The 72,089-nt window shown below is 35.2% G+C and overlaps 1 protein-coding gene across 1 annotated transcript; it reads right to left on the reverse strand.

Annotated features, from left to right (window-relative positions):
• Positions 1-38,493: 38,493 nt before the first annotated feature.
• LOC149804164 (hepatocyte growth factor receptor-like) lies at positions 38,494-46,506 on the reverse strand. The gene is made up of 3 exons (XM_089954052.1): positions 46,438-46,506; positions 42,537-42,673; positions 38,494-38,665 (listed from the first exon to the last, which is right to left on the reverse strand). Exons 1-3 carry the CDS (start codon positions 46,504-46,506, stop codon positions 38,494-38,496), a joined length of 378 nt encoding a protein of 125 aa, XP_089810178.1.
• Positions 46,507-72,089: the final 25,583 nt, after the last annotated feature.

Consider the following 72,089-nt stretch of genomic DNA (forward strand, 5'->3'; position numbering starts at 1 on the left):
CATCCCAGAAGAAGAGTGGTTGGTATATAATTAGTATAATTAGAAGCAGTCCAACTTTAAGGGATTGGTATTTAATTAATATAATTACTAGTAGTCCAAATGTAGGGGTTGTTACTGCTGTACTTCTCTGTGTACATTCTCACCAAGAATTCACCTATTCATAAAGTCTAGCTGTTAATGAACATATATTATGATATCCTCCTGACCCATTTAGGTGTGAAAGTCCACCTATCAGGTAAAAATTGCATTTTGATTTCCATGTTTGGTTTGTCAAGCAGTTGGACAGGAGCCTAGGTGGTTATTGCTTAGTTAGTGAAGAAGTTGGACAGGAGCCCAGTTAGTCATGACCTAGTTAGTCAAGCAGTATGACATAAGCCTAGTTAGTGATGGCCTAGTTAGTCAAGCATTTGGAAAGAAGCCCAGTTACTCATGACACTATCTGCATCTGTCTGATTTCCTGTAAAAGATCAGCAGTTAATAAAAGAATATTTGTATTGTATACACATGGTGTATTCAACATCTTATAATCTTTGTATTGTACGCACATGGTCTATACAACATTTTATAATCTTTGTATTGCATGCACATTGTGTATACATCTGATAATCTGTGGACTGTATGCACATGGTGTATACAACATCTTACAATCTTTGTATTGTATGCACATGGTGTATACAACATCGTATATTCTTTTTATTGTATGCACATGGTGTATACAACATCTTTTAATCTTTGTACTGTATGCACATGGTGTATACAACATCTTATAATCTTTGTATTGTATGCACATGGTGTATATAACATCTTTCAATCTTTGTATTGTATGCTCATGGTGTATGCAACATCTTACAATCTTTGTACTGTATGCACATGGTGTATACAACATCTTTTAATCTTTGTACTGTATGCACATGGTGTATACAACATCTTAGAATTTTTGTATTGTATGCACATGGTGTATACAACATCTTATAATCTTTGTATTGGATGCACATGGTGTATACAACATATAATAATCTTTGTTCTGTATGCACATGATGTATATAACATCTTTTAATCTTTGTACTGTATGCACATGGTGTATACAACATCTTTTAATCTTTGTATTGTATGCACATGGTGTATATAACATCCTTCAATCTTTGTATTGTATGCACATGGTGTATACAACATATAATAATCTTTGTACTGTATGCACATGGTGTATACAGCATATTATAATCTTTGTATTGTATGCACATGGTGTTTACAATATCTTACAATCTCTGTATTGTATACACATGGTGTATATAACATATTTTAATCTTTGTAATGTATGCACATGGTGTATACAACATCTTATAATCTTTGTACTGTATGCACATGGTGTATGCAACATCTTATAATTTTTGTATTGTATGCACATGGTGTATATAACATCTTTCAATCTTTGTATTGTATGCTCATGGTGTATGCAACATCTTACAATCTTTGTACTGTATGCACATGGTGTATACAACATCTTTTAATCTTTGTACTGTATGCACATGGTGTATACAACATCTTAGAATTTTTGTATTGTATGCACATGGTGTATACAACATCTTATAATCTTTGTATTGGATGCACATGGTGTATACAACATATAATAATCTTTGTTCTGTATGCACATGATGTATATAACATCTTTTAATCTTTGTACTGTATGCACATGGTGTATACAACATCTTTTAATCTTTGTATTGTATGCACATGGTGTATATAACATCCTTCAATCTTTGTATTGTATGCACATGGTGTATACAACATATAATAATCTTTGTACTGTATGCACATGGTGTATACAGCATATTATAATCTTTGTATTGTATGCACATGGTGTTTACAATATCTTACAATCTCTGTATTGTATACACATGGTGTATATAACATATTTTAATCTTTGTAATGTATGCACATGGTGTATACAACATCTTATAATCTTTGTACTGTATGCACATGGTGTATGCAACATCTTATAATTTTTGTATTGTATGCATATGGTGTATATAACATCTTTCAATCTTTGTATTGTATGCACATGGTGTATACAACATCTTACAATCTTTGTATTGTATGCACATGGTGTATATAACATCTTTTAATCCTTGTACTGTATGCACATGGTGTATACAACATCTTATAATCTTTGTATTGTATGCATATGGTGTATATAACATCTTTCAATCTTTGTATTGTATGCTCATGGTGTATACAACATCTTACAATCGTTGTACTGTATGCGTATGGTGTACACAACATCTTATAATCTTTGTACTGTATGCACATGGTGTATATAACATCTTATAATCTTTGTACTGTATGCACATGGTGTGTACAGCATCTCAAAATATTTGTTTTGTATGGACATGGTGTACACAACATTTTATAATCTTTGTATTGTATGCACATGGTGTATACAACATCTTATAATCTTTGTACTGTTGCACATGGTGTATACAACATCTTATATTCTTTGTACTGTATGCACATGGTGTATACAACATCTTATAATCTTTGTATTGTATGCACATGGTGTATAGAACATCTTATAATATTTGTACTGTATGCACATAGTGTATATAACATCTTATAATCTTTGTACTGTATGCACATGGTGTACATAACATCTATAATCTTTGTATCATATGCACATGGTGTATGCAATATCTTATAATATTTGTACTGTATGCACATGGTGTATGCAACATATTATAATCTTTGTATTCTATGCATATGGTGTGTACATCTTATAATCTTTGTATTGGATGCGCATGGTGTATACAATATCTTATAATATTTCGTTTCCTTACTGTTCAATGTTTGATTCAAAGCGTCAGTGAGAAATATAAAATTATGAGGAAGTGTAGTAAATACAATTTCAAAGTTAAATCTAGATGATTGTGTCACATGAATTTTACTTGCAACTGCATCATTTGATGTTACAGGTAAGAATGATAGCTCTGTCTGTTTTCAAGTGGAGGTGAAAATTACATTTTCTGACTGTGGACACGATTAATGTACTAACTAAGGAAAAAGTAATATAGTATATCCACAACTGGGGATTTTCTTTCTCCATAAAGAAGGCGCTACTCGCCATGCATCATTGTAACCCTAACCCTAACTCACCTTGCATCATTGTAACCCTACCCCTAACTAACCTTGTATCATTGTAACCCTACCCCTAACTCACCTTGCATCATTGTAACCCTACCCCTAATTCACCTTGCATCATTGTAACCCTACCCCTAAGTCACCATGTATCATTGTAACCCTACCCCTAACTCACCTTTCATCATTGTAACCCTAACCCTAATTCATCTTGCATCATTGTAACCCTACCTCTAACTCACCTTGCATCATTGTAACCCTACCCCTAACTCACCTTGCATCATTGAGACCCTAACCCTAATTCACCTTGCATCATTGAGACCCTAACCCTAACACTACGTCACCTTGCGTCATTGTAATGGTAACCCTAACTCACCTTGCTTCATTGTAACAGCGACATCTACTGGATTTTCTTCATCATTCCTGGAATATGTTGCTTTTTATGTCACTCCAAAGTTACCTACAAAAATATACACATAAAGAAAATATCATGAAATAACCCTAACAAAGCAGACAAACAATCTAAATAACTTACACAGCAGACAAACTATCCAAATATCTTACACAGGTGGCAGACTATCTCAATAACTTAGAGAGCAGACCATCTGTCTAATTAAATTACACAGCAGGTAGCCTATCAAAACAACTTAAAATGGCACTATGATGCATTTGATTTTCTTGTAGATATTATTTCAAAAGCATTTCTCTCTTGCCTTCTGAATGATCTATTACTTCAATGGCAATCTATTATCTTTCCTTATGATTGGTCTATTATTTCAATGGCAATATATCTCTCGCCTTCTGATTGGTCTATTATTTCAATGGCAATCCACTTCTTACCTTCTGATTGATCGCATTATTAGAATCTTTACATTTTTCAATACAAATCTTGGATATATTTCTTGATTACAGATTAAAGACCTATGAAATCACCTTGATTACAGATTTGAGACATGTGAAATCACCTTGATTACAGATTAGAGACATGTGAAATCACCTTGATTAGATTAGAGACATGTGAAATCACCTTGATTACAGATCAGAGACATGTGAAATCACCTTGATTACAGATTAGAGACATGTGAAATCACCTTGATTACAGATTAAAGACATGTGAAATCACCTTGATTACAGATTAATAACATGTGATGTCAAATGAGCTATTACATGTAATATCCATCTGTAGTCATGTAATTAAAAGAAATTACCATACTCTGTAGATGGATATACAATTTGTGATCACGTGACTTGTCAGTTTGTGAAACTGCACACTAATGCATGCATTAAATTTAACTTTGCATTGTGTCACTAGATGTGAATATTTTATACTACATTAAATAGAAACATGCATGTCTATGTTTACTATCTACTTTCACTGTAGATAGTTCTTCAACTTTTCTTTGCCTAAACATATCCTTTGTAGAGTGTTAATGTACCTTTTGTACAGTGTTGATGTACTGTTGTAGAATGTTAATGTACCTTTGGTACCTCTGTAGAGTTTTTTAATGCACTTTGTAGAGTATTTTAGTGTACCTTTGTAGAGTGTTTTTAATGTATCATTGATACCTTTGTAGTGTTTTTAATGTACCTTTGCAGAGTTTTTAATGTACCTTTGATACCTTTGTAGATGTTTCGTATGTACCTCTGTAGGGTGTTTTTAATGTACCTTTGATACTTTTGTAGTGTTTTAATGTACCTTTATACCTTTGCAGAGTGTTAATGTACCTTTACCAAGAAGATCTCCAATATCCAATCTTCTTCTTGGGATGAGGAAATTTGCCACATTTTGCCTAGTTGCCTCATCTTCAATCTTGGACAAAAGCTCTTCTGTGTATGGTCCTGAGTCTGAAGAAAAATAATTGATAGTCCATATTAACTGTCACTTGTACAAAGGGTCCTATAATAGTCCATATTAACTGTCACTTGTACAAAGGGTCCTATGATAGTCCATATTAATTGTTACTTGTACAAAGGGTCCTATGACAGTTCATATTAACTGTCACTTGTACAAAGGGTCATATGACAGTTCTCATTAACTGTCAATTGTACAAAGGGTCCTATGACAGTCCTTATTAACTGTCACTTGTACAAAGGGTCATATGACAGTTCTTATTAACTGTCACTTGTACAAAGGGTCCTATGACAGTTCTTATTAACTGTCACTTGTACAAAGGGTCCTATGACAGTTCTTATTAACTGTCACTTGTACAAAGGGTCTTATGACAGTTCTTATTAACTGTCACTTGTACAAAGGGTCCTATGACAGTTCTTACTGTCACTTGTACAAAGGGTCATATGATAGTCCATATTAACTGTCAGTTTCACAAATGGTCCTATGACAGTTCTTATTAACTGTCACTTGTACAAAGGGTCATATGATATTCCATATTAACTGTCACATGTACAAAGGGTCCTATCACAGTTCTTATTAACTGTCACTTGTACAAAGGGTCATATGATAGGCCATATTAACTGTCACATGTACAAAGGGTCCTATCGCAGTTCTTATTAACTGTCAGTTGTACAAAGGGTCCTATGACAGTTCTTAATAACTGTCACTTGTACAAAGGGCCATATGACAGTTCCTATTAACTGTCAGTTGTACAAAGGGTCCTATGACAGTTCTTAATAACTGTCACTTGTACAAAGGGTCCTATGATAGTCCTTATCAACTGTTACATGTACAAAGGGTCCTATGACAGTTCTTATTAACTGTCACTTGTGCAAAGGGTCATATGACAGTTTGTATTAACTGTCACTTGTACAAAGGGTCATATGACAGTTCTCATTACCTGTCACTTGTACAAAGGGTCATATGATAGTCCATATTAACTGTCAGTTGTACAAATGGTCATATGACAGTTCTTATTAACTGTCACTTGTGCAAAGGGTCCTATGATAGTCCATATTAACTGTTACATGTACAAAGGGTCCTATGACAGTTCTTATTAACTGTCAGTTGTACAAAGGGTCCTATGATAGTCCTTATCATCTGTCACATGTGCAAAGGGTCCTATGACAGTTCTTATTAACTGTCACTTGTACAAAGGGTCCTATGACAGTTCTTATTAACTGTCACTTGTACAAAGGGTCCTATGATAGTCCATATTAACTGTCACATGTACAAAGTGTCATATGACAGTTCTTTTTAACTGTCAGTTGTACAAAGGGTCCTATGATAGTCCTTATCAATTGTCACATGTACAAAGGGTCCTATGACAGTTCTTATTAACTGTCACTTGTACAAAGGGTCCTATGACAGTCCTTATTAAGCATCAATTGTACAAACTAGAAACTTAATTGTACTCAAGTCCCTATTGCTTACAACACATACTTCTGAATGTTTCATTGTTCTAAAATCCCTATGGCTTATATCACACACTCTTGAAAGCCCAATTGTTCTAAAATTTCCATCCATCTGATGGCATAATTGTTTTAATGTTGATATGACTTTATCACACATTTGTGATGGCTTTGCTGTTTTAACGTTGATATGACTTGTATCACATTTTTGTGATGGCTTAAGTGTTTTAATGTTGATATGACTTGTATCACATTTTTGTGATGTCTTAATTGTTTTAATGTTGATATGACTTGTATCACATATTCTTGATGGCTTTGCTGTTTAAATGTTGATATGACTTGTATCACATATTCGTGTGGCTTTGCTGTTTTAATGTTGATATGACTTGTATGACATATTCTTGATGGCTTTGCTGTTTTAATGTTGATATGACTTGTATCACATATTCGTGATGGCTTTGCTGTTTTAATGTTGATATGACTTGTATCACATATTCGTGATGGCTTTGCTGTTTTAATGTTGATATGACTTGTATCACATTTTTGTGATGGCTTAATTGTTTAAATGTTGATTTTACTTGTATCACATATTCTTGATGGCTTTGCTGTTTTAACGTTGATATGACTTGTATCACATTTTTGTGATGGCTTTGCTGTTTTGATGTTGATACAACTTGTATCACATATTCGTGATGGCTTTGCTGTTTTAATGTTGATATGACTTGTATCACATATTCGTGATGGCTTTGTTGTTTTAATGTCGATATGACTTGTATCACATATTCGTGATGGCTTTGCTGTTTTAATGTTGATATGACTTGTATCACATATTCGTGATGGCTTTGCTGTTTTAATGTTGATATGACTTGTATCACATATTCATGATGGCTTTGCTGTTTTAATGTTGATATGACTTGTATCACATTTTTGTGATGGCTTAATTGTTTTAATGTTGATATGACTTGTATCACATATTCGTGATGGCTTTGCTGTTTTAATGTTGATATGACTTGTATCTCATATTCGTGATGGCTTTGCTGTTTTAATGTTGATATGACTTGTATCTCATATTCGTGATGGCTTAATTGTTTTAATGTTGATATGACTTGTATCACATATTCATGATGGCTTTGCTGTTTTAATGTTGTCATGACTTGTATCACATATTCATGATGGCTTTGCTGTTTTAATGTTGATATGACTTGTATCACATTTTTGTGATGGCTTAATTGTTTTAATGTTGATATGACTTGTATCACATATTCATGATGGCTTTGCTGTTTTAATGTTGATATGACTTGTATCACATATTCATGATGGCTTTGCTGTTTTAATGTTGATATGACTTGTATCTCATATTCGTGATGGCTTAATTGTTTTAATGTTGATATGACTTGTATCACATATTCGTGATGGCTTAATTGTTATAATGTTGATATGACTTATATCACATATTCTTGATGGCTTAATTGTTTTAATGTTGATATGACTTGTATCACATTTTTGTGATGGCTTAATTGTTATAATGTTGATATGACTTATATCATACATTCTTGATGGCTTTGCTGTTTTAATGTTGATATGACTTGTATCTCATATTCGTGATGGCTTAATTGTTTTAATGTTGATATGACTTGTATCACATATTCATGATGGCTTTGCTGTTTTAATGTTGTCATGACTTGTATCACATATTCATGATGGCTTTGCTGTTTTGATGTTGATATGACTTGTATCACATATTCGTGATGGCTTAATTGTTTTAATGTTGATATGACTTGTATCACATATTCATGATGGCTTTGCTGTTTTAATGTTGTCATGACTTGTATCACATATTCATGATGGCTTTGCTGTTTTAATGTTGATATGACTTGTATCACATTTTTGTGATGGCTTAATTGTTTTAATGTTGATACGACTTGTATCACATATTCATGATGGCTTTGTTGTTTTAATGTTGTCATGACTTGTATCACATATTCATGATGGCTTTGCTGTTTTAATGTTGATTTGACTTGTATCACATATTCTTGATGGCTTTGCTGTTTTAACGTTGATATGACTTTATGACATTTTTGTGATGGCTTAATTGTTTTAATGTTGATACAACTTGTATCACATATTCGTGATGGCTTTGCTGTTTTAACGTTGATATGACTTTATGACATTTTTGTGATGGCTTAATTGTTTTAATGTTGATACGACTTGTATCACATATTCTTGATGGCTTTGCTGTTTTAACGTTGATATGACTTTATGACATTTTTGTGATGGCTTAATTGTTTTAATGTTGATACAACTTGTATCACATATTCATGATGGCTTTGCTGTTTTAATGTTGATATGACTTGTATCACATTTTTGTGATGGCTTAATTGTTTTAATGTTGATTTGACTTGTATCACATATTCGTGATGGCTTTGCTGTTTTAACGTTGATATGACTTTATGACATTTTTGTGATGGCTTAATTGTTTTAATGTTGATACAACTTGTATCACATATTCGTGATGGCTTTGCTGTTTTAATGTTGATATGACTTGTATCACGTATTCGTGATGGCTTTGCTGTTCTAGTGTTGATATGACTTGTATCCCATTTTTGTGATGGCTTAATTGTTTTAATGTTTATACAACTTGTATCACATATTCGTGATGGCTTTGCTGTTTTAATGCTGATATGACTTGTATCACATATTCTTGATGGCTTTGCTGTTTTAATGTTGATATGACTTGTATCAGATATTCTTGATGGCTTAATTGATGTAATGTTGATATGACTTGTATCACATATTCTTGATGGCTTAATTGATGTAATGTTGATATGACTTGTATCACATATTCTTGATGGATTAACTGTACCAAAGTTCCTTTTACTAATATCACATACTTTTGATGGCTTCATTTTTATAAAGTTCCTTTGACCAGTATCACACACTCTCAGTGGTTTAAATACACTAGCATCCCTATGAATTAAATCACATACTTTTGATGACATAACTGTATAAAAGTTCCTCTGAATTATATCATAATTTTGATGACGTAACTGTATAAAAGTTCCTGTGAATTATATCACATACTTTTAATGACTTAATTGTATAAAAGTTCCCATGAATTATATCAGACACTTTTAATTTGTCTCACCTTGCCATAATTACTCCTTATGTGCCGTCACTTTCTGCCTTCTTCTAATGTTAATTTTCCAGATTCCGTACTAAATTTCCTGGTGACCAAAATATTATTGCTTGGCAGCCTAACATATGAAATGACTACTTAAATTGTAACATTGGTCATGCTATGACCACTAAAACTTTAAAGGTAAGTGGGGTGCTCCAAGGGGCAGTTGGTCAGGAGATGAGTTAGTATGACTCTTTTTAACCTTTCTGTCTTTTCTTCATTTTTTAATAAAGGCAGCTACATTGCAAGGCAGATTGGTATCACCTGGACAAACTCTAAAAGCCACCATGCCAGAATGCTCTCTGTCAAGTTTGCTTGAAATTGGTCTAGTAGGTTTTGAAAACAGCAATTGATAACACCTGGCTTAAAGCAATGTCTCATAAAATGGCAATTACTAACACCTGGCTTAAAGCAATGCCACATAAAATGGCAATTTAGTAATATTTGGTCTTAAAGCAAGGTCACATTATATAGCAATTGCTGACAGATGACAGATGCCAGATATCAGACACAGGATCATATAAAATCTCACCTGGCCTTGTGGCAACATCAGCTAAAAATGGATAGATGCAATAATAAAAATAGGTACATTGCTATCTACCAGCTTATCAAATTCTGAGTTTTCAAATAACCACATCTTTGATGAATTTCATGCATTTTGATTGGCCAATGTATGTTATATTAATAAGGACGTTTATAAGGAAGCAACAAAAATTCAGGCTTTGCAATAAATACCAAGTTAAATCTTCCATGATTTTATTTATAGCAAACATTATTCTTGATGAAAGTATGTGATATAATTCATAGCAATTGATACAATTATCTTTTAGTTAATCTTGTAACTGGTTCCAAGATTTTCATTCCAACGTTACAAAATACAAAAATCCTGAGTACAAATCGAATTGAGACTTCCTTACTTTACTTAATGTTTCAAAATACATAAATCCTGACTACAAATCGTATTGAGACCTCCTTACTTTACTAATGTTTCAAAATACATAAATCCTGACTATAAATCGTATTGAGACTTCCTTACATTACCTAATGTTTCAAAATATACAAATCCTGAGTACAAATCATACTGAGACTTCCTTAAGTTACCTTTTTTATCTGGTATCTGGCCATTTAAATCAGCTTTTACTGATACATGATTCATCCCTACTTCCTCTTCTTCCTTCTTTCCTTCATAATCCTTGAGGACATCCGGGATGTAGTTCTTGCTAGGCTTGTGTTTGCGATGTCGCTTGATGACGCAGATGGCAAGTAAGATGATGATGGCGATGATGGGCAACACCACACCCAGTATAATGCCCAAGGCAATAGGTTTACTTGCCTCCTCTATTTCATGGTAGCTCAGGTAGCCAACTGTCTCTTGGAAGTTTCCAATCTGAATCTACAGAGTTAGATGACATCATTAATGCAACTTAAATTTAGATGACATCATTAAATCAACTTAAGTTAGATGACATCATTAAGGCAACTTGAGTTTGATGACATCATTAAGTCATCTCAAGTTAGATGACATCATTAACGCAACTTAAGTTAGATGACATCATTAAGGCAACTTGAGTTCGATGACATCATTAAATCAACTTGAATTCGATGACATCATTAAGTCAACTTGAGTTCAATGACATCATTAAATAAATTTGAATTCGATGACATCATTATGTCAACTTCAGTTAAATGACATCATTAAATCAACCTGAGTTAGATGACATCATTATGTCAACTTGAGTTAAATGACATCATTAAATCAACTTGAGTTCGATGACATCATTATGTCAACTTGAGTTAGATGACATCATTAAGTCATCTCAAGTTAGATGACATCACTAAATCAACTTGAGTTAGATAACATCATTAAGGCAACTTGAATTAGATGACATTAAATCAACTTGAGTGGATGACATCATGAAATCAACTTTGCTAGAATTGTATACTTAATGTAGGAACTTTTCTTTTTTAAGGCAGATTATTACATGATGGTTATTTTGTGCCAAGGCAAATGAAATAAACTTCCTTGCAGAACGCAGCTGACCTGGGCTGATGCAAGGACAGGATTTAAACCCACATTCTTCTAGTCATTAGTCTGACATCCAAACCACTTAGTTGCCATGGTTTTCATTTTGAATATGCTGATATTTGCAAAAGGACAGTGAAACCTGTCTAAGGACAAGAACAACGCCTATAGAAGCCCAAACAAGGGCTTTTAGAAGACAGAGGGGCCTTTAAGGACAAGAACAATGCCTATGGAAGCCCAAACAAGTGCTTTTAGAAGACAGATGGTCCTTTAAGGACAAGGACAATGCCTATGGAAGCCCAAACAAGTGCTTTTAGAAGACAGGTGGTCCTTTAAGAACAAGGACAATGCCTATGGAAGCCCAAACAAGTGCTTTGAGAATACAGATGGTCCATTAAGGACAAGAACAATGCCTATGGAAGCCCAAACAAGTGCTTTTAGAAGACAGATGGTCATTTAAGAACAAGGACAATGCCTATGGAAGCCCAAACAAGTGCTTTGAGAATACAGATGGTCCATTAAGGACAAGAACAATGCCTATGGAAGCCCAAACAAGTGCTTTTAGAAGACGGATGGTCCTTTAAGAACAAGGACAATGCCTATGGATGCCCAAACAAGTGCTTTTAGAAGACAGATGGTCCTTTAAGGACAAGGACAATGCCTATGGAAGCCCAAACAAGTGCTTTTAGAAGACAGATGGTCATTTAATGACAAGGACAATGCCTATGGAAGCCCAAACAAGTGCTTTTAGAAGACAGATGGTCCTTTAAAGACACGGACAATTCCTATTGAAGCCCAAACAAGTGCTTTTAGAAGACAGATGGTCCTTTAAGAACAAGGACAATGCCTATGGAAGCCAAAACAAGTGCTTTTAGAAGACAGATGGTCCCTTAAGGACAAAAACAATGCCTATCAAAGCCCAGACAAGTGCTTTTAGAAGACAATTGGTCCTTTAAGAACAAGGACAATGACTATGGAAGCCCAAACAAGTGCTTTTAGAAGACAGATGGTCATTTAAGAACAAGGACAATGCCTATGGAAGCCCAAACAAGTGCTTTTAGAAGACAGATGGACATTTAAGAACAAGAACAATGCCTATGGAAGCCCAAACAAGTGCTTTTAGAAGACAGATGGTCATTTAAGAACAAGGACAATGCCTATAGAAGCCCAAACAAGTGCTTTGAGAAAACAGATGGTCCTTTAAGGACAAGGACAATGCCTATGGAAGCCCAAACAAGAGCTTTTAGAAAACAGATGGTCCTTTAAGGACAAGGACAATGCCTATGGAAGCCCAAACAAGAGCTTTTAGAAAACAGATGGTCCTTTAAGAACAAGGACAATGCCTATGGAAGCCCAAACAAGTGCTTTTTGAAGACAGATAGTCCTTTAAGGACAAGGACAATGCCTATGGAAGCCCAAACAAGTGCTTTTAGAAGACGTATGGACATTTAATGGATGCTGTTTAATCATCTATAGCAGGGTAGTCCAGCATCTTCAACAGCATGTGTCACATGGACCAAAAGTGTAACGTTTGTGTATCATACATACATATAAGTACCTACCTACCTACCTACACACACACACACACACACAATTATGTGTGAGTGAGGGCCACCATTGTCTACCATACAAAAACTAGTTGTACCATTGTTTACCATACAAAACTGTTGTACCATTGTGTACCATACAAAAACTGGTTCTATCATTGTTTACCACCCAAAAACTGGTACTATTGTAACATTTTGTACCATACAAAAACTGGCTGTATCATCGTGTACCATACAAATAACTGGTTGTATCATTGTTTACCATTTAAAAATATGACTGTACTATTGTTTACCATGCAAAAACATGTTGTACCACTGTGTATCATACTTTTGAACAGCTGATATTTAAATTACAATGCAGAAGTTTGACATTTTGCACTTACTTCCACCAAGGCATTGCCTTTTCCATCAATCCCTTTTGGGTCCTTGGGAGGTGTGCATGTAATTGCATCATCAGTAGAAGCAGGGCCCATGCATTTCTCCTCGGCAACCATCACCATAAGGTCTGCCATCAAGGGGCTAATGCTACGGAACTTACCCTACAATACAGAGAAATCTAATGACATATCCTTAACGATGCACCCAACTCCTTATCTTGTAACAAAACTACACACACACATTACATATATATATATATATATATATATATATATATATATATATATATATATATATATATATATATATATATTGATATATATATATATATATATATATATATATATATATATATATATATATATATATATATATATATATATATATATATATATATATATATATATATATATGTGTGTGTGTGTGTGTGTGTGTGTGTGTGTGTGTGTGCTTGTGGGTTGCTACTAAAAAATGCATTTTGATATTCAAAACTGATCTATCATGTTTGAGCAAGAAACTGTGTGGCTGACATTGATACTGACTACAAGATGGAAACAGCATGCTGTTGGATGAGTTATGGATGAAATAGTGTGTCTTATAGCCATATTACATACTCACTGTATCTTGTAGACATATATACTCACTGTGTTTTATAGGCATATTACATACTCACTCTGTCTTATAGCCAAACTACCTACTCACAATGTCTTATAGACATAATACATACTGTCTGATAGCAATATTACATATTTCAAATGTCTTATAGACATATTACATACTCAGTGTATTATAGACATATAACATACTCAATGTCTTATAGACATATTACATACTCAAGGTATTAGAGTCATATTAAACACTGTCTTTTATCCATATTACATATTCAATGTATTACAGCCATATTACATAGTCTTAAAGCCATATTACATGCTCACTGTGTCTTATAGCCATACTACATACTGTGTCTAATAGCCATACTACATACTCACTGTGTCTTATAGCCATATTACATGCTCAATGTCTTATAGACATATTACATACTCAGTGTCTTAGTCATATTACATACTGTCTTATAGACATCTTACATACTGTCTTACAGACGTATTACATACTCAATGTCTTATAGTCATATTGCATACTGTCGTATAGACATATTACATACTCAATGTATTTATAGACATATTACATACTCAATGTATTAAGAGTCATATTACATACTGTCTTATAGACATATTACATACTGTCTTAATGACATCTTACATGCTGTCTTACAGACATCTTACATACACAATGTCTTAGAGTCATATTACATACAGTGTTACAGACATCTTACATACTCAATGTCTTAGAGTCATATTACATATTGTCTTATAGACATCTTATATACTGTATTATAGACATATTACATACTGTATTATAGACATATTACATACTCAATGTATTAAGTGTCATATTAAACACTGTCTTTTATCTATATTACATACTAAATGTATTATAGCCATATTACATAGTCGTAAAGCCATATTACATGCTCACTGTGTCTTATAGCCATTCTACATACTGTGTCTTATAGCCATATTACATGCTCACTGTGTCTTATAGCCATACTACATACTCACTGTGTCTTATAGCCATATTACATGATCAATGTCTTATAGACATATTACATACTCAGTGTCTTACAGTCATATTACATACTGTCTTATAGACATCTTACATACTGTCTTACAGACGTATTACATACTCAATGTCTTATAGTCATATTACATACTGTCTTATAGACATATTACATACTCAGTGTATTATAGACATATTACATACTCAATGAATTAAGAGTCATATTACATACTGTCTTATAGACATATTATATATTCAATGTCTTACAGACATATCGTACACTCAATGTATTAAGAGTCATATTACATACTGTCTTATAGACATATTATATATTCAATGCCTTACAGACATATCGTACACTCAATGTATTAGAGTCATATTACATACTGTCTTATAGACATTACATATTGTCTTACAGACATCTTACATACTCAATGTCTTAGAGTCATATTACATACTGTCTTATAGACATCTTATATACTGTATTATAGATATATTACATACTGTATTATAGACATATTACATACTCAATGTATTAAGTGTCATATTACATACTGTCTTATAGACATATTACATACTCAATGTATTATTGACATATTACATGCTCAATGTATTAAGAGTCATATTACATACTGTCGTATAGACATATTATATATTCAATGTCTTACAGACATATCGTACACTCAATGTCTTAGAGTCATATTACATACTCTCTTATATACATACAGTGGAACCCTGCTATAATGTGATAATTATGGTCCCAAAAATTGGATCACGTTAATATCGGGTTGCAATAATGCAGGGTTTTATAGTATTTTACTTTTTTCAGAGAACAACTCATTGGCACATATACATGTATTCATGTATTATGTATTTGATGAATAGGGTATCAACACTGTTTACTATTGTGCCACCGTGGCATGCAGTTCATCTATAAATGCATGTAATTCCATTGAAAACTTGCATGGAGATTTACAATATTCAAATAAAAAATTCCTAGATCATTGTGTCTGAATTCAACGTCAAATATACAGAATGCACAGAATATCAGCATCATTTACTTGCCGTCTGATATCGTACTGTCGGGGCTTGCAATTAATCCATAATATATGTAGTTCCATTGCAAAAACTGCACACATATTTAAACTATTGAATAATTTTGTCACAGATAATTATGTGTCTGTTTTCAATGGGGAAAAATAACAGCAAATTAGGTTAAGAAAGTCAAAGCACGTGTTCGGTTCATGATGTTCTAGGGTCTATTAATGGTGTCTGTACAAATTTCATACTGCTAAAATTTTCTCATGTGTTTCCGTGTACATTTATCCATTGCAAATTTCTCATAATTAACACTTGTATGCTTGCTAGTTTGAATGACAACAGCAAGAATAATTAACAATCAACACATGCTTTCAGCATGCATATAACTTTTACTTCAGATTTTGTGAATATTGAAAGAAACGTGTGAAAACTACTATACTAATCATTGTGCAAAGTGCAGAGAACGACTTGCATTTGTAAACTTGCTTTACCATAATGGTAAAATATTTTTATAGAAAATAGGAAATTAATAACGAGTTCATAAACAAACACCATACCCATATAAAAACAGAGAACAATGTCGCTTCTATAAGAAAATGTTAAGCTTAATGCATGTACAATTTCATACTCTTTCAATCTGCAGCTAATAAAGCAGAGATTATTTACTGGTCAACTGATTGCGTCTAATAACACCACCAAGCCCAGCAAACATGTTGGCAGCTTTTGTTTTTTGATGCTTATTAAATTGTGAGAATCTTTTATCAACCACCATATTGTCTGCTGCTTGGTTGGGCATGGCTTTACTCATGGATCAGTAATAAGTAACAGGAAACTCGACCAGAAACAGGCGACTAGCCACTCTACCACACCTTATATGAGACTGGATGAAACAAAAGGTCACCTTCACCCAATAAAGATGCCCCTATTAACTGGATTAACCATCACTTCTACCATTTCAACCCAGACAAAAGAACAACAAATATCACAAATGGTGGTGACCACTAAGGAAGCTTCAACTATGACCAATATCTCAAACCAACAGCAGATTGAACCAGTCCTGGTAATATCACCACCACCTTAACCATCACCTATGTTGAGAAGTACTGATACTATGACTGTAACACCAATTCAACAAACGGAGAAGTCAAGAAAAAACCTCAATCTAACTCCATCGCCGCCACCACCACCTCAACAATCCGTGTCACCTCCAACTACACCAACCCAAATTGACCAATCAGAGCCTGCAAATATGACCACATCACCACCCAAACTAGCAGACCCTAGAGTGGGTAAAAATTGTACGAGGCAAACAGATATATCGCCTGGGGATACACAGAAGATTATGGTATAACAGAATTATGGTACAACAAAGAAGAAGCTACATTCTTTTTGGATGAATTGAACACCCTCGTTCTCAACAAATGGGAAGATGGAACGACCACCACCACCAAGCCAAGCAAAACCAAAGTCAAAAGAACATTGGCTGCATTGAAAAAGAGAGGGGAAGAACTCCAGGAATGTCCACTCAATCTAGCCGTCATGATTACTAGCATTGTGAGAGTCCATCATGGATTAGAATCACCTAACACAGCATACCAGGTTCGAATGAAATACTAGATTTTGAAAGATCTAATTGAACCAGGCCCACCAAAAGACCGCCCCCGGAGACGATACTCACCACCAAGAAGATTTATCAATGTGGGTGGAGTACCATACAGAGGTGCCCCACCTTAACAGCCCTTGCAAGGGCTAAAAAATTGCCTCTTATATAATAGGGAAACCTAAATTGGCTTGGTTTCCCTCCTTGATTTAACCAAAAACTTACAAATTTGAACCATTGGACCACCGCTCAAAATTTACAACTACCAAAAACCTAACAGTGATGCAACTCTTAAATGTCGCTTAGACATATTACTCTAAATAGGGAAAGTAGGGACTTCTCATGTACACCCTGTGCTAGATTATATATATTAACTAGGACAGTAGGAAAATTATTAGACTTGTATATGAATTGAACTAATTGCACAGGTGGCTAACACATTATTGGTATCATCATTGTCAATTAGTACAACTGGACTTAATTTGAAATAAGTATGGTCTGGCATTTCAGAGAGTATTCAACATCTGTGGATGGCTTGCCGAGTGCGTCTCTCTCCTTTTCCACACTTGGACATCGTACACGTGGCAGAATGTGGAACGATTTCCACCTGCCACTAGCCCAGGTGTCCTAATGTGATGTCATCGCTGCTGACCAATCGCAGCAGGCGTTACATACTGCTTGGGTTGACACCTGGGGCAGTTCAATCCAACTTTACTAACATGAGTGCGTGCTTTCACTGTTCCCACTCATGTAAGAGCCTTACATTTAGGTTGTTAGGGACAAATAGTCCTACAAACTAACGGCTATAATCAAAAAGTACTTTGTGAGGACATTAAAGCCTGGGGGATGTGGCACCATTCCTTCCCCCAGGAGTAATCAAAAAGTACTCTGTGAGTACATTAAAGCCTGGGGGATGTGGCACCATTCCTTCCCCCAGGAGTAATCAAAAAGTACTCTGTGAGTACATTAAAGCCTGGGGGATGTGGCACCATTCCTTCCCCCAGGAGTAATCAAAAAGGTGCCTGTGGCACCATTAACCAGTGGCACTTGCTCAATGCGAGCGAACACCACTTTAATACAACACAACAACAAAGTATAATGTTTATTTTGGCATATCACTTCAAGAACCTAGTGAAATTGTTAAATTTCAGAAGCCAAGCCACGATTGTATTATATTCAAATTCATATGCGAACTCTTCCCCAAAATGATAATAAACATTTTACACACTATTTCCTGTACTTTAAGAAAAATATTTTTCCGGGTACAAGAAAAATACAAACAGATGTATTTAAAATTTCAGGAACCACACCAAGATTGTATTATATATCAATATTATATTCGAATTCGTACACAATCTCTTCCCCAAAATGATAATACATTTTTTTCTGCGCAAAGTGCAGAGAACGAATTGCATTTGTGAACAAGCTTTTCCATAACGGTAAAATATTTTCTTGAAAAAATATAAAATTAATAACAAGTTCATAAGTAAACCCCATACACATGTAAAACCAGAACTAAGTGCAGTAGGCCTGCAATGATCACGAGTCACTTTTATTTAAAAATTTAAAGCTTATCGCATGTACAATTTCATACCCTTTCAATTTCCAGCTAATAATGACGTTTCTTAAACTGTATGAATGTTTTATCAACCACCGCATTGTCTGCTGATTGGTTGTGTATGCAGCTAAAGAAGAAACATGTTGGCTATTATTTGAGCAAATGACTGTATACAGAATTAATTGAAGACAATCACAAAGACGACTTACGGGCTTTAGTCATGGCCCAGCAATAAGTAACATTTCCCATAATGTTTATTTTGGCATAAAGATTCAAGAACCTGGTGATATTGTTAAACTTTAGAAGCTGTGCCACGATCGTATTATATTAAAATTCATATGCAAACTCTTCCCCAAGATGATAATAAACCTTTTACACACTATTTCTCATATATAAAAAAAAATGTTTTTCCCAGTACAAGAAAAATACACATACATGTATTTAAAATTTCAGGAACCATGCCATGACCATATCAAATTCAAATTCAAATGTGATCTCTTCCCCATAATGAAAAACAAAAAAATTATACAATATTTTTTAATGTGTGAATGAATATATACTTTTTTGGGAGCCACGCCACGATCGCATCATATCAGAATCTGCATTATAGTGGGGCGCATTAGAGTGGGGTTGCACTGTATTACATACTGTTTTATAGACATATTGCAAACTCAGTGTCTTAGAGTCATATTACATACTGTATTGTAGACATATTGCAAACTCAGTGTCTTAGAGTCATATTGCATACTGTATTGTAGACATATTGCAAGCTCAGTGTCTTAGTCATATTACATACTGTTTTATAGACATATTGCAAACTCAGTGTCTTAGAGTCATATTACATACTGTATTATAGACATATTGCAAACTCAGTGTCTTAGACTCATAGTACATACTGTATTGTAGCTAAAAGCCAAGATCAAGATCAAAGAAACCTGGGAATTTGTCCTGATTGTACTTTATCAATTGTTGGGTACTGACCATTCCTGTAATCCATTAATAAATTTGTATCTGCTAGGTTAAGTGCCAAGCACTTTTCACACATTTTGTTTGCCTTAAAGCTACTTTACTGTCTGTCATTATGCCAATGTGACTAGAATAATCTGAGTATGATTGGAATAATCTCGGTACATGGTTAGAATACTCTGTAAATGATGGGAATACTCACACTATGAATGGAGTAATTTCATTACATGGTTGGAATACGCTGTATATGATGGGAATACTCGTGGTATAATTGGAGTACTTTCATTATATGGCTGTAACACTCATTGTGAATGAAATACTCTCAGTATATGAGTGAATTATTCGCAGTATGATTAGAATACTCAGAATGATTGCAATACTCTCAGAATATGGTTGGAATACTCTCAGTTTAGGATAGGAATACTCTCAGTTTGACTATTAAGCTGTTATCAATAAACTAGGTATTCCAAGTGCCAAATTCAAAATGGTGATCTTTGCAGACTGCTATATATTTCAAAATATGTTTGTCTCACGCACACATCAGAGGTTAATTTTCATTAATGGAATAGCCTGGAAAGCTGTGTTGTCTCATTTTTCAGTAGCTCAAAGGATCTGTTTTATTTATTAGTTTTTACATTTTTTATCCAGCTCTGGCCTGGTGTAAAGTATATTTTAATTACACCAATCCCTCAATAACTCGCACCCTGATGACTCGCAAACTCGCTTATAATGCTGCTTCAGGCATGGATCCCATTTATTTTACCCGAAAATACCCCAAAAATTGATCCCTATTTCTTGAACATGAAAATTGTTGTTAAAGCACATGTTTTATGGTTGAAAACAGTAGATAGGACCTGGAAATTTAATCAAAATTTTGAAATTATCAACTTTTAAGAAGTCATATAATTGGTTACATATTCTTTCCAAATGTTTTTTTAGTACACGCAATTAAAGATATTCAAGGAAATGTTGATGACTGAAAATTTTACTCACACCTAGTGTAGGCAGTGCATTCATATTTAAATGCCAATTAAATATTTTTTTATCAAGTGAAATTTGTGTTTTAGCTATATCTCTTAGTTCCTCTTAAGTGTAATCATCACAAATGCACTGTGTATTTAATTGTAAAATGTGTCAATCTACCGTGACAGATATGTCCACAAAAGTTTCTCTGATAACCTAATTAAGTGCCGACTATGTTTTGATAACTGACTTGTGGAAGAATATGTTTTATTGTTGCACTGAATTAAAAGATGGCCTCCTTATCACATTAATTACATCTTTTTAATCAAATAAAGTGGGTGGAATAAAAGAAAAGTTAAAAGGCATGTAAATCCTACATACTTAAAATCTAGAAGCCCAGTCGTTTGTCTGGTGAACTCACTACAGTTAATCAATCAAACACTGTTATTAAACGTATAATTGTGTATATAATGTAAATAAACTACCTTAAATTAACTGACTCATTCATAAATGTGATCAAAGATAACAAGGCAACCAAGCAAAACAAATACTTCGTAAAATAAAGAGCTTGGTTTCATATATACGGACCATTGTGGGCAAATGAGTTTCAGAGAATTCCTGAACTGGCACTTAGAGATATCCACAAGGATGATACGAAGTTTCATTTATTACTTACAATGAAATCATGACATCAATATTGTACTAAATGACAATACAAAAGTTAAGCTTTTGATGCAGACGATTGTTTCATGAAATAAATATCACTAATTTTTAATAAAATGAAACTTGTTTTGTGGTGTATCAACAGTTAGCCGAATTCCCTGCTACTTTGACTCACGACTTGGCACTATATTATTAAATACCACTGCAGGAACTAGACTAATCAACAAAACAAAAGCAGTGACATAATAAACATGTTTTTGTGAACACGTGATGGTTGTTGAAACTAGTTGGAATGATCTTTCACACATTCGACATTTTGTTGTTGTTGTTGTAGGGTTTAACGCCATTTTTCAGCACAAGATAGGCTATATATGGCGGCCAGTATAATTGGTGGAGGAAGAACCTGGGAAATCCCCAGAAAGAACCACTGACCCTCGAAAAGCTACTGGCAAGCTTTCTCGCATACCCATATTGGCCGAATCTGAGACTCGAACCCACGCAGACAGAGGTGATATGGCAGTGATCAATAACGGAGAATGCTTTAGACCACTCGGCCACTCTGGACCCCTTCGACATTTTGAATGTAAATGTTATTTATAAAGAATAATGAACAACTTCATTTGAAAAAGCATGTTATTGACAATTATTACGATGTGATTGTAAAACGAGGATTTAGTGACTCAACTTCCCAGTTCCCTACCTTCCCCACAAGGCTTTATTGATGTCTAAAGTATTTTATTTCAATTACTGGATGTCCCTTGGTAACTCACACCCTCCCTTATAGTGCAGTTTATGTTTATGGACCCTGTTGTGCATGGGTTATGGAGGGAGAAGTGTACCTTGATAATTGGCCTGTTGTACAAGATTTCAACTACCTTGATAATTGCCATGATGTAAGGACATTTCAATTACCTTGATAATTGGCCTGTTGTACAAGATTTCAACTACCTTGATAATTGCCATGATGTAAGGACATTTCAATTACCTTGATAATTGGCCTGTTGTACAAGATTTCAACTACCTTGATAATTGCCATGATGTAAGGACATTTCAATTACCTTGATAATTGGCCTGATGTAAAAACATTACCATCAGTTAGCCTGATGTAAGAACATTTACTTCAATTATTTTGACAATTAGCCTGATGTAAGGACATTTCAATTACTTTGACAATTAGCCTGATGTAAGGATATTTCAATTAGTTTGACAGTTAGCCTGAGGTAAGTACATTTCAATTACTTTGACAATTAGCCTGATGTAAGGACATTTCAATTACTTTGACAATTAGCCTGATGTAAGGACATTTCAATTACTTTGACAATTAGCCTGATGTAAGTACATTTCATTTACTTTGACAGTTAACCTGATGTAAGTACATTTCAATTACTTTGACAATTAGCCTGATGTAAGGACATTTCAATTACTTTGACAATTAGCCTGATGTAAGTACATTTCAATTACTTTGACAGTTAACCTGATGTAAGTACATTTCAATTACTTTGACAGTTAACCTGATGTAAGTACATTTCAATTACTTTGACAATTAGCCTGATGTAAGTACATTTCAATTACTTTGTCAATTAGCCTGATGTAAGTACATTTCAATTACTTTGACAATTAGCCTGATGTAATTACATTTCAATTACTTTGACAATTAGCCTGATGTAAGTACATTTCAATTACTTTGACAATTAGCCTGATGTAAGGACATTTCAATTACTTTGACAATTAGCCTGATGTAAGGATATTTCAATTAGTTTGACAGTTAGCCTGAGGTAAGTACATTTCAATTACTTTGACAATTAGCCTGATGTAAGGACATTTCAATTACTTTGACAATTAGCCTGATGTAAGGACATTTCAATTACTTTGACAATTAGCCTGATGTAAGTACATTTCATTTACTTTGACAGTTAACCTGATGTAAGTACATTTCAATTACTTTGACAATTAGCCTGATGTAAGGACATTTCAATTACTTTGACAATTAGCCTGATGTAAGTACATTTCAATTACTTTGACAGTTAACCTGATGTAAGTACATTTCAATTACTTTGACAGTTAACCTGATGTAAGTACATTTCAATTACTTTGACAATTAGCCTGATGTAAGTACATTTCAATTACTTTGTCAATTAGCCTGATGTAAGTACATTTCAATTACTTTGACAATTAGCCTGATGTAATTACATTTCAATTACTTTGACAATTAGCCTGATGTAAGTACATTTCAATTACTTTGACAATTAGCCTGATGTAAGGACATTTCAATTACTTTGACAATTAGCCTGATGTAAGGATATTTCAATTAGTTTGACAGTTAGCCTGAGGTAAGTACATTTCAATTACTTTGACAATTAGCCTGATGTAAGGACATTTCAATTACTTTGACAATTAGCCTGATGTAAGGACATTTCAATTACTTTGACAATTAGCCTGATGTAAGTACATTTCAATTACTTTGACAGTTAACCTGATGTAAGTACATTTCAATTACTTTGACAATTAGCCTGATGTAAGGACATTTCAATTACTTTGACAATTAGCCTGATGTAAGTACATTTCAATTACTTTGACAGTTAACCTGATGTAAGTACATTTCAATTACTTTGACAGTTAACCTGATGTAAGTACATTTCAATTACTTTGACAATTAGCCTGATGTAAGTACATTTCAATTACTTTGTCAATTAGCCTGATGTAAGTACATTTCAATTACTTTGACAATTAGCCTGATGTAATTACATTTCAATTACTTTGACAATTAGCCTGATGTAAGTACATTTCAATTACTTTGACCATTAGCCTGATGTACAGTATATTTCAATTACTTTGATAATTGGCCTGGCGTAAATACATTTCAATTACCTTGATAACAAGTTGACTATCCTTCTGGTACTTTTTCATTCCCTTACCACTAAGGGAAGGAAAGAGGTCCACCATGGGGTCTGAGTAGTACAGAAGAGGTCCAATCTTAGGACTAGTCTGAGTAAAGTTTTCTCCCGAGAAGATATCAAGTGGTGGAGTGGGACATACCAACCATGCCAAAAGGTCATTTAGTGGGCTGCATTTCTGTTGAAGATAATGGGTAACAAATATTTAAACAAAATATAATTTTCTAAGCAAATATTTGCATTTCTTATATATATATATATATATATATATATATATATATATATATATATATATATATAGACACACACACACACACTGAACAAAGACTTTTCATTTGGTATTGAACAGAAAAAGCAATATGACTAATTAGTGTAATTTTCTCTTTATACATTAATACATGTTAATAATCCCATTCCTCAGTTTGACAATTCTGTATTTTTCAAGTTTTAATTTAATAATACAATAATGTTCTGAAAGCCCAACCCTACCTTTAAAACATTAACAAATTCTTCCCACATGCATTTATAAGAGAAATGTGGTATTTATAAGAGAAATATGGTATTTATAAGAGAAAAATGCAATTTATAAGAGAAATATGCTATTTATAAGAGAACTATGCTATTTAAGATTTATGGCAACAACATCATATCATTAACTAGTGGATTTGCCAGAACATCTGGCATTTGTAAAGGAGAAGCATATTGTTTCTCAAAAATATTAAAAGAAATGCAAGAATGAGTATCACAATATCAAGGACTAAATTTGAAATGTGAGGCAGTGTGACCTAATACAGTGAATTCATATTTTTTATAGATGTCATGGATGCTTTAACCACAAATTTAAAGACCATAAAATCAAGTAGCAAAGATAATACAATTTTTGCAACAGATCATGACAATTTGTATCCAGGAAAATAGATACCCACAAAAACAAAATGAAGTAACAGTAACTGGCACTGCAAACTATGGAAAAATAGGTCGGCTTTTGGGACCCACATTATTGGCACTGCATGGAATGGATCTTTAGGTTGGATTTGGGCCCCATGTAAATGACACTGCATGCTATGGATCGTTAGGTTGGATTCGGGTCTCATGTAAATGGCACTGCATGCCATGCATCTTTAGGTTGGATTTGGGTCCCATGTAAATGGCACTGCATGCCATGCATCTTTAGGTTGGATTTGGGTCCCATGTAGATGGCGCTGCATGCCATGCATCTTTAGGTTGCATTTGGGTCCCATGTAAATGGCGCTGCATGCCATGCATCTATAGATTGGATTTGGGTCTCATGTAAATGGCCATGCATGTCATGCATCTTTAGTTTGGATTTGGGTCCCATGTAAATGGCACTGCATGCCATGCATCTTTAGGTTGGATTTGGGTCCCATGTAAATGACACTGCATGCTATGGATCGTTAGGTTGGATTCGGGTCTCATGTAAATGGTACTGCATACCATGCATCTTTAGGTTGGATTTGGGTCTCATGTAAATGGCACTGCATGCTATGCATCTTTAGGTTGGATTTGGGTCCCATGTAAATGGCACTGCATGCCATGCATCTTCAGGTTGGATTTGGGTCCCATGTAAATGGCACTGCATGCCATGCATCTTTAGGTTGGATTTGGGTCCTATGTAAATGGCACTGCATGCCATGCATCTTTAGGTTGGATTTTGGTCCCATGTAAATGGCACTGCATGCCATGCATCTTTAGGTTGGATTTGGGTCCCATGTAAATGGCACTGCATGCTATGGATCTTCAGGTTGGATTTGGGTCCCATGTAAATGGCACTGTATGCCATGTATCTTTAGGTTGGATTTGGGTCCCATGTAAATGGCACTGCATGCTATGGATCTTTAGGTTGGATGTGGGTCCCATGTAAATGGCACTGCATGCTATGGATCTTTAGGTTGGATTTGGGTCCCATGTAAATGGCAATGCATGCTATGCATCTTTAGGTTGGATTTGGGTCCCATGTAAATGGCACTGCATGCCATGTATCTTTAGGTTGGATTTGGGTCCCATGTAAATGGCACTGCATGCCATGTATCTTTAGGTTAGATTTGGGTCCCATGTAAATGGCACTGCATGCTATGGATCTTTAGGTTGGATTTGGGTCCCATGTAAATGGCACTGCATGCTATGGATCTTTAGGTTGGATTTGGGTCCCATGTAAATGGCACTGCATGCTATGGATCTTTAGGTTGGATTTGGGTCCCATGTAAATGGCACTGCATGCTATGGATCTTCAGGTTGGATTTGGGTCCCATGTAAATGGCACTGCATGCCATGTATCTTTAGGTTGGATTTGGGTCCCATGTAAATGGCACTGCATGCTATGGATCTTTAGGTTGGATTTGGGTCTCATGTAAATGGGACTGCATGCTATGGATCTTCAGGTTGGATTTGGGTCCCATGTAAATGGCACTGTATGCCATGTATCTTTAGGTTGGATTTGGGTCCCATGTAAATGGCACTGCATGCTATGGATCTTCAGGTTGGATTTGGGTCCCATGTAAATGATACTGCATGCTATGGATCGTTAGGTTGGATTTGGGTCACATGTAAATGATACTGCATGCTATGTATCTTTAGGTTGGATTTGGGCCCCATGTAAATGGCACTGCTTGCTATGCATATTTAGGTTGGATTTTGGTCCCATGTAAATGGCACTGCATGCCATGTATCTTTAGGTTAGATTTGGGTCCCATGTAAATGGCACTGCATGCTATGGATCTTTAGGTTGGATTTGGGTCCCATGTAAATGGCACTGCATGCTATGGATCTTTAGGTTGGATTTGGGTCCCATGTAAATGGCACTGCATGCTATGGATCTTTAGGTTGGATTTGGGTCCCATGTAAATGGCACTGCATGCTATGGATCTTCAGGTTGGATTTGGGTCCCATGTAAATGGCACTGCATGCCATGTATCTTTAGGTTGGATTTGGGTCCCATGTAAATGGCACTGCATGCTATGGATCTTTAGGTTGGATTTGGGTCTCATGTAAATGGGACTGCATGCTATGGATCTTCAGGTTGGATTTGGGTCCCATGTAAATGGCACTGCATGCCATGTATCTTTAGGTTGGATTTGGGTCCCATGTAAATGGCACTGCATGCTATGGATCTTTAGGTTGGATTTGGGTCCCATGTAAATGATACTGCATGCTATGGATCGTTAGGTTGGATTTGGGTCACATGTAAATGATACTGCATGCTATGTATCTTTAGGTTGGATTTGGGCCCCATGTAAATGGCACTGCTTGCTATGCATATTTAGGTTGGATTTTGGTCCCATGTAAATGGCACTACATGCCATGCATCTTTAGGTTGGATTTGGGTGCCATGTAAATGGCACTGCATGCTATGGATCGTTAGGTTGGATTTGGGTCCCATGTAAATGACACTGCATGCTATGGATCGTTAGGTTGGATTTGGGTCACATGTAAATGATACTGCATGCTGTGTATCTTTAGGTTGGATTTGGGTCCCATGTAAATGACACTGCATATGGCACTGATTGCTATGCATCTTTAGGTTGGATTTGGGTCCCATGTAAATGGCACTGCTTGCTATGCATATTTAGGTTGGAATTTGGTCCCATGTAAATGGCACTGCATGCTATGCATCTATAGGTTGGATTTGGGTCCCATGTAAATGGTGCTGCATGCTATGCATATTTAGGTTGGAGTTTGGTCCCATGTAAATGGCACTGCATGCCATGCATCTTTAGGTTGGATTTGGGTCCCATGTAAATGGCAATGCATGCTATGCATCTTTAGGTTGGATTTGGGTCCCATGTAAATGGCACTGCATGCTATGTATCTTTAGGTTGGATTTGGGTCCCATGTAAATGGCACTGCATGCCATGCATCTTTAGGTTGGGTTTGGGTCCCATGTAAATGGCACTGCATGCCATGCATCTTTAGGTTGGATTTGGGTCCCATGTAAATGGCACTGCATGCCATGCATCTTTAGGTTTGGTTTGGGTCCCGTATAAATGGCACTGCATGCTGTGCATCTTTAGGTTGGATTTTGGTCCCATGTAAATGGCATTGCATGCCATGCATCTTTAGATTGGATTTGGGTCCCATGTAAATGGCACTGCATGCCATGCATCTTTAGGTTCGATTTGGGTCCCATGTAAAGGGCACTGCATGCTATGCATCTTTAGGTTGGATTTGGGTCCCATGTAAATGGCACTGCATGCTATGGATCTTTAGGTTGGATTTGGGTCCCATGTAAATGGCACTGCATGCTATGGATCTTTAGGTTGGATTTGGGTCCCGTGTAAATGGCTCTGCATGCCATGTATCTTTAGGTTGGATTTGGGTCCCATGTAAATGGCACTGCATGCCATGCATCTTTATCTTGGATTTGGGTCCCGTGTAAATGGCACTGCATGCTATGCATCTTTAGGTTGGATTTTGGTCCCATGTAAATGGCACTGCATGCCATGCATCTTTATCTTGGATTTGGGTCCCGTGTAAATGGCACTGCATGCTATGCATCTTTAGGTTGGATTTTGGTCCCATGTAAATGGCACTGCATGCCATGCATCTTTATCTTGGATTTGGGTCCCGTGTAAATGGCACTGCATGCTATGCATCTTTAGGTTGGATTTTGGTCCCATGTAAATGGCACTGCATGCCATGCATCTTTAGGTTGGATTTGGGTCCCATGTAAATGGCACTGCATGCTATGCATCTTTAGGTTGGATTTGGGTCCCATGTAAATGGCACTGCATGCTATGGATCTTTAGGTTGGATTTGGGTCCCATGTAAATGGCACTGCATGCTATGGATCGTTAGGTTGGATTTGGGTCCCGTGTAAATGGCACTGCATGCTATGGATCGTTAGGTTGGATTTGGGTCACATGTAAATGATACTGCATGCTATGTATCATTAGGTTGGATTTGGGTCCCATGTAAATGACACTGCATATGGCACTGCTTGCTATGGATCTTTAGGTTGGATTTTGGTCCCATGTAAATGGCACTGCTTGCTATGCATCTTTAGGTTGGATTTTGGTCCCATGTAATTGGCACTGCATGCCATGCATCTTTAGGTTGGATTTGGGTCCCATGTAAACGGCAATGCATGCTATGGATCTTTAGGTTGGATTTGGGTCCCGTGTAAATGTCGCTGCATGCTATGCATCTTTAGGTTGGATTTGGGTCCCATGTAAATGGCACTGCATGCTATGTATCTTTAGGTTGGATTTGGGTCCCATGTAAATGGCACTGCATGCCATGCATCTTTAGGTTGGGTTTGGGTCCCATGTAAATGGCACTGCATCCCATGCATCTTTAGGCTGGATTTTGGTCCCATGTAAATGGCACTGCATGCCATGCATCTTTAGGTTGGATTTGGGTCCCATGTAAATGGCACTGCATGCTATGCATCTTTAGGTTGGATTTTGGTCCCATGTAAATGGCACTGCATGCCATGCATCTTTAGGTTGGATTTTGGTCCCATGTAAATGGCACTGCATGCCATGTATCTTTAGGTTGGATTTGGGTCCCATGTAAATGGCACTGCATGCATATGCATCTTTAGGTTGGATTTGTGTCCCATGTAAATGGCAATGCATGCTATGCAGCTTTAGGTTGGATTTTGGTCCCATGTAAATGGCACTGCATGCTATGTATCTTTAGGTTGGATTTGGGTCCCATGTAAATGGCACTGCATGCCATGCATCTTTTGGTTGGATTTGGGTCCCATGTAAATGGCACTGCATGCCATGCCTCTTTAGGTTGGATTTGGGTCCCATGTAAATGGCACTGCATGCTATGCATCTTTAGGTTGGATTTGGATCTTGCATAATTGGCATTGGAAACTATGGATCAATAGTTTCAGTTTTGGTCCCGAGTAATTGTTACTGCAGATAATTGAACAATATGTTTGGTTTGTTTCCCCACATAAATATTGACATCGACTGAGATTCCATCCAGAAGGGTTGGTGGTGTGACATACTCATCGTAGATAAAAGCATAAATTCGACCATTATGAGACACTAGATTATTTTGCAAGACAGACAACTTAACACTCAACCCTTATGAGACACAAGAATGTTTGGGAAGACTGAGAATTTAAAACGCAACCCTTATGAGACACAGAGTGTTTGGGAAGACAGACAACTTAACATTCAACCCTTATGAGACACAGGAATGTCTGGGAAGACTGACAACTTAACACTCAACCCTTGTGAGACACAGAATGTTTGGGAAGACAGACAACATAACACTCAACCCTTATGAGATACAGAATGATTGGGAAGGCAGACAACTTAACACTCAACCCTTATTTTTAAAAAAATCACTGAATACATTAAATGATTTTGATCAAGCTGGGAAGTAGCGAATGATGTAACTTTCAGTCTGTAGGATTCAAATCCTTCCTAGGACAACCCTCTCTAATCCCAATGCCATACTAATTAGTCTTTCATAATCTCATTTGCAGTTTAACAATAATTAACTTGTTAAGATTAATCTTTATGCTTACCCTTGTGATTTTTTTGTTGTTTATTTCCACAAAGAATTCTGGATTCTGAATGATCTCCATGTGGGTAGACATCACTGTAATTGTTGTTCCTCCACTGACAAATATTTATACTTCCATTCTTAAAAAACCAAGGGTGAAAAAAATCCTCTAGAGAAATACAGAACAATCTAAATCTTCCTTGCATTCCAAAAATGCCAAACAGTTCCCTAAAACATTTGATTCATCTTGCAGTGGTAAAGTGTGTGTGTGTCATTTAATAGCATGTCAGCACAGTCCTGGTTATACAGTGCCAAAAAAGGAATGTCCCAAAATATTAAGGTAAAAGAAAACTAATTTCAAATAAACAAACATCCAGTCTTTAAAGATCAAGTCTAAAACTATATTTTTTCCATCTGACATCATCAGAAACCATCTTACCTGAGATCATATTAAAATATTTTTGTCTCACAGGAGGCAAGTCAATACACTTTATAGAAATGTTTCCACTGTCAACGTACATGCAAGATATGCAGTTTGGAAACAAACATTTATTTTTAAAACTGAAAAGCTCTTTCACTAAATATGTTAAGTCTTTAGGAAAATCTTAATTATCATTCCAGTTTCCATTTTAACTTGTACAAATCAATCTAGTTTCCATTTTAACTGGTACAAATCAATCTAGTTTCCATATTAACAGGTATAAATCAATCCAGTTTCCATTTTAACTGGTAAAAATCAATCTAGTTTCCATTTTAATTGGTACAATCAATTCAGTTTCCATATTAAGAGGTACAAATTAATCCAGTTTGCATATTAACTGGTACAAATCAATCCAGTTTCCATTTTAACTGGTACAAATAAATCCAGTTTCCATTTTAACTGGTACAAATCAATCCAGTTTCCGTTTTAACTGGTACAAATCAATCCAGTTTCCATTTTAACTGGTACAATCAATCTAGTTTCCATATTAACTGGTACAAATCAGTCCAGTTTCCATTTTAACTGGAATCAATCCAGTTTCCATTTTAACTGGTACAAATCAATCCAGTTTCCATATTAACAGGTACAAATCAATCCAGTTTTTCCATATTAACAGGAACAAATCAATCCAGTTTCCGTTTAAACTGGTGCAAATAATTGGTACCAAAAAATCACCCAAAACCCAGTAATTACCAGAGTCAAGTCATTCCATCCACAGATGATAATATTTCATACCTTGTATATAAAAAATGAAAAAAACACAAAATAAACAAAACAAGAGGCTAAAGTAGCACACCAGAAAGACATCTGCCCAATGGTCAACTACAGCTACTGACCAAAAAATATTGGCCAGTATGATGTTTTCCAATACTGTTGATTACATATTATGAAAACATCTGTTTCATTGCTTCTCTACTTTTTAAAATAATATTTTAATCTATATCTGACATATTTAAAGAATTTATGCCACAATGCTTTCTGTCAAATTTGGGTTAATCGGTTCAGCAAATTCACGAGATAAAATTACTTCAATGCTTTTTTGTTTTAATAATACTGGTCATATTTGATGGGAAGTCATCATTATTTGAATACAGTTAAAAGGCCTTCAAGCCAGAGTGTTTTTTGTGTGGTTTGATTAAATTATTGTCAACAGTGGTTTAATTTTTTTTTTAAATATTTGATAACGGTGGTTGTACTGGACAATAAACTTTCATCATTCGTGCAAAACTAAATGGTTTTCATCCTGACTGGTTTCTGGTCAAATTGGTCAAGTTTTGTTGATATCAAGTTTTGTTGAGGTTAAGTTTTGTTGCTGTCAGGTTTTGTTGAGTGTCTTTTGAGATATTGTAGCGACCAATATTCAGTTTTCAATAACTGAGCCACATCTGATAGCACATTGGCATCATTTGCAAAAACTTTAAATGGCTTCATGCTAAGTTCTTTCAGCTGAATTTGGTTAAATTCTATTGAGTGGCTTTGAGAAAAATCAATAAGGTTTTTCTATATATAATTGTATTTAATGTGGGTTTGCCATGTTTTGTAAAAATCTGAAAGACCTTCATGTTACATGTTTAGACCACATGGGCTGTGTTTTAGACCACATGGCTGCTTTAGATCACATGGGCTGTGTTTTGAACCACATGGGCAGTATTTTAGACCACATGGGCTGTCTCTTAGACCACATGGGCTGTGTTTTAGATCACATGGGCTGTTTTAGACCACATGGACTGTGTTTTGGACCATATGGGCCACATTTTAGACCAAATGGGCTGTGTGTTAGACCACATGGACCATGTTTTAGATCACATGGGCTGTGTTTTAGATCACATGGGCTGTGTTTTAGACCACATGGGCCATGTTTTAGATCACATGGGCTGTGTTTTAGATCACATGGGCTGTGTTTTAGACCACATGGGCTGTGTTTTAGACCACATGGGCCATGTTTTAGATCACATGGGCTGTGTTTTAGATCACATGGGCTGTGCTTTAGACCACATGGGCTGTGTTTTAGACCACATGGGCCATGTTTTAGATCACATGGGCTATTTTAAACCACATAGGCTGTGTTTTAGACCACATGGGCCACATTTTAGACCACATGTGCCATGTTTTAGATCAAATGGGCTGTGTTTTAGATTACATGGGCTGTGTTTTAGACCACTTGGGCCATGTTTTAGACCACATGGCTGTTTTAGATCACATGGGCTGTGTTTTAGACCACATGGCCTGTGTTGTAAACCACATGGGCTGTGTTTTAGATCACATGGACTGTGTTTTAGACCACATGGGCCATGTTTTAGACCACATGGCTGTTTTAGATCACATGGGCTGTGTTTTAGACCACATGGCCTGTGTTGTAAACCACATGGGCTGTGTTTTAGATCACATGGACTGTGTTTTAGACCACATGGGCCATGTTTTAGATTACATGGGCTGTGTTTTAGATCATATGGGCCATGTTTTAGACAACATCAGACATGTTTTGGACCACATGGGCCATGTTTTAGACCACATGGGCTGTGTTTTAGATCCCATGGGCTGTGTTTTAGACCACATGGGTCATGTTTTAGACCACATGGGTCGTATCTTAGACCACATGGGCTGTGATTTAGACCACATGGGCTGTGTGTTAGACCACTTGGGCCATGTTTTAGACCATACGGGATGTGTTTTAAACCACACTGGCTGTGTTTTAGATCACATGAGCCATGTTTTAGATCACATGAGCTGTGTTTTAGATTACATGGGCTGTGTTTTAGACCATATGGGCCACATTTTAGACCACATGGGCCACATTTTGGACCACATGAACCACATTTTAGACCACATGGGCTATGGTTTAGACCACATGGGCTGTGTTTTAGACCACATCGGCCATGTTTTAGACCGCATGGACCACGTTTTAGACCACATGGGCCATGTTTGAGACCACATGGGCTGTGTTTTTGACACATGGGCCATGTTTTAGATAACATGGGCCATGTTTTAGACACATGGGCCATGTTTTAGACCATATGGTCTGTGTTTTAGACCACATAGGCCATGTTTTAGACCACATGGGCTGTTTGAGACCCAATGGGCCATGTTTTAGACCACATGGGCCATGTTTTAGACCATATGGTCTGTGTTTTAGACCGCATAGGCCATGTTTTAGACCACATGGGCTGTTTTAGACCCAATGGGCCATGTTTTAGACCACATGGGCTGTGTTTTAGACCACATGGGCCATGTTTTAGATCACATAGGCTGTGATTTAGATAACATGGGCTGTGTTTTAGACCACATGGGCTTTGTTAAAGACCACATGGGCCACATTTCAGACCACATGGGCTGTGTTTTAGACCACATGGGCTGTGTTATAGATCACAAGGGCCATGTTTTAGACCACATGGGCCATGTTTTAGACCACATCGCCTATGTTTTAGACACATGGGACGTGTGATAGACCACATTCGCTGTGTTTTAGACCACATGGGCTGTGTTTTAGATCGCATGGGCCATGTTTTAGATGATATGGGGCATGTTTTAGACCACATTGACCATGTTTTAGACCACATGGGTTTTGTTTTAGACCACATAGGCTGTGTTTTATATCACATGGGCCATGTTTTAGATCACATGGACCATGTTTTAGATCACATGGGCTGTGTTTTAGATCACATGGGCTGTGTTTTAGACCACATGGGCTGTGTTTTAGACCACATGGGCCATGTTTTAGATCACATGGGCTGTGTTTTAGATCACATGGGCTGTGCTTTAGACCACATGGGCTGTGTTTTAGACCACATGGGCCATGTTTTAGATCACATGGGCTATTTTAAACCATATAGGCTGTGTTTTAGACCACATGGGCCACATTTTAGACCACATGTGCCATGTTTTAGATCAAATGGGCTGTGTTTTAGATTACATGGGCTGTGTTTTAGACCACTTGGGCCATGTTTTAGACCACATGGCTGTTTTAGATCACATGGGCTGTGTTTTAGACCACATGGCCTGTGTTGTAAACAACATGGGCTGTGTTTTAGATCACATGGACTGTGTTTTAGACCACATGGGCCATGTTTTAGACCACATGGCTGTTTTAGATCACATGGGCTGTGTTTTAGACCACATGGCCTGTGTTGTAAACCACATGGGCTGTGTTTTAGATCACATGGACTGTGTTTTAGACCACATGGGCCATGTTTTAGATTACATGGGCTGTGTTTTAGATCATATGGGCCATGTTTTAGACAACATCAGACATGTTTTGGACCACATGGGCCATGTTTTAGACCACATGGGCTGTGTTTTAGATCCCATGGGCTGTGTTTTAGACCACATGGGTCATGTTTTAGACCACATGGGTCGTATCTTAGACCACATGGGCTGTGATTTAGACCACATGGGCTGTGTGTTAGACCACTTGGGCCATGTTTTAGACCATACGGGATGTGTTCTAAACCACACTGGCTGTGTTTTAGATCACATGAGCCATGTTTTAGATCACATGAGCTGTGTTTTAGATTACATGGGCTGTGTTTTAGACCATATGGGCCACATTTTAGACCACATGGGCCACATTTTGGACCACATGAACCACATTTTAGACCACATGGGCTATGGTTTAGACCACATGGGCTGTGTTTTAGACCACATCGGCCATGTTTTAGACCGCATGGACCACGTTTTAGACCACATGGGCCATGTTTGAGACCACATGGGCTGTGTTTTTGACACATGGGCCATGTTTTAGATAACATGGGCCATGTTTTAGACACATGGGCCATGTTTTAGACCATATGGTCTGTGTTTTAGACCACATAGGCCATGTTTTAGACCACATGGGCTGTTTGAGACCCAATGGGCCATGTTTTAGACCACATGGGCCATGTTTTAGACCATATGGTCTGTGTTTTAGACCGCATAGGCCATGTTTTAGACCACATGGGCTGTTTTAGACCCAATGGGCCATGTTTTAGACCACATGGGCTGTGTTTTAGACCACATGGGCCATGTTTTAGATCACATAGGCTGTGATTTAGATCACATGGGCTGTGTTTTAGACCACATGGGCTTTGTTAAAGACCACATGGGCCACATTTCAGACCACATGGGCTGTGTTTTAGACCACATGGGCTGTGTTATAGATCACAAGGGCCATGTTTTAGACCACATGGGCCATGTTTTAGACCACATCGCCTATGTTTTAGACACATGGGACGTGTGATAGACCACATTCGCTGTGTTTTAGACCACATGGGCTGTGTTTTAGATCGCATGGGCCATGTTTTAGATGATATGGGGCATGTTTTAGACCACATTGACCATGTTTTAGACCACATGGGTTTTGTTTTAGACCACATAGGCTGTGTTTTATATCACATGGGCCATGTTTTAGATCACATGGACCATGTTTTAGATCACATGGGCTGTTTTAGACCACATGGGCAGTGTTTATGGGCCATGTTTTGGACCACATGTGCCATGTTTTAGACCACATGGGCTGTGTTTTAGATCACATGGGCTGCATTTTTTGATCAAATGGGCTGTGTTTCAGACCACATGGGCTGTGTTTTAGACCATATGGGATATTTTTTAGATCACATGGGCCATGTTTTAGAGCACATGGGCTGTTTTTGACCACATGGGCCATGTATTAGACCACATAGGTCATGTTTTAGACCACATGTGCCGTGTTTTAGACCACATGGGCCGTGTTTTAGACCACATGGGCCATGTTTTAGACCACATGGGCCATGTTTTAGACCACATGGGCCATGTTTTAAACCACATGGGCTGTGTTTTAGACCACATGGGCTGTGTTTTAGACCACATGGGCCATGTTTTAGACCACATGGTTCATATTTTATAGATTTATGGCAAGGTGAGCTAACACAATATTCAATATAAAAGTAAACAGAGTCATTTGACTACTGGACAGAACAGCAAAGTCAACAAAAGCAAATAAAATGTGTCCATATAATGCCAGTGCAAATACAGTACAGGTCATTAATGTCTGGTTCAATATGCAAGGGCAAATTTTTAAATCAACAGGGGCTGTATTCCAATCTAGTTTTGTCAGGATATAGGTGGAGAAAAAAAAACATTTCTGATGTCATAGGTCTTCTTAATAGTAAGCCTCATGCATAATTTGTTTCAATTCAACGAGTGCTTCAAAAGTTATTGAACAGAAATATAATTTATTGCCAAAAGTATGTATTTATGTACATTTGATTTCAAACAAGCACAATACTGGCTATATTATGCTGATTTAAAGGTACATTTAAAAATGTTAAGACAACAAAATACAAAATAAAAAGTAAAATCGGGAGTTAAACCCTTCCAAATAATTGTTGATATGGTCACACCTGGATATCAAACTGTCCTTTGTACACGGGTGATCTTTGTATACAGGTGCACCATTCAAACTTGCTTGTCAAGAAAACACCATTTACTGAATACATCAGTATTATTAATATTATTATTATTATGTACATTATTATTATTATTGCTTTCTGTTATGAAAAGATTTTGGTTTTGTGTATTATTCAACAAAATCATAAAATGCACATTTATGATGTCCTCTTCCAAACTTATTTTAGTCCTGCGATGCCATAAAACCCTGAACCAAACCAGTTCCTTTAGAGAATATGGCAGGATCATATAAAAATTACATTAGTCTACCTACCTGACAATTGTTATGGTTGGCTCAATGTTGGTAATCTCAGGATCATCAATGTATGTGAATTTATCAGTTGCAAGGCGCCTCAGGCCACCAAAACTGACCTCTATGTCCACTTTGTCCATACTGGCTGTCTGCTGAGATGTCAAACACTCTATTGAAGTGGCATTGTAGCTGTAATTTAATTAGAGTGTAATATGAGTGAAATCAAAGTATATCAATTATCAAATAAGAAACTTATTTAATATTCAACAACTCATGTGGCCTAGTGGTTACAGTGTCTGCCTCAGATGTGGGAGGTCAAGGGTTCAATACCTGGCTGAGTCATACCAAAGATTTACAAAAATGGTACTAACAAGCTGCCTCACTTGGTGCTCAGCATTATGTCTGCAGCATGATGCCCCAGTGCTAGACATCACTATAAACTGCCACACTGCATACATCATAGCGATATGACTGAAAAATTGTTAAAGCTACGTTAAAAATCCAAGTCACACACACACACACAGACAAACAGACAGACACACACACACTTTAATATTCCTTAGAGATAGCAGGATTTTCAAACTAGCTGCTGTGGACATACTGGATGTCAACTTGACAGCATTTTCATTTTGGCCCTAAAAGGCATCGTACAAAGCCATTCAATGGAAACCCATGATAATATGCCTTTCCATTTTGAAGGAGAAACAATAACAATATTTTGAAGATGGGTGCAATGGTGGCCACAATCAAATTAGACTGGCACTATTTCTACTTAGTACAACAAGAGACCTTAGGAAAACACACTAAAAATATGATCAGTCATCTAGAAGAAATTGTGATAACAAGATTTTCAAGATGGCCACCATATTAGAACTAAGATTTATTTATGACCAACTACACATCAAAAAAAGTCTTTCAGTTAAAACCCCATGCTGATATGTCCATTCAATCTGGAGAAAAGGTGACAAGATTTGCAAGATGTCTATCGTGGCAGGGACACTGAATATCTGAATGGCACCATCAGGCCCAAATCGACAGCATAAGAAGTCTTTTAGGTGAAAACCCCATGTTGATATGATCATTCTTTAAGATGACAAGATTTTCAAGATTGCAGCTGCCATAATGAACATCAGACTGGCACCATTTTCATTTAAACTCAACTAGATATGATATGAAGTCTTCTGGTAAGACCTCATTTCAATACGACTTTCTTTTCAAGGAGAGTAGTAATGAGATTTTAAAGATGGCCAATGATGCAGCCATTTTGGATATCAGATAATACCATTCTGATTTAGCACAAACTAGACAGCATAAGAAAACAAGATTGTAAGGATGCTGGCTTGAATTTAACACAAATTACTTTGTAGCCAGAAGGACTAGTACATTGATAAATTTACTAGTCCTGCCAAATCTTTACTAGTCCTGTTCACAAAACAATGTCACACAGCTTTCATGTACGTTTACTGATTCAATTTTAAAGTTCAAACAACCCACAACAAAACTGGATGTTTTCTGTGTGTTTGTTTTTGCGAACTGTGTACAACAGTTACACCACATAACGTTCCTTTCCTCATCATAATTCAGCCATTCCCTGTCTTTTGTCCATTTATTCTGAATTTTTCCATTATGTTTTTCCCTATCATAAGAATTATTCCTCATCATTCTCATTCAACTTTTGCTCTTTTTTTGGTGGCTAACACCTTCTATCAAATGCCACATTTTGCCTGTCTTATAAGGAGGGAATTGTGCCTTGTTTTGAAATACGAGATGTTATAGAAAACTGAAGCAAATTATTTAAAGCAAGAAAAGGAATGGCACAGTGTCCTTTATATAAGAAAGTCAGAGCATGAAAGATGTTTCAAAACACGTGTCTTGGCCCACTCCCACAATTAAATGGCCTCTCCCTAACAAAGACTTAACTTCAGCAGATATTCTGCATGATCAAAGCAGTGGCTATTGTAAACACTTATAAAATATTAGCATCAGAAGATAGTGTTAGTTTCAGTTTGGAAAAGGTGTGTTCCCATCAAACGAAGCCATCTGACACTCGGTGCATTATATTTAACAGCTCCAATTACGGTAACATAAGTCGTAAGTTAGGTAATTGTTCCTAATTAATCAAACCTCAATGTATTGTTGAAATTAATAATAAGGCGGAAAATTTTCAAATCTTAGATGCCCATGCTCAGAGATTTTAATTCCCAACAAATGTACGGCATTCTGCTTGGATATCTCCATGTGTATTCCATTATTTTTTATTCTTTTAAGGAAAACATATAAAAACTATTCTTATCATCATAGAAAAAGTAGTTGGATGCAAAGGATGTGTCAATAATGTAATCGTAAAAAAATGATCTAACTCTTATAATTATTTCGATGGAAATGTAAAATATGTAATTTCCTGTTTGTGACTGTTGGAGCGTTTGGGTAGCGAGCAAATAAAAAAAGAACCTTACACAAACAAATATGCAAACTAATTTCTTTGAATAGTTTTTGCCGTGTTCTTTTGTGTGGTATACCGCTTTGTCGTTTGTTACTGTGTTCAAGTGAATAAAGTGTGATACCACATCATTTTTTCATTTAATTCATTATCAGATAAATTAGGATTAATTACCAAACTTCTGTTGTTAATGACAATACCATAATTTGTGCTGTTAACTTAAATGCCCAAAATCAAATGGATTCTTGCTATAGACGCACCTTTCTGAGGCAGAAATTGACTTCATCTTCTCACGCTAATATTTTATGACTGTGTTTACAATGGCCACTGCTGTGATTCTACAGAACATCTGCTAAGTAATGTCTTTATTAGGAAATGGCATAAACAAATGCTGACTATTGACAACCCAAACTTACTAGCCCATCGGTCTATTAACATTATGAAAGTTACTAGTCCAACAGGAAATCTGCTAGCCTCGGGCTAGCGGACTACCACTAATTTCGAGCCCTGGGATGGTCATTGTGTTGTCCATACTGGATGTCAGAGCATCACGATTATCATTAAGGACTGACATGGCCATGGGATGAATGTACGTGTACAGTTTCATGGTAATCCTCCAAGTAGTTTAGGAGAAGTAGTGATAACAAACTTGTGTTAACGGATGATAGATGATGGAAAAAAGACCATCCCATAAGCTCTTCTTGTCGATGACCAGTCAAGCTAAATACTGGTTGATTTGCATGTTACGGATGAACAGATGAGCTGCTGACTTGGCACCTTAGCAGGCAAAGAATGCCAACAGCTGGTACTGGTACCTTAGCAGAGAAAGAATGCCAACAGCTGGTACTGTTACCTTAGCAGACAAAGAATGCCAACAGCTGGTACTGGTACCTTAGCAGGCAAATAATGCCAACAGCTGACACTGGTCAAAGTAATAGTGGCTAATTAAGGTTATTCTGGTAAATCATGCTTGGGAATAAAAAAATTCTCAGACCTGCCAAACCTTGCCGAGACTGTCTCAGTAAGGCAGTTGATTTTTTCCATATATTTGACCAGTCTTCAATAAGGTGTAACAAAATATAAACATATTTAAAAATTTGGTATTTGAATCATGTAACTCTGGTAAACAATATGTTCAAATGAAACATTTGTAAAGTACATGTAGACCTTATTTACTTCTGGTACAGTTGCATAAACCTCAGCTGCAAACCCTATGCAGCTCAATGGCTTGTTGCCATCTCTAAACTTGATGTAATTCTTGGAATCTGTTTCCATTGCAAATGTTAATGGCAATCATATCTCCCACCATGAGACATATTTAAACTGACATGTGGTGTCTAATAAACATAACTCTGTCCCTTCCTGCTTTTATTCACAAGAATCTGAATATTCCTTTTTATTCTTCTGTGCTGATTATTAACACTTTTCAAGAGGCTTTTTCCCTTTCATCTTCACGTGCATCGCTTGCCGGATGCCATAACAAATCCCTGTTAAATCCTGAATCATATTTTTATAAAGGAGAGATGTAATTGTTTTCAGTGAGAAATTTGGATTAAATAAAGGATTAAACTGACCCTTCCTTTTCTAATTCAATGTGAAAAATGTCTTTTTACCACTCACCTGATCACACTACAGGAGCTGTCCCTTACATCCACTGCCCTTATGGAACCTGTGTTCATGTGGGTCCCAAATATTGTAAGAGTTGTCCCCCCTGATATGGGTCCATGTGTGGGATTTATACCACCAACCTGGGGGTCCTGAAAGAATTACATTTACAATGAGCTTTGAATCAATTGAGAGAAATGCTTACAGACAGGAAGACATGATTGAACACACTTTTGAGTTAAGACATAGTGACAGATACAGCAGAAACATAAAGACCAAGACATACATTTTCCAAACTTTATAGGAATCTTGTTTAAAATTCAATCTGACATAAAGAACAGGTATCCAGCAAGTATGGACTTCAAATCCAGCAAGTATGGACTATAAATCCAGCTAATATGAACTACAAATCCAGTACGTATGGACTATAAATCCAACAAGTATGGACTATAAATCCAGAAAATATGACCTATAATTCCAGCATGTATGGACTATAAATCAAGCAAGTATGGACTATAAATCCAACAAGTATGGACTATAAATCCAGCAAGTATGAACTACAAATCCATCAAGTATGAACTACAAATCCAGTAAGTATGGACTATAAATCCAGCAAGTATGGACTATAAATCCAGGAAGTATGAACTATAAATCCAGCAAGTATGGACTATAAATCCAACAAGTATTGACTATAAATCCAGAAAATATGAACTATAATTCCAGCAAGTATGAACCATAAATTCCGCAAGTATGTACTATAAATCCAGCAAGCATGAACTATAAATCCAGCAAGTATGAATCATCTTACTTTAGCAACATTGCAATTATATAAGTACTGTATATTACAATTATTTAAGTACTGTATATTACAATTATTTAAGTACTGTACATTACAATTATTTAAGTACTGTACATTACAATTATTTAAGTACTGTACATTACAATTATTTAAGTACTGTATATTACAATTATTTAAGTACTGTACATTACAATTATTTTGGTACTGTATATTACAATTATTTAAGTACTGTACATTACAATTATTTAAGTACTGTATATTACAATTATTTAAGTACTGTACATTACAATTATTTAAGTACTGTACATTCAGCATACTTTTATAAAGTCCTTTGGGAATATATATAAGTTTTATCAATACAGTTGTGTAGTTAAAGTTGAAAACATTTATTACTTGTAAAAATTTAGCAATTTAAAGTATTGGGTAATGGAATGTCTGGTTAATTGAGCTTGTGCAGCTAAAGATAAATGAAATATGTTTGTGAAGAAATTAAGCAATAAATAGTGCAATATTTATTTTAAAAGAAAAATATAGATAAAGATGATGTTATACAATTATAGGGTCTTGTTGAGATAAATATACACAATCAAACCTGGTATAAACTGACAGGAAATGCAGATCAATATACAATAGTTTTTCTGGTGAATAAAATTACACATTCATCCAAACAAAGGTCTATACAGCAGAACCTGTTTAAAAGACCAATCCTTCTCCCAAAAAAGTGGTTTCTCAAGACAGGTCACAACACTGTATAATCAGCAACCTGCACACTGAGAATGTAGTCTCTTAAGACCATGCAAAGTGATAATGTCATAACTTTGTGTCATGCAGGGACATAACCAGCTATAACCAGTTTTATAAAATTTATTCTTTGTGGTTGTTATGTACAATTTTTCACAACTCACAGGTGTTATCTTTTGAATACTTTTGCTTCAAAATAAAATTTTCACTAACATAAGCTCTGCTAGAGTTTCTCTTTCTTCAATTAGAACTTTCCTGACTACTTATTTATTATCATTTCCATAATGAAATACATGGATTTTAAGTCAAGACAAGAGGTACTCTGATCAAATAAAGATCTTTATTTCTTAATTTCATATTTAGATTCTTATTTATTCAACTTATCTAAACCCTTATAGGGCTATATATAGCTATGCTCAAGGGAGTTTTAAATATGCAATTTTAATGAGAACTGTTAACTTGTTTGGATTTATCAGGGTCTCATTATTATATTTTTGTTTTTTTTCACTCATAAACCCTATAGGAATTAAACTAGGAGCAGATTAAAAATTAAAATTAAAAAAATAGCATGTAGTCAAAAGTTCTGGAAATTGTGGATCAGCAATTTTTTCTGTCAGCAAAAAGGTATCTGTTAAAATGGTAAAACCTTTGTATTAACCTAAATGTTGTGATATACCAGCATTTCTTCATGTGAATTAAAAAGACAGCGAAAATACATATCCCCATGTTCCCTATCTAGGATAATCTTGTGGCAAATTGCCCCTGACTATACATTAGTATTCACCTTGCATTTATTTACTTTATTTACTGTGAAATAAAGACGTAATCCAGGTGATATCAAACAATATGAATTTGTGTTACTAGTCATTGTTTCTATTGCAAACATTTTGTACTTGAAAACTGAGTAGTAAATTAAAATTTGAGACAATACTTAACAATACTTAGCAAGGACACAAAGGGTTATTAACTGTTTATAAGTTTATAAGTCCATTGGTTGGCATTAATAATTGCCAAATGACTATTCCAGAAGTTTATACCTCTGAAGCTGGTGATCATATGCATTAAAATTGCATATCTAGTGTTTGGTAAGTTATGAATTTGATATACGGTGCCAATGTTGGTTAAAAGGTACATTTGCAGTGTAACATATTTTTGAGCTTTCAGAATGATGTTGCTAATTATTTGTACTCCTTCAGTCATATTGGCAATGCATATTTCGGTTCTGAAAATTCATTTTTAGGAAAGGCACATCAGCTAAAATGATTACTTTTAAAACTTTTCCAGCTCCAATAATCTGATATACTACATAGATTAAAAAAATAAACTGCCACCATCAGTAACATCAGCTATATTTGCTGAAGAAAAGCGTAAACTAAAAATGAACCGTACTGGGATTCAGCTATATGGGGTTTTCTAGGTAACCCGTATTGAAAACATGCATTTGTAAAACTTCCTTCATTCAAGATTCAAACTAAGACAGAATGCTTTGTCCAGGAACCAATGTGCAAATTAAACTTAGTGATGTGAAAGAGTGTTCATGTGTTAATGACATAACTGTGCATGATATGCACTTACTTGCTGTGGATAATGATAATGGTGGAATTGCTAGCACATGACAGAAAATTGAAAACCGTATGGAAACTCAAACCATTCAGAAAATCAAACTTTACAGAATATCAAACTGTGCTTCCATCTGTCAAACAATGTTAAAAAATGGCTCAGAAGTAACATTTCCATCACATTTTATTTTTTAAGCAAAATTTAATTATTTTTAATGACCTAGGTAAAATATCAATGACCTTCATGGCCTTGAACTGAGGTGTTCATTTCCCAATTACTTTCAATGACCTAATGACCATACAGACCATGTCAGTATGATGTCACAATGGCATCATGATGTCACAATGGCATCTTGATGTGACAATGGCAGCATGATTTCACAATGATTATCATTATTTTACAATGAACATAATGGTTTCACAATATGAACCATGATTTCACATCAAGTATCATGATTTCACATGCGATTATCATTTCACAATGAGCATTATAATTTCACAGTAAGCATGATGATTTCACAATGAGCATCATGATTTTATAATGAGCATCATGTTACAATGGAACACAATTTAAACAGTATATTATGGGATATTACTATCACAATTTACTTCTGCTTTACCAGGGAGACATGGTATCTAACAAATCTATCTTAAGTGAAACGGACTGATCTGAGTTGATATATAGTAATAATTAGTCATATAGCTAATTGGTTGTTTCGTCTCATCAACCAATAATATAACTTCTACTTAACGAAATTGTGTCTGGACATTGTATGGGGAAAAAAAGGTGGGTGCAATAATTCCATATGGTACTTACCACAAAGGAGAAAAGTCCATTGGAGGTGGTATCATACAGCTTGTCGACTGTGACTTTAATGACTCCCATCTTTCACTTTTGGCTGGGAACCAGTCTCACAGATAAACCTTTAAATTTACATAGCATCCTTAGATGTAGGAAAAAAGTTCGTATGGTGCAGATATTGACATAATCGTAACATTTCTGGATAAAATACAGTAATGTCTTTACTAGATATAATACAGTAACGACTTTATTAGATAATAATACAATAATGTCTTTATTAGATATAATACAGTAATGTCTTTATTAGATAAAATATAGTAATGTCTTTATTAGATATAATACAGTAATGACTTTATTAGATAATAATACAATAATGTCTTTATAAGATATAATACAGTAATGTCTTTATTAGATATAATACAGTAATATTTTTATTAGATATAATACAGTAATGTCTTTATTAGATATAATACGGTAATTTCTTTATTAAATATAATACGGTGATATTTTTATTAAATATAATACGGTAATGTCTTTATTAGATATAATACAGTAATGCCTTTATTAGATATAATACAATAATGTCTTTATTAGATATATATTATAATATCTTTATTAGATATAATACAGTAATGTTTCTATAATATATTATACAATAATGTCTTTATTAGATATAATACAGTAATGTTTTTATAATATATTATACAGTAATGTCTTTATTAGATATATATAGTAATATCTTTATTAGATATAATACAGTAATGTTTTTGTAATATATTATACAGTAATGTCTTTATTAGATATAATACAGCAATGTTTTAGTAGATATAATACAGTTATGTCTTTATTAGGCATAATACAGTAATGTCTTTATTAGATATAATAAGGTAATGTCTTTATTACTTTGTCCCATCATCTTTATAAATATTCTGAATATAGTCAACAGTTCAATGTGATCATTGCTATCTGTATATGGTCAACAGTTCAATGTTGTCATTGCTAACTGTATATGGTCAACAGTTCAATGTAGTCATTGCTAACTGTATATGGGAAACAGTTAAATGTAGTCGTTGCCAACTGTATATGGTCAGCAGTTGAATGTGGTCAGTGCTAACTGTATATGGTAAACAGCTCAATTTGTTCCATGTTACCTCTATATGGTCAACAGTTCAATATGGTTAGTGCTACCCGTACATGGTCAACAGTTCAATGTGATCATTGCTAACTGTATATGGTGAACAGTTCAATATGGTCAGTACATACTGTATATGATCGACAGTTCAATGTGGTCATTATTAACTGTATAAGTGGTTTAAATCGCTCTACGTTATGGATCACTACCTTCTCACCTGTGTCTGTGTGGGTTCAAGTCTAGGATTCAGCCAATGTGGGTATGTGAGAAAGCTTGCCAGTAGCTTCTCGTGGATCAGTGGTTCTTCCCAAGGTTTTCCCGGGTTCTTCCTCCACCATTAATACTGGCTACCATTCATAGCCTATCGTGTGCTGAAAAATGGCGTTAAATCCAACAACAACAACAACTTCAATGTGGTCACAACAGTTCAGTGTGGTCATTGCGTACATGCCAGCCCCTGGCGAGGAAAAAGTGTAATCCAAGTGGACAAAAAGAGTAATCTGAGCAGAAAAAATTAATCCACATGTAACATGATAAAAATTCAATCAGCATATGTACAAAATGATTTATTTATCCCTCTGGACGTTTAACATCAATTAATGTTTCAATTTTTTGTATATTACACACTGAACTTTAAAAAGTAACAGACTCTCATATTGCATTTCAAAACAATTTGTATACCAGCTGTGACTATGAATGTTTTGCACACAAGTAGAGCACTAAGTGCTGGGTTACAGAGCCTGGATCTGAGTTCAGTTTTACTTTTGTTAGCAATGTTGAACAATCTCTCACAGTCAGCATTAGAATGGTAAAGAACCAATATTCCTTTCATAACCTGACAAAGAGGAAATTTATATCTTGCAATTATTTAGTATTTTAGCTGGGAATTAAGATGAACAGAATCAACGCTGTCCGCATGAAGTACATTGTCAGGTAGAGTGCCAATTGATACTTCAGGAGTTTTCCTTCTAATTTATCAGCAGCTTTTCATGCCACATGGAGCATCATCTGACAGACGAACTGATACGTATAATGATGGAGACATTTTTCAAAATACAGAATGCAACTCTTTTATGAATTCCAGACATCACTGATGCAATATCTGCTAAATTATCTTTATTCAAAGCATCATCATGCAAATACAAAAATTTTTGCTCCAGTGGAATTTACTGTTAATTCTGGTAATGAAAGAAGAGCACTCTGAATTTGCCCTTTTCATTGTCAAAGTCTCTTACACAGACTGGATACAACTGTTTTGTCATGATCACTACCCCTGTCTGTTGCAATATTCAATGGCCCAATTTTCATGGCTTCTGCAATTTTAAGTGAAGCATCTTCTGCTAACCACCTAACAATATTAGATGATTCTGTTCTTGCACATGCATATTTTCTGCAATTTTGGAATCAGGAAACGTCCATTTGAACAAAGGACCAATTGTAGTCTTCTACCTCTATGGGTAGTCCAAGTTCTATCAAGAACTCAGTAGATAACGCATCTGCATTAATAAAATTTGTGTCTACAATTTAGTTCTTCTGTAAATAAGATATTATTTTAGTATTGGAGTTAGCAAAATGTGATAATTCAAGGTTTCTTTGTTTTATCACCATGACCAAGATTAAAATCATTTCCACGCAGCCTGCAGGGGGTGTGAAGCTGCCCTAGAATGGAACGCTGTATTGTGTAATTCATGTATTCATCTCTGAATTGGTTTTTTGTCTTTCCTAATCCATCTGTGAAATTATTTTAAAAATATTTTTGAACTATCGCACACATCGACTATAATAAATCTGACTTGACTTTTAGCACCAAATACCTACAGACTGGTTATATACCAACTATAGAACAAAGTATACGGTCAACAGTTCAATATGGTCAGTGCTAAATGGATATGGTCAACAACTCAGTGTGGTCAGTGCTAACTGTGTATGGTCCAAAACATGTTTTTGTGGAACTAGATATCTCACCTTCATCAATGTTTTAATTGTCAACAATGTAACAGATTACCATGAAACTTTAACATGAAAATTTTAAACAAAATTGTAAAACACAACTTGAATAGAAAGCTTTAAATAAAGTTTTAACACATACTTTAGTGGAAACCTTTAACATTATCTGTTTAACTTTAAGAACACTGACCAGTGCCATGAAAAAGTGACAACTATGAGTCACAATGTTAATACAGGTGAGACAGAAGACCACACAATGTTAATACAGGTGAGACAGAAGACCACGCAATGTTAATACAGGTGAGGCAGAAGACCACATAATGTTGATACAGGTGAGACAGAAGACCACACAATGTTAATACAGGTGAGACAGAAGTCCACACAGTGTTAATACAGGTGAGACAAAAGACCACACAATTTCTATGTATAAATGTATATTTCATGAGGTTTTGACAGCAAATATTGGAAAATATTTTGAAGGCATCTTTTACAAATTTGGCAAACTTTAGTGAGTTGAGAAACAAATCCCAGTTTAAGTGAGTATAATTTTAATGAGGAAAAGGTCAGGCAACTCTGTAAGGATATTTTGTCCTGTGGTCAGTCAGAACATCTTCTATTGATGATGCCATTAATGATACAGTATGAACCCACTTGCAAGTTTATACATGTATGTATAGGATTTAATGGCAAGTCAACACAATACTTGCTATATAGTGCCAATTAAACCTTACAAATAAAAAGAGGACAAATTGCAAAAACTATATGCCCATTTCTTAGGAACAAGTAGGATAGTGGCCTTGACCATTGACATTTTGATTTTGATGTTTCTTATTTAATAGAATTGCAACCAACCTCAAACTATGGTTTAGGTCTTTGATCCTGAACAAAATTTTGTGCTAAAAATGTCTTGTTTGTTATTTCATTAAGTCACAGTGACCTTGACCATTGCAATTTTGGCTCTTATTTATCACAAGAGCAAACCATCCTCAAAAAGTGGTAAAAGTTGATGGTGTCGGACTAAATCAAGGTAACAATGTGTGAGTGTGATTTGGATTTTTAATGAAGTTTTAGCAATTTTCAGTCATATCACTAAGATGTCTTCAGCGTGGCAGTTTATAGTGATGTCTAGCATGGAGGCATCATGCCACTGACATGTACCATCATGTCCCACCCAGCCACATTTTTCTGACACCAGGCCGACCAATCCTAACACTAACTTCTTAATCCTGAGTGCCTAGCGAGGAAGATGTAAGTATTATTTTTATAAGTCTTTGCTATGACTCGGCCAGGGTTCAAACCTACGACCTCCCATGTCTGATGTAACAGGAATAAGGTTTGTAGAGTGGATATATGCATACACTGACTGATGTCCAAACAATATGTTCCACCCTGTGACGGGTGTATTATTTGGCAATTCAAATTAAAGCCAACATGCAATAGGTATATAATTTGGCAATTTAAATTAAAGCCAAACATTTTGACAGGTGTATAATTTGGCAATTTAAATTAAAGCGAAACATTCGACAGTTGTATAATTTGGCAATTTAAATTAAAGCCAAACATTTGACAAGTGGATAATTTGGCAATTTGAATTAAAGCCAACATTTCAGTAACAGTCTATGATTGTTTATTTCATTATATTTTCATTTATTCACAGTGATCTTGAGCATGACCTTTTGTTGTCACAAGAGCAAATCATCCTCAAAGTGTGCTCAAGGTAGATAGTGTCAAGGTAGATTTGTCAAGGTAGATGGTGTCAAAAAAGATTTTTTGCAGAAAACTAAAAGGTAACAGAAACAAATGATTTAGCACCATAACCCATTACCTTGTGATTCCTTCGTGTCTAAACAAATGAATTCAACAATATGACTACTAGCGTAGGGTGCATCGCAAACGGTTTTGTGGCTATGCTTTCCTGAGCATGGAGCATGTTGGTAAAATAAAATTAGGTGAATTTGCATAACTCTTCGATGATGTTGTAGAATGCTTAAAATCCAACTCATTCATGGTCTCGTCAATGCAATGATGCATCTGTGGTAAAGCTGATCTGTATAAAGTTAGGAAAAGGAATCAATGCCATAAATCCTGTAAAGGATGACACAAACAGCTGGAAACTCAGCTCTGAGGTCTCATAACTTAATCTTGCACGCCACATTTGGCTAAGATCAATCAATTCTCAGTAAGCTTTGTTACATAAACTAAAGTGTTGCTGGAGAGACATACAGAAGGAGAACGCGGTAACTATAGTGATATATCAACAGTTCGAGTGAACTCCTGATAAACGTATACTGGTAACATAAACAAAGTTTAAATACAGAGACTGTCGGAAAGACACGACGAACTTTTGTATAGTGGCTTTTGTTTCGTCTCTTCAAAATGGTGATTTTTTTCCTTCTATAGATTAATTCAGCATCGCACAATTATCTTGATTTACCCAGTTAATACTTAATTTACCCAGTTAAGACCTTTTTTTTATTAATTACTCTTGTGTTTCAAACAACAACAAAAAAGATTTTTATTAACAGACTGAAGTATTTATGGAAATAAACGCTTTCACCCGATATGTTTTCAGATGACCGTGTTAGCAATTGTGAAATTGACCGAATATAACACGATGATAATTAATTATTTGACACAAAATGTCAATTACGTTTGGGATCACAAGAAGGAAAGTCATAACATGCCTCTTTTGCTTCAAACCAAAACAAAGCTTTGTAGGGAGTCTAATTTATCATATTACATCAATTCTAAAACGTCCAAGCTGATACATTTTTGTAAGAACCAACCTTTACTGATGCGTTTCAGATCTGACCACACACCAAATATCGCCTTAATGCTAATATCGTGCAAACAAACAAATCGCTTTCTTCTTCTTATGCATTCCTTGACAAGTAAAATATGAATAAACTTTCTGAATAAAAGGCAATGTTACTGACTGAATTTTATTTACGTAATGCTTATTTCAAAGTAATATTTAAGTTAGCGTTTCTATTAAGGGGATCACGTGATCATCTTTCTTTACAGATATGGGTCAAGTGCTTTTATGTCATAAAGTATACCTCAGTCACATACTTTTTTAATAGTCAATGTCGCATAATATAAATTGTGCATTACATAAATAAAGCATCGTACAATATTTTGCTCAGTAGTGATTTTGGTAAACATAACACCATCACTGTTTCCCTCACTGTACACTGTGAATAAAAATCTCCTAAATGGTTTTCAATCTCACCATTCAATGGCATATTTCCAATCACATGCTCAAAAGATCTACATGTACATATGCATGAGAGATTATTAACTATAATAAACTTTGCTTCCCTAACAAATATAACAAGTATCGTATTTAACATTAACTCAGGATCAAAATAAAGAACAATGTATCAATTTCAAACATAAATATCGATCAGTTTCATTCACAAATTACGTTACCAATTTGCAATAATATATTAGAAAGGCAATCTTCAGACTCACATTTTTATTTCTTATGTATGTTTAGTCCTAAATGTAATCGGTTCTGATCTGATCTACAGCAAGGCCCCCACATTCACCTAAACCTTGTTATCATTACTACCCGTAAAAGGAATATAAGGCGAAATAAACAAAATATATATGGTTCTGATAAAATTGAAACAATGCGATTAGTCGGTTAGTACAAACGTTTTTTTATTGTTTGCTTCGGTTTTGTGTTGGTCTGGAAGAGTCAATATGAAGCATCAACTACAAAATAAGCATCGCTTGCATCCTGTATAGTTATGTCCCTTTATTATCCTCTTTTCTATTGTTTTTGTTTATAAAACTCTAATTTGTTTTCTTTTCCAAAACAAATGTAGGGTCGACATGCAAAATAGGGTCGGTCGACTAAACGAAATTGTATTTATCCTCATATCAACATGAGATGTTCATTAAATGATTTCGTATAATGTCTAATTGTTCCCAAAATAAAACAGATACTGATCTTTTGTCAAATATGGCCATCATAGGATACAGTTTGAAAACATTGTGGATGGTCATATCAAAATGGGAATTTACTAAAAGACGTTCTATGATGTATCGCTCGTCCTAAATGAAAATGGTGCTGATTTGATATCCAACAACGAGACGACACTGGCCATCTTGAAACGCAGTAGCAAATTTGAAAATCTTGTTATTATACAATAATATCAGATATGGTTTCAACAATCAGCAGTTACAAATATTGAGTAAATAAGTAAAATGGGATCAGATTGGATTCAAACGAAATACAGTGCGTGTAGTTACCAGATAGAGTAATTCCCCTTTTGCTCTAGTATCCTGCTAAAGAGTTTGCATTTGCTTCTATTGTTGTACCTATGTATTGTTACCAATATATGGTCACGAACAAAACATTAGTGACAAAACAAAACAAACAAGTCTTGTAAAACATAATAAACAATTTAATTACAATAAATGTGAATGACTCCGAAATCGAAAACGAATCTGATTGCTTCATTCTCGCCTTATACACAATGTATATTGCGACATTATTGTTTTTTTGTTTGTTCTTGAGATCAGGAAAAAGGCTATTGAAAATTTCATTGAAAGGTAGGGTCACTGACTGAAAACTGGTTTCCAAACCATGACACTAGTTTTACCTCACAGACCCGACTTGGGTAAAAGAAGAATCATATTAACGTTGGTGTCAAAAGATCAAAGTCAAGATTACTGTGTCCGAAAAAATATAAATGGCTTCAGCAAACAACTTTCTGTTCTCTGTGTATTTTCACCACTTTTTGTGAATGATGTTTGGTAAAAATGAGACACATTTATTTTATGATCAATGTCAATATGAAATAATATAAATAGGTTTTGTTTAAAACTTAAGTGCTAGACCACATACTTAAACAACGTGTGTGGAGGGTTTGCTCTTAAGGTATGGAAGAGACTTGTATATTCAGGTGTAAAAAGGTCAATTATATTGTGGCTTAAAGACACAAAATTACTTTGCGTAATAACTTGTGTGCTGGAATAAGATCCTAGGCCGAATGTTATGCATGGCTGGCATTTGTGGTACAATGGAAACCTAAAGAGAACTAAAGACAGTCAGCCACCTTCTCACCTGTTTTCATATATATATAAACATATATACATTCCTTAGTGACCATACTAAGGAATTAATCATATATAGTACTAATACACAGTCATGAATTACCAGATTGATTGTTTCATATTGAACTACGACACAGTCCATAGATGCCATATTCCCGCATTCATCATGCAATAATACACACTCCTTAGTGACCATATTGAGGCATTCGTTATCAGCTAATACAGAGTCCTACGTCACCATATTGAGGATTTTGTCATATACTAATACACCGTCCTTAGTGACCATTTTGAGGAAGTCATCTTATACAATTCACAATCCTAGGAGGCCATATTGAGGAATTCATCATCAACTAATACAGTCTTTGGTGACCATACTAAAGAATAATATACAGTCCTTAGTAACCATATAGAGGAACTCATCATATACTAATACACAGTCTCTAGGGACGATACTGAGGAATTCATCATATAGAAGAAAAAAAACAGTCCTTAGTAACCATAGTTAGTTATTCATCTAACACTAATACACATCCCATAGTGACCATATTGAGTAATTCATCATATACTAATATACAGTCCTGAGAGACCATAATGAGTATTTTATCATATGCTACTAATACATCATTTTAATTCATTGCATCTGTTTCTACACAAATAAGAAATAGTTGTTGTTGTTGTTGTGGAGTTTAACGCAATTTCTCAGCACACGATAGGCTATATAAGGTGAAATTCGAAGAAGAAAACAAATCAATACAAATTAAACGATATTAATTTATCAACCAATCTTCTTCCTCTCGACCATGTAACAACCTATTTAATCACGTAATTATAGTGTGAGATGGCTTTTCCCTGTGTATAGTCCGCCAATTCCTTTCCTCCTTCCGGCGTTCTCCGTACTCCGATACTTCATAACCTCTTCCTCTTTTGTCTCCTTTCTCCTCCTCCTTCTCTCTCTCTTCCTCCAGCAACTTGGCTTGTTGTCGGCCTACTGCCTTGTTCTATCCTGTCTCTCTAGGATTCGGGCCTTGACTATCCGATAGTTATGTCCCTAAAAGTTCCTTTACGAAGCTTTCTGTCCTTGAATGTACCATTGCTTCACAATGACTAATTTTTTACCAGCCCAAATGACTGTTAAATTCTGGTTTGAACTGGATTCATTGGATATCAATTACAACAGCTACAAGGGTTCGTTGTTCTAGCACAAAACTTCCAACGTCTACATGTGAGTACAAACGCGAACCGCCACAACAGTGCAGGGTCGAAATACTCATGTCATAGCGCTAACCCATTCCTTTGTTCCCGACTTACGTAATCGCGGGCAGACAAACGTGACACATGCATTCAGGAGAAGCAGCGATAAGATTGTCCAAATAGCTGCCATTGTGGCCTTATGGGAAATCTGATCGGCAAAATTTTATTTAGGACCAATAATACATATTTTACTGAACATCTCATGATAATATAACCATCCATGCAGAAGGTGTAGCGAAAACATGATTTTCAAGCATTTTATGAATTTTTGCTAGTACTTGAAAATGATCAATTATCAATTTCGTGGCTCATTTATAAAAAAAAATATTTTCTTTGTTAAATTATTCTTACGTTTAAAAGCAGGTGCCTCTTGTTGTTCACGTGATTCTCTCATTCCCTATGAATATTTTAGTTCCCTTTTAGCATGAACTGTCACGTTTAAAATATATATTTACGCTATAATTTGTAAAGACCATATTTTTGTTTATGACCAACAACACTAACATTTTTGCTTAAAGCTAATGACCAATCCTTAACCAAAACTGTAACACAAAATTTATATGACATTGGCCCAAAGGTCAATGGAGGGAGCAAGCATGGTGTAGAATGAACTGTAATTTCTTCATTATAAGTCAAGCCAAGTATCTTTTGGAAATAAACTGAAGTCAAAATCTTGAACAAGAAGCTTTACAAACTGTTGACATGATACCAAGATAAACATGATGTGGTTCTATGAGGTGTATGGAAGTGTATCAAGATTCTTGACAAACTGTTGATGATGCTGCCACACTACAGTTACATCCGTGGTGTATAAAATGTATTGCCTACAACTATTCAGTTGCCTCAGCGATGTCTGAAATTGCTGCCCAATCAGCAAACCAGAAACATAAAGACTACAATTTGGTCAACATTTTCTCAAGAAATGTTACCATTTGTTTCAATAAATGCTGGCATGAATTCATTAAGTTCTTGAAACTTAATTGCCAATACATTGCCTAAAGAACAAATATAAAAACGAAAGTCAAGCTTCCACTCTGTTAAAACATTCACAGTATGATTATCAGTAATAACCTTCCCCTTTTGGATTGGTGGCAGTTGGTTGGAAGTCGGGGTATCACATTCGATGTTCGTTCTAGCTGCTGCCTCGATACTGACATATCTACTGCTGAACACACATTGACACCGCAAGTAATAGCACCGTCTATAATTGATGGTGTCCAACTGAAAATACAATCATTAAACGTCGGATAGCCACCAATTAATAACTATTATTAATGAGAAACAACAGTGATGTATTGACACAAATATATTTTCGTTGAATTCAAAATAAGTCTTATACATTCTTAGTGTTGAAACCCTCTTTGATATTCTTGAGCCAAATATAAATTGTCAACATGGCTACTGTTATGACTATGCTGGATGCAATACTGACATTAGTTTCATTTCACACAACATAGCAATGAGAAAAAGACTGTTATTGTGTATCGATGTCAATATGACCATCCGAGCAGAATTTGCAGTAACACAATTTTCAAGTTGTCTGACGTAGTGGCCATAATGTATGTCAGATTGGCATAGTTCTTATTGTAGGACCAACTAGATATTTTAAGACGTCTTCTGGTATAAAGCCATGTCAATATGACTTTCGGTTTAGTAGACGCAGGGATGCATTTTGACCAAGACTGCTATGTTGGTCTGAGTGAGTTTCATATTTGCAAGATTCTCATTTAGAACCTAGTAGACATCATATGACGTACCGACGCAAAAACACTATGTTGATGTTACTGAAGTTGTTATAAGCTTTTCAAACACATCCGAACAAAACATATGTATATGGAAACAAATAGCATTATCACTCACGCCACAAAATGCACTAAAACGACACCGTGGCAGGAGAGACGTGTTCCTGTTCCATTTGCCGTTAGGCCTAATGTCCCACCATGTTGCAAGAAAAAGACTTTAACCAAGAGATGCCCCTACCACATTTGCTACGGGACATAATAATTAGATGTCACACTGTGTGTTTCATTTGAAATTTTTGGAGTGTTTGATAAAGAGCGATGTTAGTAACTGAAATGAAAAAGAACACGATAGGTAAAGGTAAAAGCAAATGGATATATATTCCATTTCTGCTGTTTGTAAGATTAATATCAAAGCTATATGCATCTGTATGTACCCCCACTACCCATATGTAACCCCATCATCTACAGATAGTCTCCACCATCTATATGTAGGCCTAATCATCAGTATGTTGCCCATGACCCACCCGCAATTAGCAGAGTCCCAGATCTTACATCATATATAGAGCAGAGGGTCGGATTTTAAACCGTTTCCTAAAATACCAAATTACATCGATTTTAATATGATGGAGGACGGGCAGTCAGGCGGTATAACACCGGCTTATGAAGTTGTGGAGCACAGATAATCGTCTCCTCGGCTAGAGCCGCTTAAATCAGTTGGTTAAAATCCAACAATCCTTGGTAAAGTTATGATGCGGAAATTAATATTAGAAGGAGAGACAAAGCATGGTTCATTACTTCTTTAAAAAAACTTTAAAAGGTACAGAAATGGCTAGAAATCAAACCCGTGTAATGTTTCATTAATATAAAGGAGATTACCAAATTTGATTACCGTCCAATAATTTCCAGTAAAGATAGGATGGTGTGGTTACTCCAGGGATTTGAAACAAATTAGGTTAATTTAAATCTAAATAGTTAGACCACATTAGGATCCAATTATGTATAGGTGAAGTTTATTTACTTTAGTACTATCATATCGTTAAGTATCGTGTGTCATGTGAACCTTTTTTCCATTGTGATCCCATTATCTTATGTGGAGGGTCAGTAATCCATAATAATAATAATATATTTTACATATAAATTAAATAAATGTTTAAATGTATGGTAACGAACAATTGCAATCATAATATTATCATTGCAAATGTTGAAAGCAGAGATTAAACCTGGACTACCAAGATGCACACATTGTGCATGATTATTCCATAAGTTTCTGGCAGGAGTCAATAACGTTTGTAATCATTACCTGTATGGTTTTCTGAGGTACCTTCTGCCTATTGTCTGGAAAAACATAGACGGGAGATGTACATATCGGGTGTCGTTGAAACCGTTGATACTCCATTCTCACAATGCACCTGTAACTAAAAACATAAAACATCCAGGTCAGATCTCGTGACCTTTGTAACAAAACACAACTGGGGGTTTGTGTGAGTTATTTTTATAATCAAGTATTGTTTTATATTGAGGTATATGAAACTCTTATATTTGCTGTAGAATCTTCATCCATTGCACTGTCTTAGCAGACGTGTCTATGTGACAGACACCTGTTCTTAAAGGACATTTACATTATATGTGTCGCTGTCCTTGAAGGATACACTATTTTAATGTCTGGAGTGTCATTTATAACTGGTTGTTTTGATTTGGGACTTCATAACACATACAAATGTGAACTGCCTGGAATACCTGGTGCGGACAAAATATATTGTACAAATAAATGTTAAAATTACATATGTCATCATTTTGGGAGTATTTGTAAATAACGTGCAGGATGGATACCTTTTAATCTACCTCAGGGTGTGTTTCTTAGGATATTAAGTACACTTTCAGATATGGAATATGTTGCTATGAAAGGGACGTGAGTAGCTAGAATGTGCATATTTTAATATGCACTGTGGAGTGATTTGCATAATGGTTAATATGCATGCCATCAAAGATATACATTTCAGACATTTCACCAGATAAAGAGCAACTATGGTCAGGAAGTTGATATTTCCTATCTCTGTTTTGAAATTTTAAGTGTCAGCTAGCATTCCTTAGGTGTCTATCACTAAATTCAGTGCTGATAGACCCTCGTGTTATGTGCCCCACCCATTTCATGTAGTAAAGGTTTTGGAACATGATCGTTTGTGTTTTAACTGGAGTATGCTTAACTTACATTTATTTTAAACGTAAGTGTTATAGAATAATTTGAAGTAATGTCTGCACTTTATATCTCTTTCTCAAGTAATACATGTACAAGAAGATGCTCACTTTGACCTTGTTTTTAATTTATTACATAATTTGACAAGACTGATAATATATTGTTATCAATTAATATAACTCTTAATTAGAGGGATTTATTTTTAAAATGATAATTTTCTGAAAGAAAACTGAAATACTTACACGTTGCATAAAACACATCATTGCTATTCTTGGTACACATAAGCTTGCAAAATAATTTAATATTCATTAATGTAATTTTTGACAATCAGAATTATGCGCACAGTTTGCATGTGCATTGTTCTACGATCGGTTTGTGAGGAGCATTCATTGTGGATATAGGACTCACGTTACTAATGAGAACGAATGGGAACCAGTCTAGAAATGGGTAAACATAAACAATAGTGCATATATATATATATATATATATATATATATATATATGTGTGTGTGTGTGTGTGTGTGTGTGTGTGTGTGTGTGTGTGTGTGTGCGTGCGTGCATACAATACATCATTGCTATTCTTGGTACACATCAGCTTACAAAATAATTTAGTATTTATTATTGTAAGCTTTGCCAATCAGAATTATGATCATTATTTAGGTATAAACGAATGGGAACTAGTCTAGAAATGGGTAAACATAAAAAATAGTATATATATTTTTCCTTTAGGTGGTATAGGGGCCATTTCATATTTTTTTAAAATGGGTATGGGCATCTTACGGGTTTGTAGGGTTTTTATAGGATTTTAAAACGACGTTATTTCAAACGACTTCGCTGACTGTGATTTTAATTTATAACACCCAGACTCCATATGCCCACAAACTTCTTTGCAAATATGCAGTTATCTCCCGTGGACCAAGCAAGGTGTTTTGGCAAAGGTCATTGATCATGCGTAGTTTTATTTTGCTCTTCGTTCGTAACAGGGCGGGCGTTATCGTTCATTTGATACGATGGTAACGCAAAGTTCAGAGGAGATTCGATTAGTTTGGGAGGTCCTCGACTTTTTCTGTGAGACCTTGAAGTTGTAAAAAGGCACAAAAAGAACGCTACTTCAAGTCGTTGGTAAGTAATTAAGTTTATTTTAATGTAGGCTGTATATTTGAAATATGTTTATACGTTACTTTAATTGGTTCACGAGGCCTAGGGTGGCAGGGTGTTGTAAGGCGCCCGCCTTTATAGATTCCTCACAAGTCATCTCATCTATGTGAGATATCGATTCTCGGCTCAACTTACGTGGTTCATGAGAAAGCTTGTCAGAAGTGATCAGTTGGTAATTGGTTCTTGCCAGTTAATTCCTCAAATTATGCTGGCCATGACACACAGTCTTATCATGTGTTGAAGAATCACGATAAAACTAAAAGCAGCAATTTAAATGGTTAGCAATGTTTTGCATTAAATACACACTACTGAAATGACTTCCAAATATACACAAATTTATTCGAAACATTTTGACCAAATTCGGAACACCATGTAACAAAGTCATAGCTTTTCAAACACTAGATATATAATTATAATAGGTCTGCTCACCAGCATTTGTCGATTGTTATCAAAAATCACTGGACTTATAAACACTGGATAACTCCGTTTTAGTTTATATAAAAAAATCAGAGTAAATCAGTGCTAGGTGAATTGTAATGTACAGATAGGGACGATTTACCGGCAAATTATCACAGTTATGAAAAACATGTGGATATATGTTTGACTGTCTTCTGGATTTACTTCAAGAAATGTAGGGATATCGCAAATTTAGTGTACTATAAATAGTATTTATATTTTTATATGTTTGCAATTTCTCAAAGTCCCGATAATTGTGACTTAAATTTGTAATAAGCTTTGGCGTAATATCGTCAGGCTTATGTGTGGGAAAAATAAAACAAAAACAAATATGTAATAATGAGGGTTCATCCAAAAAAGTTAACAGTTCTCCTTAACAATACATGATTCAAAATACATTAGCATATCAAAATATGGCCTTTTAAGTGTTCAGATCAATTTAACAAATAATCTAAAAATAAAATTATGAAATAAATATATTTATTTGATCGAAACACCAGTATCAGAACAGTATCAGAACAGGTGATTTAAGGAAGTAAAATTAAGCACATGTTATGTTAGTTAAATATCTTGATTTGGAGCTAGTGTATCAAAACTACATTACCCACGAGCAGTGAAAAAATGTACCTAATAAACACGGAGCAGTTCCCAATCTTATTCCAGCTGGCTAAACTAGCCATGTATGCGCCCCATCAGCAGGGGCATCTCAGCATATAACAATATTTATACAACGGTGAGGAACCGATTAGCATAGATAAATCAACAGATTAATGCATATACAAATAAAGGTAAAAAAGTTTTTAAAATATTGATTGTATTATGATTCTAACAGTGTAGATGGAATAAAGATAGATGGATATTGTAGTTTTAAGTCTATAGTGAACTATGGCCATTTCCTCCTTTCCGTCCTTTTTGTTCTACCCCTCCCTTTATTATTTTTGTAACGAGTAGGCCCCCCCCCCCCCAAATAATATCAAATCCTGGTAGCATTTCTGAAGTCCAAGCACTGGCGTTGCTGCTGGAGAAGAAAGTAAAGAAGCTAAATGACAATGGTTAACATTTGGGTTACAATGACTTTCATTTTAAATATCATTTCCCTTTCATATTACATTTATTTAATTCTGCATTGATTTTGTATTGGTTTCTTGTATTCAAATTAGTAACTGAAGCAGAACACTTGATACCGTTAGTCACTGAAAGCTGGTCATTGAAAAATCATTGAATTGCAGCTCTCCTGATCTGTATTAACCCAGTTTCATGGATTATTTCATTAATTAAATTTGGTGTTGTGTGTCATTTTAATTTCACTGGATTTTATTTGATTTGACATTCTTGTACCGATCTTTTTTTGTGCAGGTGTGGACATGATATGTAAAAACTGCTTGGACTTATTGTTTGCAACCCTTATGGGAAGAAGCTGAGTACTTCAAAGCCTTAATCGGACCTTCTAAACTTACGACTAAAGCATAATGTCGGCTATGCAGATCAAAAATGTCATTATTAGGTCTGGAAATAGGTTTTGGTCTAGAAAAGATCTTAAATCTTTTTCTAAATTTCTGGCATGAACCTGTATATAAATAGTACATAGCAGTGTGTACATCTTTCACCATAATTGAAAATGTGTGATTGGCGGCATGTAAGTGCAGTTCATGTATATGACATTTTATGCAAGCATTATTCATTCATATATGGCAAATGCCCAAAGAAACACTGACTGTAATGTCAAAAAATGAAAATGGATAGTTGAAATTATAAATATGTTTATATGTATTTTCTAGGCATGTGTATATACAAGGATGATTCAAGATTAAATGCTTGAAAGGAAGGTACATGTCACCACTGAAGTGCATATTCATAACCAGTAATATCGGACCATGTAAAGATGCAGGCATCACAGGGTTTTACGAGTAATACATAGATCATGTATGGGATATACCGTTGAAACGCCACCTAAAAAGACCACAGAATCGGTTGTGGGCATCTGGATCATAAACACATTTATCCAAAGTATATATTCATTTTTATTCACACACCATTCCCATTTTTAGTTTATTCTTGAGGTTACAAGCCAGCTTTACTTGCTCTTAAGTCTAAATTCCCAAAAACTTATATATATAGCATATTGTCCATTAACACCAATTATTATGCTATTGTTTACTATAAATGTACATGCATGCTGGCAGCTTCCATGTGCAATTCTGGTTGTCTAGGGACCTTTCTTTAATGCAAGTATTGCTATATATGTGTATCTATCGAATGGTCAAACAAACAATAAATGTAATATCAAGCAATGAGCATATACATTTTGAATTATACATATGTATAAGCATATCTAGCAATGATTAGATCCAAACCGAAGTACATTTAAATGATCAGTAACACCTGAATATATAAAAATGCGTGAATTACAAGATGTTATAAGTAATACATAGATCATTTATAATTTTAAGAGACATACAGTTGAAATGTAATCTGAAATGAGGACTGAATAGATTGTTGACACCTGGATACTGAATGTTTTAATCCAAAGTATATATTCATTATTCGGGTGCCACAAAGCCATCCCCGTCTGTGGTTTTTTCTTAAGGCTACGTGTCAGTTTTGCTTCTCTTTCAAATACTATATTTGTAACAAGATAACCGGGTGGGATATTTCGGATTAACAACAGAACACGTTTTGACGACACAGATATATGGTTTAATGTGGCGATTTATATGAGTAGTGGATGATGAAGATTTGTGCGTATTTATAATCCAAATATTGGATCTATTTAACAAAAAACGCACAGTTTCAAAGATGGAAAAAATGTACAAATAAATTTAGGTCAGTAACCCTAAAACACAGGATAAATGATTTCACAAATGATTCAATAATGGAAAGATGAATATAGTTCACTCAAATAGTAAACAATGTAAGCGTTTACACATAGTAAAAAAAAAATGTATTCGCTCAGGTAGCGAAATTATGTTACTAAACAAGAACGGATATACAATCTATCCTTCCAGTCCTGAATAATACACTGGGTCTTTCTAACCCAAAATTAGCATACAGCTAAAAATACATGTGTGGAGATGCACTCCGTCACCCGTGCACCATATCCGCTCCACAGCTCCTCCGAATCAATTTCACAACCAATATAGACTCCGGACCCTCGGAATACTATGATCACTTGAAACATTAGACCCTCCGGACACTTGAAATATTAAACCCTCCGGTCCCCCTGGTCCTTTGACGGCTCTACAGCTGGGTCACCTTAGTCACTCTTGACATTCCGGACGCTAGACATTAGACGCTCCGGTACCTTAAACGCACCGGACACACGGACGTTTCTACCCTCTGACAACACCGGACACCCCGGATATTCCTACCATCAAAACTCAGCTGAAAATATACCCGATACAGTGTACTAAACTTGATACAGACATAAGGTAAGGACGTTATACATGGTGAGTTAAAAAGATTATATTATAATGGCAATTACAAAACAGAGGTTCAATAGTAAACCTAACCCTGCTTGACAAGACAATAGTAAACAATTCTTTTAAAAAATGTAGCTTTACATTACCAATATAAGTCCTGCACTACGTCGCAACAAGAATAAAAAATGCACGCATTATGGTATGTAAAGAAAACTATAACAAACATGCAAAGGCAAATAAGGTAATACACTAGTTATCACTTAAAACCCAAACATTACCTACCCCTACAGCTGGAGTTGTGCGAATCCTTTAAGCAGGCCGCTTGCTGACAAAACCATTAGTATTGTAAAGGTCCTTTACATGTAGTAACGTATTTATACCTTTAGAATTTTCGTTATTCTTTATCAAAGGCACCTTGCACGTGTGGCACAGGACGAATCGTACTCACGATTTCGAAATACATAGACCATATTATAATCACCCTCGGGTATCGTTGTACAGAGAAAAAAAAACGAAACCCGAGTACATGTATTTAATTAACAACATTTACACCATTCCGTGACAATATTCGCACAAACATATATCTATCTATATATATATACATACATATATATATATATATATATATATATATATATATATATATATATATATATATATATATATATATATATATATCTGTGTGTGTGTGTGTGTGTGTGTGTAGAGAGAGAGTTCCTTTAGGTGGTATGTGGGTCATTTCACGTTAATTAAAAGGGGTATGGGGCTCTGACAAGTTTATTGGGGTTGTATACGATTTTAAAACAATTTTGCTTTAAATGACTTCTGATTTTAATTTATATTACCTTAACTCCATATACCCAAAAACGTCTTTGCAAATATGCAGTTATTAGGTCTGTGGGTGGAACTATTTTTTGGATAGCACTTGCCCATATATATATGTGTGTGTGTGTGTGTACAGTTTCAAATAATATGTACCTTTTTATTTCTGGACTACTTTGTGCTCTGATAATCATATGATAGCATTCATACATTCATCAGCAAAAAAGGAAATTAATTTACTGTAATTAAAACGTTGCCTAGCTTAACCAAGTCCTCAAGACTTTATCAACAGACAGAGTAAAGTCTATGGAATGCATCCATTATTATAAGTAATATGGAGGTTAACACTGTTCTTCACCTTTAGCTCCTTGGCTATTTCCATGTCAGAAAATGGTTTTCCATATTTGCATAGGGTATGGACTGTTGAGGAGAGCTCTTTTTCTGTTTCATTAATTTCTCATTCAAGTTTGTAATGACATTACTAAGTGAAATATTAAAAAGAGATTTTTTGGACATTTTGGATGCATTCTACATATACTGTGCTGCATAGTCTTTAAAAAGAAAGACTGAGAAAAAAGTGTATTTCGTAATTTCTTCTTCAGATGGCATTTGGAAAGTGGGGAAAATATTTTTACCCTTGTCTAATAAAGGAGAATAATTTGATTTTCCTTGATGGAAGTAAGAAGCAGTTATTTTTTTATCATGTCTTGTTCAAAATGTCATAATGCTGACCTAGAAATAATTGACATGTAATATTGAATGGTTATCTGTTTTACATATTAGATGAAGTAAACACGTGTTGTTTTATTTACATTGAAGATACAAATTGGATCATGTGTAATGCATTTTTCTGTCTTGACATTATTTGATACTGGGAAACATTTGATATGACAAGCTTGCATTCTCTTTCACAAGTTTATTATCTATTTCATGTCTAATTGATTAAATCTACTTCAACTATGCTTTTCTCAGCATCTCAGGAATGACAAATTGGGGAAGATTATGCGAAAAGAACCACTGTTTACTTATAAATAAATACCCATTTTGTATGAATGAATTGTTCTTTGAAATGAAAGGATATTTGATTGCATAAAAGATGGTGTATGTGGATGAATGCCATTTCCGTTTTTCTTAAGGCAACCCGGCAAAAAAGGGATTAGGGGTAGGTGTAACTTTAACCTGAAAGGTGCTTTACAATATCAACTGTGACTGACTTTAAAATTCAGCTGGGTCATCTAGCACAAACATTGAATGTTTTAATTTCCATTTTTATCCAATAGTCTTAATTATGTGGAGTGGACAGGCTTGTCCACTTCACCCCCTTCCCTGTTAATCTCCCAAACGGCCACAGTAGAATGCACTATAAGATGTGTTGATGTGTGTGTGTGTGTGTGTGTGTGAGACTACCATGAAAGCATTTGTAGTTGTAGATTATACAGGGTATGCTAGCTTCGTTTGTATATTTCATGCACAAAAGAATTATTTTTTCAAAAATATGCGAAGAATGCCATAGAGTGCCTCCTCCCACCCATTGCGACACCAGTGTGGGCCCAAGGAAAGGATGAGGATTACTTAGAAAAAGGGGAAGTTGTGGGGGTAGGTGTGAAAAGAAAAACATTCAAGATCTCTCAAGATGGTTTCACTGAATGGTAAAATATTTAAAGTACCTATTTGTGGCAAATTAAATATATTATTATATGTATCGTTTTCATTCTGCACTTATGCTCCATATAAGCAGCGTATATTCCACTAAATTAAAATAGTTAAATAACCATTTACTTTTCTTCAAGCATCTTTTTTTCACTTGAAAGATCAATGTTTCAGTGCATCTAATTATTTAAACCGACACCCTATTTTATCATCCGGTCTGATATTATTGTATGTGCCACTTGCACCTTTTCTAAGTAAAACAAAACTAGCATATATGTATAATTTACAAAAGCATGCTAAACCAGTCACATTTCTTTGTTGCAATTTACATTGTGCTATGTCTGTTTCTTGCATAAAATCAAGCGTTTATATTCTACCATACTGTCACTAAAATGTATGGAAACGGAGGAGATAATTTGTCAAGCATCAAAGTTTGTTTTACTATTCAACAACTCTAAGGTTTTCTTCCATTCAATGACATTAACAAATTTAATATGTGGAGATGATTCGAAGTAATATATGTAAGTGATAAAGCAAAGAAGGATGAGATTTATGCATAATACCAGATGTAAGGTGAACGATGTTAATGCTGGCGAGTGCATGTACGTCAAATGTACAGAAGTGCTTGGCAAATAGAGAGAGAGAGGGAGAGAGAGTCTTGCAAGATAATATGAATGTGAAGATCTTGATTTTGTTTTAGAACATAAACAAAACTTGGTATGTATTTTTCAATTTACATTAATCTTCACTTGAAACTTAAAAGTAATATAATTTCACTCACTTTTAATGTTATAGGGAAATACCCAATATCATTCATTCCATGTAATAGTAGCACTAGTGCTTTTGACACATTTCTTGGGAATTCTGTACAAAATAATTCCATTCTCATTGTTGTTAACATACTGATACTGCTTAGTTATAATTAAGCAGAAACAAACATACTTGTTTTGGAATCATACTATTTATTTTGATTGTATTATGACCTGTTTATATATCTTTAAACGTTTTTTTGATTTGTAGGATTCACCGGGTTCGGTTAGCAATCCAGGAGAAGCAAATAAAGAAGGTAATTTTCTAATTATTTATCATGTTTCATGTATCGTCAGACATGTGAAAAATTCCAGAGCCATAATCAGGCATTGTTCTCCAAATAACTTAATGGGCCAGGTGTTTGTGGCTCCTGCTTGTACAGTGTCAATTCCTTTGACTGACTGGTGTAATTCTTTACTTGTACTGCAGGTATTGTGCATCATTTTCTATTCCTGTCTTTATTGTAAGATTTACTTGAATGTGCAAAACGATTTAATGTGATATTTTTGTTTTTTTAAAATATGGCCATTACAAAGCAAGTAAATGTCATTGAGACCAATGTGTTATTAGATAAGAAGGATTTTGTTTCATTGTTCATTCAAATACAATGTCTGGTTTATTCCTATTATATCCCAGTATTTTCAGACAATCCAATTAGTGTATCCAATGTCTAATACCAGCTTGGTTGATATTATATGTGTAAGTATCTGGGCACAATAAATATAATTTTCCTTTTGAATGTCATTAAAGTTTGCAATTCTTCAGTTTTTACATTGTCCAAGATGTGATGAGTCTTGCTGTCAATACTGCAAAGTTTGAACTCGTACAGGAAAGTGAATTTACTGCATCAGACTATCATAAACACCTGATTATGTAATTGTTTGAAGTATCCCTGCCTACCATTGAAATGATCCCTCCTGTACATACGTGCAGCATATACTCCTATACACTACTGACAAGGATACAAAGCAATGTTTCTGTAACAACTAGGTCAGATATCACTGGAGAGACGGACACCTAAATAAAATCAGTTTTGTAGTAAATTATAAAAAGAAAAAGAAAAAGTACAGTGACTGCAAGTTGCATATGCTGGTTGATATAGCAATGAGACTTGTTGGTTTTGCTTCTAAAATGATTTATGTACCATGTTAATGCTGGATTTGAATAAGAATCAATTACACTATGCCATGTTCGGACCTAAAAAAAAGACTATGGTCAATAGAGTGACACCTTACATGGGGGAAACTTTTTGACCAGACACTAAGACGACATTCAAAAACATTGATGTAGGACTTGTATGATATATTGAGTGAGCTGTTGACAGAATTGTGAAGTATTTGAAGTTTTTCCTGAATTATATATGCAAATATATTTCTGGATGTGAGAAAGCTGTTTTAAATTAGTCGAGGGTGCAGAACTCCAAAAATAATGCAAACTCAAATTCCTCTTGAAAGACTAGCATATTCCTTTTATTTTGCGCTGTATTTTTTGCATATTCAAAATGTTAAATCTGAAGATAACAATTGTTGTCATCCTCGTCCTCAACAAATTGAACATATTAAAGTGTTCAGGGAGGTGCCAATCATTTGCATATATAAATGCTTTCTTGTTATATTTTGTTACGTTTATTGATCGACTTTGTTTTCTTCATATTTATAACTTGGGATTAACCGAGTAATATATGTATCGATATGTCCATATTTTTCGATATTGATTCAAGATATGAAGATTCTGTACTTGCCTTATACAAGTTGCTATAATCATCAGCAGTCATGCATAATATTTGTCATTTGCCCTTTTATTCTTTGAACTGAGATATCATATTAGACAACCATTGGTAGCAAGTGTCACTATGAAAAACCAATAATTGCAAGGGCCCTCTTGACTCCTGCAAATTAGCAAATGCAAGGTGAGTAACATGCTTTTAAATCTGCTCCAACCCCCTCGCCAATTCCATGCTGCTTATTTTATTCCATCTCCATGATCAGCCAATGACAACATATCATAATAAAGATGACATTCAAAATATGTTTCCTATATATGATTTCATTTCTTTACTGATTATATAATAACCATTGTATGTGAAGTTTCAACGTTTCTTCACATTTAGTGTTGTTGTATTGAATATTACGGTTAAGCTTTTATGCAGTGAAATATGTTACATTTAGTTATGATTCGCGGCCATTGTTTGTTCAATTTCAGAGAAAGACAATAACCACATATCAGAAATTATTGTAATTATACACTTCGTTACAAACCAGAAGTATTACATCCAAATCTGATCTGCAGTTATTAAGCATCAGACTAACTTTAAGTGTCAGTTCATTGATTTGTAAAGTATTCAAATCATACACAAGGGCCAAGTTTGGAATGTCTACTTTTATGCTGTGTCATCGTTAATTGAACATGCAGATAGGATAAAAGAAATGGCAGTGAATCTGAAAGGAGGTAAATTCAAAACCACGCAAATTAAAGTCACCATATTAATTAGTTGAATTGGAATGACAGAGCTGCCAACCCATCCGATTCAGGAGTGATATTCACCATTTTTAGTGTGCTCTCCCGCCTGGACTATAACTTCTCATGATTTTTCATTGTCGCCGACAAAAGACCCCAGCACAATAGTAAATTCGCAGTACAGAACCTGTATTTCTCTCTTTGCACAACCTGCTTGTGAGACTATATGTGTACTAGTGACCACACACCTTCAGCAGCAGAGGGGCTGTACAGACCGAAACTTTTTGCACAATAAACCCCTCCAGGAAACTATTCCTCGATAGAGGGCTTATTTCGACGAAATAAACCCTTCTATTCAGAATACAGGACAAAAAAAAATGTCCCCCGAAAACTCGAAGAGTTTCCAGGGACAAACTCGTTGAGTTTGCACTGACAACTTGGGTTACTTCAATAAATCTGAAACAGTTTCCGTGGCGGGGTCGTTATTGAAAAATCCATGGGTCGGGTCCATCCCCTCTGCTGCTCTGGGAAATGAGTTTCCAAGGAAAAACATTTTTATGTTAGCGGAATTAAATCATTGACAAATAAATAATGGCAAATATTGGAGAAGCACATACGACTAGATTAGCTCGAGAACGTCTCGAAGCAATTCAGAAATTTCTTCCTGTCCGTGATAGTGTCAGACAAAAATTACAACTAAGACAGCAAGCACGGGAAGGCTTTGCAGAGACTACGGAGGAATTATTTAAACCCGTGACCAAAGCTACTGAAAAATCCGCAGCTGTTACCAAAGAGGCTTTAATAGAGCAAAGGAAAATTTTACAGGATATTTCAGCTGGACTTAAACCCCCGCCTCCACCCGATGAAGTTGTTGTGTCAGTACCTGCTGGTAAGCGAGTAACAGGGAGAATTACTGACCCCGCCAAAAGATTTACGCCGGATTATATTGAACTTCTTAAAAATGTACCAGAAGAGAAATTACCTGAGACAATACTGTTAGGATTGATTAGAAGAGATGTGTCTTTAAACCCAGAACACGGTTCTATGACAGATGATAATTTTATCAAATATTCGTATCGTATACGTGAAAATAAAAAACAAATCAGCAGGGACGATACAAAATACGATAGACTTGTAGATGCTATACGTAAACTTGAAATTCCACCATCGCAACCTCAAGAAGAAAAATCACCGTTGCAACACACAGAACGACAACAATATCCTTCACGGCGAAGAGCAATAGATCCTGACCTAACTCCGTTAAGTGAATACGAGGCTGCATCTGAAGGAAGTCCGCGGGGCCAAAAATTCAAACAAACTAGGTCGCCGATAATTAGCTTAACAACATCTTCTGAAAGTTTGCCTCAAGACATTTTATCCCCAAGAATTGTACCATCAACAGGGGAGGGTTTAGGATCCGGTTTTATTGCCTGCCCTAATAATATCATCGATGATGTATCACGGTTGGAAGTTCTCATCGGAGGAAGACGTGCCGGAAACAATTCTCCGGAAATTATAAATGAAGCCGCAGATATCTGTCAGAGACTATTTCAGCGTGGCAT

Source organism: Sinohyriopsis cumingii, chromosome 3, assembly GCF_028554795.1.
Source record: "Sinohyriopsis cumingii isolate HCF-2022 chromosome 3, ASM2855479v2, whole genome shotgun sequence".
Lineage (NCBI taxonomy): Eukaryota > Metazoa > Mollusca > Bivalvia > Unionida > Unionidae > Sinohyriopsis > Sinohyriopsis cumingii.

Coding starts and splice junctions, on each gene's coding strand:
- LOC149804164 (XM_089954052.1), bottom strand. CDS start 46,506: ATGGGAGTCATTAAAGTCACAGTCGACAAGCTGTATGATACCACCTCC. Junction 42,674..46,437: donor ATGGACTTTTCTCCTTTGTG/GTAAGTACCATA, acceptor TAATTCTTTCAG/GACCCCCAGGTTGGTGGTAT. Junction 38,666..42,536: donor AGCTCCTGTAGTGTGATCAG/GTGAGTGGTAAA, acceptor ATTAAATTACAG/CTACAATGCCACTTCAATAG.